Consider the following 72,089-nt stretch of genomic DNA (forward strand, 5'->3'; position numbering starts at 1 on the left):
CTATTTACAATAGCCAAGACATGAAAGCAACCTAATTGTCCATCAATAGATGAATGGATAAAGAAGATATGGTGTGTATATATATATATATACACACACACACACACACACACACACACACACACACACACACACACACATACACACAATGGAATATTACTCAGCCATAAAAAAGAATGAAATAATGCCATTTGAAGCAACATGAAAGGACCTAGAGATTATCATACTAAGTGAAGTAACTCAGAGAAAGACAAATATCATATCACTTATTTGTGAAATCTAAAAATATGATACAAATGAACTTATTTACAAAGCAGAAACAGACTTCAGACATAGAAAACAATTTTATGGTTACCAAAAGGGAAGGCGGGGAGAGGGGTTGATAAATTAGGAGTTTGGGATTAGCATATGCACACTACTGGGAATTCCCTGGCAGTCCAGTGGTTAGGGCTCCACGCTTCCACTGCAGGGGGTATGGGTTCAGTCCCTGATTGGGGGACTAAGCTCCCACAAGCTGTGCAGCACAGCAAAAACAAAGAAGAAAAATACCATATGCACACTACTATATATAAAATAGGTAAACAACAAGGACCTACTGTATAGCACAAGGAACTATATTCAATATCTTGTAATAACCTATTGCGGAAAAGAATCTGAAGAATATATATGTGTATAACTGAATCACTTTGCTGTACACTTGAAACTAACACAACATTGTAAATCAACTATATTTCAAAAAAAATTTTTTAATATTATAAAGCATTGAATTTCCTGAAAGAGGAAGAGATTCATAGGCAATGGAGTTGAGCACCTTAGTTAACAAGTGGAAGCCATCTTGGTTGAAGGAACAAGTCTGATGTGATAGGAAGATTGCCCAAGATATTTATTTTTGTTATACCATTTGAAATAAAATTTTTCAGTGAACAATTACAATGTATCCATGCTATGAATTGCATTGTGGAGGCAATAAGAATATTTTGGAATAGGCAGAGACATGAAATAATGCCCAAGAAACATTAAGGGAGAACAAGCAAGTTGTAGGGTAATGTGTATAATAGAATCCCATTTGCCTAAAAAGAAAATAGATTAAATATGTATATTGTGGTCCATGTATATATGGACAGATATTTCTATATATGCGTGAGCAAGTCAAGAAGGATACACCCGAATTTAACTATTGCATAGGAAAAAAGGAGAGAGAACTTTTACTTTTTACTTTATATATGGACTCCAATATCATTTTAATTTTAAAGAACGATTCATCCCCTTTGTAATTAAACCAAACACCCATCTAATGTTGAAAAGGAAGTGGAAGACTTCCCTGGTGGTCCAGTGGCTAAGACTCCCAATGCAGGGGGCCCGGGTTGGATCCCTGGTCAGGGAGCAACTAGATCCCACGTGCCGCAACTAAGAGTTCGCATGCTGCAAATAAAAATCCCGCGTGCTGCAGCTAAGACCTGGCGTAGCCAAATAAATAAATAAATAAATAAATACTTTTTAAAATAAATAAAGGCAGTGGAGGTATCACTTACATGTGGAATCTAATTTAAAAATGACACAAATGAACTTATTTACAAAAGAGAAACAGACTCAGAGATCTCAAAATCAAACTTCTGGTTACCAAAGGGGAAACATGGGGGGAAGGGATAAATTAGGAGATTGGGATTAACATATACACACTACTATATATAAAATAGATAACTAATAAGGATCTACTGTATAGCACAGGGAACACTACTCAGTATTCTCTAATAACCTATATGGGAAAAGAGTCTGAAAAACAATGGAGATATATATATATATATAACTGATATATAACATTCACTTTGCTATACACCTGAAAATAACACAACATTGTAAATCAATTACACTCCAATAAAAAATTTAATAAAAAAATAAAAATAAAATAAAAGGCAGTGGAAATAGTGGACTCAGTATTCATGTTCTCAGGGTTTGGAAAAGTTGACAGTGGGGTGGGTTATGGGTGTGCAGAGAGGTGCATGTGCTGGAGACTTGCACTGTCCCTTAATAGAAGCTGAGCTCTGGATCGACACACTATCAACTACCACAGGAATTTGCTCTGCTTTCAGTAAACTAGAGGCGTCTGAGGCTTCCCTGGAAACTGGGCGAAGAAACATGCTGGATATATAAAGGCTGATGACAGAGAGAGGGTTTCCCTTCCCCCAGTCTCCCCTCCCCTGTTGTCAAAGGGGGCTGTATTTGCATCTGGGCCCTGGGGTTTCACCCCAACACATTTGGTTCCTCTTGGTTCCATCTCCTAACATTCTATTCTGCCACGTCTTCTCTGCCCTCATTACAGTTATCTAGCCTTTCCAAACCCTATCCTCTCTCAGGGCTTGTCTCTACATCCCTGCACTGAGCCAGATATCCTGGTAACCTTCTTATCTCTCACTGCCTTAGCTCCTCAGCTTTGTGAGGTACCATTTCAAATCAGAGCAAGCGTGAAGTCTTGTGGAGTATTTAGCATCTCATGCGGGCTCCAGAGGACAGGGGTGCTCTGTTTCAGCAATCCTTGCATACCCGGAACACCATGAAATGAGAAAGAACTGTGTGTCCCTTTTGGGTTTCTTAGATCACAATCTCTGAAAGGACATTCTGTCGACAAAGCACGAGAAAGTTCTGGCATCCGTTGAATGAGGTGATAACAACTGCCGCATCCTCGTTTCAGCCCCTTCTAGAAGCAGGAAGGACTCTATTAAATCACAAGTCACATTCCGGAAGGACAAACTTCAAATTAGTCTTCTGGTTACAATACAGGGGAGAATAATGGCGCTAATGAAGTGTGGCTTTTCTGAATTGCTGAAGAATGTTTATGGTTAGAATCAATGTGATTAACTCCATTGTCATGAAAAAAACCTGTCAGGTCCCTGGCTGTGGCTGAGGGTTTTGCTTCTGTCTACAGCTGATGGAAACCTCTCCCAGGGCCTCTGAGTTCTCCGCAGGGATGGGCTCACACACAAAGGGCCAGAGCTTTGTTTGCAGGCTTTATTTCAGTCTTTAAAACTTTTTTTTTTTCTCCTCCTCACAGCTTGAAACATAACTTATAGTTTAACATGTTCAGTGGCTAAACCTCTAGGATTTAACATTTTCTTTTTTTTTCAATAGACAAAACCCCCAGGCTCAAGAATCAAGAACTTTCCACAGGAATATTCAAGATGGGGGAGCTTAAAAGTGCAAAAAAGACACGGAAAGCTGAGCGAATAAACTTCCATGAAGATTTGGGGCGGGGTGGGGCACAGATTTAATTTACATCTGGGTTTGTGCCTCTCGCTGGGTGTTCTTTTCCATTTCTCCTTTTATTCCAAAGATTACCACCCTGACTTCTCATAAGCTGAGAGGTAGAGTTCTGGAAAGCAGGTAGTGTCAAGAGGACAGAGGCTCTAGCAGCTACCCAGATCCAGTCCGGTTTCCTGCTGATGGGTGTGCTGTGTGATAAAGGACAAAGAAATGATCAGATTATCCTTGACCCTCTCTGGCACCTATCCTGCTTCTTCCCGGCACTGGAGACCAGTATAAGAAACCCATCCTTCGTGGCATAGGTCTGGTTCCTCTGATTGCTGTCCAGGGAAAAAGGTGCAGGTGTGTGTGTTTACACATGTGTCCAGGAGGTGGCCTGAGGTGAGACCCTTCTGTGTGTCACATACTTAGGCTACAAATCGGTCGTGTAGATCAACTGCTCTCTCACCTTCTGAGTCAAGTAGTGCCTTTGGAGCTCTGCTCTAGATCACTGATAGCCCCAAAAGATCCCTTCCTGTAACCCCGGATTCAGTATTCAGGCAAAAAAGCCTCATACTAACGTCTCCAGGTAACTTCTGGAAAAGATGTGGACGTTGGGGACTTGAAGAGAGGGAGAAGAGAATGTTCTGGCTCTCCTTCATGTTTGTGTGGGTAAATTTGCAGCTGAGGCCTGGGGACAGAGCTACTAAGCTCAAATTCCACCAATAATCGGGATGGTACCTTTGATCTGTAGCTAAGAATGTTGGAGAGGGAGAAGAGAATGGAAGATAAATTCACGCCTGCTTTAGAGCTTGCGAAAGGAAGCTGGGATGGAGAAACTCAGGCAAACGCGGTGGCCAACAACTTCAGAGAATAACGACCAAGGCCGGCTGTGATCCAGTCCCCACTTTCCCCTGGAGCCCCAGTACCCCAGGGTATCTTACATTTTCCAGGACTCAACATAGTGCTTATTGCTTTCTAGGCTCTGGAAGAGTCCTCATGCTTTCCTTCCGTTGCTCGGAGTGCTCTGTGCTACTGTGGGCCTCACTTGATATGCTGAGGGTGAGGTAGGTGAGGGTCAAGTGTTCCTCAGCCCGGTTGGCAGCAAGCAAGGCTCTGACTTGACAGGAAGTGTGAGTGACTGAGGGGGACAGATTCGAAGCCCGCGCTGACTTTCCAGTTGTCCCTCCCACCGTGCAGGCCCAGCCTTCACACAGGTAGTGTCACCCAGCTTGTCAGGAGGCCATTTGGAAGCCAGACTCTGCCCATGGTGGAGATGAACTGTTCCTCACACTGGCCTACGCTGGGGCCGTAGAAGGGGAAAATCTAATGAACATTGGAGTAAGAGAGAACGAGAAAGATAATTTTCTCCCTATTCCTTGTTCCCAATGCTGGTCCCCGTGGAACAAATTAAACTCTTTTCCCTAAAGCTCCAGGCCACGGAGTGGGGGACGGGGGGTCCTTCCCCTGCTCTGAGCAGGTGCTCTAATGCCTCAGCTCTCACAGCAGCTCCCACAGCAACGGGCTGGAGGAGGCCACAGGCAGAGAAGACCGAAGCACAGAGAGCTTGTTGTGGTGCTGGCTGCACACGTGATCCGGAAATACTCTGGCCTCTGGTACGGGGACCCCTCCAATGGCCATCACCCCGCCAGAGCAGAGCGTAGTGAGGAAGCAGCCAGGGCCTGCACGGGGTCACCGCTGATGCGTCCGCATGGCCCGGGAGCCGCGGCCAAGCACAGCTCTGGCTCAGAGCCTCCACCCCTCTCTTCTTTGAACTCCATGCCACTGGAACTGCCTTCGTCCAATCCAGAGTCCAGCTCAGGCGGTCAACCTTGCCAACATCCAGCTGTCCCATCAGGAAGCAGTGTGTGGCACAAGAGGCTCGGGGTGGACTGGCCGTGTTTGCTCCTTTCGTTGGGAGATAACGTTTTCCTCTTGAGGTAGGAATGTAACTGGGCCCAGCCTTGGCTAACACTCCACATCTTGCAGCTCGATCTCCTCCGTTGTGCTTTCTGCAAAGCAAAAGACACATCCATGAGTTGCCAATCGGCCGGGGGTGGTTTCTTGGTGAGAACAAGATGACAAGGGCCACCTTTGGCCATCCAAGCCATGAATCGATTATCACAAGGCCCAGAGAATTACCTTTGAGCTTGTGTCTTCTCTTCCTCTGGAATTTATACGCACACTTATTACAAACCCACATGAGGCTGATTAACACTGCAGCCACGGCAGCGAGAAGAACAAGGAAGACAGCGACAAAGTGGAGGTCTTCATAGAGGATCTCTACGGGGCGGGGGGAGGGGAGGGGGAGATAACGTCTCTTTTAATATCGTGAAGTCGGCCTCCGCACACTCACAGTTCTGAGAGGCGCCGGGGCCCCTGGGGGTGTCTTACCCGACACGTGCAGCACGATGGTGCCAAACTGACTGCTCCCCAGGTGCTCGGTCACCGTGATGACGTAGTAGCCGGAATCCCTCACACCCACACTGAAGAGCTGGATGGAGCCGTTGTCGAAGGTGCAGACCCTGTCCTTGTGGCTTTGGGAGATGTTGGCCTGAGTCCCTGGCTTCCACTCCACGATCTTCTGCACTCCCCAGTTGGACGTATACTTCCATTCGATAGTGGGGATGCCGTGGCAGGAGTATGCAACCGACAGCAGGATGTCCTCTTCCACCGTGGCATTGATGGCTGCCTGGGGAATGTACAGGGACACGCCCTGACCTGCGGGATGGAGTGCTAGACTTGGCACCACTCACATGGACTCACAGTGGAGTGAACTTCTGTAACACATTCATTTATTTAGCATGCATTTACTGAGTGCCTATCACATGCCAGGCTCTCTTCTAGGTTCCAATGCTGATGCTACAATGGTGAATGTCATGGACTGAATGTTTGTATCCGTCCCCCCCACCATTTTCTATGTTGAAGCCCTAACCCCCCAGTGTGGCTGTATTTGGAGATGGGTCTCTAAGGAAGTAATTAGGGTTAAATGACGTCATAAGGGTGGGGCCCTGCTCCAGTTGGATGTCTTTTTTTTTTTCCTGCCGTGCCGAATGGCATGTGGGATCTTAGTTCCTCAACCAGGGATCAAACCTGAGTCCCCTTCATTGGAAGCGCGGAGTCTTAACCACTGGACAGCCAGGGAAGTCCCCTGGATTGGTGTCTTCATAAGAAAAGTCTCTCTCTCTCTCATTCTCTCTCCATGGGCTCATATGGAGAAAGGACCATTTGAGGTCACAGTGAGAAAGCAGCTGTCTACAAGCCAGGAAGAGAGTTCTCCTCGGAAACCAAACCCTGCCAGAACCTTGATCTTGGACTTTCCAGCCCCCAAACTGTGCGAAAATAAATTTCTGTTGCTTAAGGCCCCCAGTCTATAGTATTTTGTTATGGCAGCCCAAGCTAGGACAGTGAACAAAACACATGGTTACTATTCACTATTCCCTAGAGCTTCCATTGTATAAGGGAGACACACAAGGGTTAAATAAACACATGAGATCATTTTAGATAACAAGTGCTTTAAAGATAATAAAATAGGGTACTAGTGGTGGGTGGGGATGGAGGTGGTACACAGCATGAGACAGGATGGTCAGAGAGGACCTCGCTGAGGAAATGAACCGGGACCCAAACGACAGGGAGGTCGAGCAGGTCGCCACGCGAAGACACACGTTTCAGGCAGAGGGAACAACTACAGAGAGTGAGGTGAGAGTGAACTGGTATGTCTGAGGGACAGAAAGAAGGCCAAAACGCAGGATGCAGGGAGCCATGGGGCGAGTTCAGGAGACAAGGCTGGAGAGCTAGGCAGGACTTGGGTCAAGACGTGAGAGTCAGGGGTGGGTTTTACTCAAGGGCGATGGGAAGCCATAGGAAGGCTTAGGTGGGAAGGTGACATTCTCCATTAAGCTTGAGAAAGTCCGCTGTGGAGAGCATCTGGGGGTGAGGGGGCCACAGTGGAGGCAGGAAGAACAGTCAGGTGGCTGCCGCAGAGACTAGATAGGAGATGGAGACATAGCCTTGGAGACAGTGAAAGGTGGTCTGATTTAGGATGCATTTGGAAGTAAAGATGACAGAACGTGCTGATAACTAGCTGTGGCAGTGGGCGAGGCAAAGAGGCATGAAGCCGAGATTTCTGCACGAGTGTGTAGATGAACAGTAGAGCCACTGGCTAAGATAATATATGTCATGAAATATTTTATTAAGTAGGTACCATGCACAGGCCCTGCGCCAACTGCTTTACACACGCCACGTCATTAAAGTGTCACACAACCCACTACAATTCCATCAAGGATATAAGAAACTTCAGTGTCAACAGGGTTAAGTAGCTTGTCCAGGTTGACTCTGCAAGGCTGAGATCCACACAAGGGCTGCTGACTCCAAGGGTCAGATATTTAACCTCTATGCTCAAGTCAAAGGTCAGTGGTTGGCAGTTAAGGGTACAGAAGGTGACAAATTCCCTCCACCTCCACCCTCCCCACACAGAGAACCGTCAGGGCTGGCTGGAGACTGGATAGTGAATAGGGCAGGATTCAAGCTGGAGCCCATGCCTCTGTTTCCACTTCTACTTCCTGTTTAGCCCCTCACCCTTTGGGTGCCCAGTTGCCCCTGGGCCCCTGCTGTGTGGCTCCAGGTAACCATGCCTGTTACTTTTCCAGACTTTTCTCATTGTCCTCTCCCATCTCCAGGATATCCCATTACCATCCCTCTCCTAAGGCTCGGCTAAGTGGCTGGAGATAATCCGATAAGTTCCATGCTGAAAAACTGGGAGGTAATAATGGCTTTCAAGAGTTATAGCTGCCGGAACTTCCCTGGTGGTCCAATGGTTAAGACTCTGCCTTGCAATGCAGGGGACACAGGTTCAATCCCTGGTCGGGGAACTAAGGTCCATATGCCATGGGGCAACTAAGCCTGTGCGCCACAACTACCGAGCCCACTCACTCTGGAGCCCACACGTCACAACTAGACAGCCCGTGTGCCGCAACTGCTGAGCCTGCACAGCACAACTAGAGAGAAGCCTGTGCGCCTCAACGAAAGATCCTGAATGCCGCAATGAAGATCCCGCATGCTGCAGCTAAGAACCGTCACAGCCAAAAAAAAAAAAAAAAAAAAATTACAGCTGCCACGTAACAGAAAAATATTTTGTCCCCAACCCTATTTTAAAAAATGTTAAACTCACAGAAAGATTGAAAGCCAAGTACAATTAACATCTATATACCCTCTCCTAAACTCACCAATTATTAACATTTTGTCACATTTGCTTTCTCTCTCTCTCTCTCTCAGGTAAAAAACAGAGGTCAAGTTCCAGGTCAGCTCTTGGAGGGCAGGAATTAGGTACTTTCTTCATCTCAGTGTTCCCTGTACCCAGCACAATGCCTGGCCAATAAACGTTTGTTGAATGAATAAGTGAATGACTAATTATAGCAGCAAGAAGGCGAGCCGATCTGATAGAAATGTTGCTGCTTGGGTGGTTTGAAAAATTAGGCACATCTAAAAGCTTATACACACGTAGCAAAGAGAACTGTAATTTACTTAAGGCTTTATGTGTCCATTGCTTTATTATCTATTTATTATGTATTTTAAAATCCTTCTCTTTTATTTTTTACAGGAGTCAGCAACATGCCCATGTAGCTAGGAAATGGCAAAGGTGGGATTTGCATGCAGTTCTGTCTGTTTCAAAACCCACAGTTTTTCCACTCTACTTGGTGACTACTGATCTATCATCTATTTATCTATATTTTCTGATTTCCCTGACCTCACATATGAGCAGCTGGGATTATGATTACCGTCAGATTTGGAAAACCATACTTAGAACTAATGACAAATCTCGATCATCAACTATTTGTATTACATGTACATCCTGTGTTAACCATGTTAGTCAAGGTTACTGACAGACCAGTCTCCTGGGAGAGTAGCAGCCCTTTTAATAGCCTTAGGGACCTCCATTTTGAGCCTTTCAGTTATCTTGTCCCAAGAAATGGAAAAACTGAAAAAAAAAATAACATGCCCAAGTTTCTCAGATGCTGACACAGCTGGAAGCTGGCCAACTGGTCCTTGTTAGCTTCTATATTTTCTTTTGACTAGAAAACCCTCTTCCTAATCTGACAAATTAATCAGGCATTTAACTAGGTTTTAGGAACAAAGAGTTCCTCTTCTTCCTGACACATAGAAGTTGGAATAAATGGTCTATGGCAAAGATGGAACATGAACAGTTCCAAGAGTTTAAAGGCAAACTGCTTGTCAACTGTTTAAAAAGTTGAATTAATGAGTAACCACTCCTGCACCTCATGCTAAAATCATTCCCGAACAAGTCCAGAGAAACTTAGTGGCTAGGCCAATAGTCAGACCTGGCTCAAGTGTTCTACTCAAGGAGGTTGGTGCAATAAATTAGATTTTACGTGTACAATGGATGCCAGGCAGCCATGAACAAGAATGAACTTTGTGCAGACAAGGGAAGATGTCTGTGACATGTTACTCAGTTAAAACATAAATTTATAGAGCTTCCCTGGTAGCGCAGTGGTTGAGAGTCCGCCTGCCAATGCAGGGGACACGGGTTCGTGCCCCGGTCCGGGAAGATCCCACATGCCGCAGAGCGGCTGGGCCCGTGAGCCATGGCCGCTGAGCCTGCGCGTCCGGAGCCTGTGCTCCGCAACGGGAGAGGCCACAACAGTGAGAGGCCCGCGTACCGCAAAAAAAAATAAAAATAAAAAAAAAAAACAATATGCTATGATCTTACTTACATTTGTGTAACTATGTGCTAATATGTATATATTTAGTATGGAAAAGTGTTGGAGTAATATATGCTATATTAACAGGGATTATCCGTTAGAGATTGGACGGCACCAGAAATTTTCCAAGTTATACATTTATATCATTTTGCATTTTCACATTGATTACATTGATAATAAAACAATGTTTTAAAAATCATTTAAAGTTCTCCTGATTAGACCAAGATATCTGGTGAGCAAAGTTTAAAGTTTAAAAGTTTACCTTGCTTTTCATTTTTACTTGAATTCTATGTGGAGAGAAGAGAAAAACTAAATTCTACCAATTTCCCAGAAAGATGAAAATGCTTCCTTTAAGGAAGAGGTCACGTAACTGAAGACATTAGTAGGGCAGAAGTCACTGGAACCTGAACCAAAGGGCTTCTGGAAAGCCTGATTTCCTAGAGCTGGTGACACCCCTTGGGAACCAATCAAAGACAAAGTACCAGGCAGGTGAAGCCAGCTACTGAGCAACAGGCTGGAATCTAATACTCTAATCTAATCTAAAAGGAGTAATCCTTACTCCTTTTCTTACAAGTAAATTACAGAGGTAGCATTTTGCTGCTTTTAAAAATGTATTATTTAAGAAGGATATATCTCCTGAAATCACAATAAAGGTTAATACTGTTCATACCACAATTTGGGGGGACAACAGCATCAATTAAAGGGGAGACAGATATTGCCTGCCATGGAGGATACACCTTAATCAAGACAACTCATTTTTAAAAATTAATTAATTTATTATTATTATTTTTTTTTGGTTGCGTTGGGTCTTCGTTGCTGCGCGGGCTTTCTCTAGTTGCGGCGAGCAGGGGCTACTCTTTGTTGCGGTGCACGGGCTTCTCATTGCGGTGGCTTCTCTTGTTGCGGAGCACGGGCTCTAGGTGCGCAGGCTTCAGTAGTAGTGGCGCACGGGCTTAGTTGCTCCGCGGCATGTGGGATCTTCCCCGACCAGGGCTCGAACCCGTGTCCCCTGCATTGGCAGGCAGATTCTTCACCACTGCGTCACCTGGGAAGTCCCAGGACAACTCATTTTCATCTCACTTATCTGGAAAGCCACTTATCCAGCCAGTGTGATCATCAGATGAGAACCAGGAAACAAGCACCATCGTCAGTCATCAGCATCCTTATCGAGACCGTAGGCAACTAAACTAGAAGTCAGAAAGCCTAGTTTAGGGGTCCTAATTCAGAAGTACTGGAGCAGGTTGGTGAAGTGATGAGTCACATCACAAAAGGGTTATTCCAGGTGCGGTGAGGTGCGGTGGAGATACCTGATGTGGGAAGATCCACACAGGTTCACCCTGGGGACCTCTTAGCTGTCGAGACCTAGAGACGGCGCCTTCACTGCTGAGAGCCCCGGCTTCCTCCGCGGTGGAATGAGGACTGGGAAACCTCAGGAGGAGGGCTGTGAGGATGAGGGGACACAACACATGTAAGGCCCAGCGGGGCTGAGCACAAGGTACCCGTCCAGGAGCTGCAGTCCCCACTGCTCACCCCTCTCTGTCAGTGTGTCACCAGCCTCAGGTGACCAACCCTCAGGGTTTGCCCAGGGCTGAGAGTCTTCCCAGGATTCAAGAGTTTCAGTGCTAAAATCAGGACAGTCATGGGCAAAACAGGACAGCTGGTCACCCCATCTGAGACTCAAAGAAACGTTGAAGAGCAAAGAGAAAACGCTAAGGTAGACAACAGCTGATTTCTGAGGCACCCAAGGGGGCTCCACAGTGGGGGTGTAGAGACAGCCAGCTCTGGGTAGACAGAGAGGACAAAAGCCCTTCTTCCCTTAACCCTTTGGCTTCCGAACACATCTCGCATGAGTCAGCAATCTCACCGCATCCCCTTTTTAGTGCGGACCACCCACCAGTGATTGAGCCCAGCCCCACACTCGCCACGCTTCCTCCATGGCAGGGCACTGGCTTGTGGGCGCTGGCCTGGTGAAGAGTATATCATCACCCCCGTTTTAGAGAGGAGCAAGGTCAAGCCACTGAGGTTAGGTAGTTCGTGCAATGTCACAGTAAGTGGCTGAGTAGAGATGGAAATCGGGGTATTCTTCAACTGTCCCGATAATAAGCCAGGATGTTTGCAGGAGCTGGGGAATGGGGAAGACATCATTACAGTTAAGGCTTGAAGAATAAGATTTTTTTTTTTTTTTTTTGCGGTACGCGGGCCTCTCACTCTTGTGGCCTCTCCCGTTGCGGAGCACAGGCTCCGGATGCGCAGGCTCAGCGGCCATGGCTCACGGGCCCAGCCGCTCCGCGGCACGTGGGATCTTCCCGGACCGGGGCACGAACCCGTGTCCCCTGCATCAGCAGGCGGACTCTCAACCACTGTGCCACCAGAGAAGCCCGAAGAATAAGATTTTGAAAGGGAGGAAGGGCAATCCCAGCTAAGAAAGAAATGAGCCCACCTAGAGGAGCATGATGGATCCTCATGTTTGGGACCTGGTGAGTAAGAAACAAAGATGGGCTATACCACGAGGAATCTGTCACAGGCTGGGGATCAACCGAAGGAATTATCCGCGGGCAGTGAGGCCCTAGGATGGCATTCAAGTAGAAGCATGGCATGCTCTAAACTGGGCTTCAGGAAGGGCAATCTGGCAGCAGAATTCACGATTTTATCATCTACACACCTCACCTGCACGGCCCTGGGCTCACCGCATGTGCTTGTCCTATGCACCTTCAGGAGAGCTCATGGCTGGAGCCCAAACAGGTGGGAACAGCCTAAGGTGCTGAGTGTGGCCAGACCTGGGGCAGTCTCTGGCCTGGACTGGGGAGACGGGGTGGTGGGAGCAGCAGGAAGCACACAGGTGCGTGGCAGATCTGCCCTAGACTGTGAGATCTTTGCTGGGAGAACTCGTTTCCGATTCGTCTCAGAAACACCAGTGTCCAGCACAGGTCTGGCGCTTCATAGGTGCTCACGACATGCCTGTATGAAAGAATGAATAAAGAACAAACAGGGCTTCCCTGGTGGCGCAGTGGTTCAGAACCTGCCTGCCGATGCAGGGGACGTGGGTTCGAGCCCTGGTCTGGGAGGATCCCACATGCCGCGGAGCAACTAGCCCCGTGAGCCACAATTACTGAGCCTGCGCGTCTGGAGCCTGTGCTCCGCAACAAGAGGGGCCGCGATAGTGAGAGGCCCGTGTACCGCGATGAGGAGTGGCCCCCGCTTGCCGCAACTAGAGAAAGCCCTCGCACAGAAACGAAGACCCAACACGGCCATAAATAAATAAATAAATTTTAAAAAAGGCAAAATTCCTTTAATAAATAAAATAAACAAATATGCATGTCCTGCCTGTTGAACTGCTGCCCATTTGGAGAGATCAGGAAAGTAAGGGGTTGGATCTGTATTGAGTTGAGGGGGCAACAGGTCTGGCTGAGGGAGAGCTGGCAAGACCCCTTTCCCAGCCCCAAGTTTGCTGAGAGTCAAATAGCTAGGAGGAGAAATGGGATGGTTTTAAGCTGCAACTAATATATTCATGTCCCTGCCTAACTTCTGCCATTCCTGAAACAAGCGAGCCTGGAATTTCAGACACACAGCTTCATGAGGGGCCAACACAGAAACCCCAAATAATGGCTTTCAGGTTTAGATGCCATGACTAGTGTTGATGATCGACACTTGCATACAATTTACAGGGTACCTATCTCTCCTGTTAGCTCAGGTAGTAATTCCCCCTCGTGGTGCCTGGTTACTCAGAGACCAAAGAGCTCAGCTCCTCCCTGAGGGAGCTCCTCCCCCTCCCCCATATTGCCATATAATGGCCTTGGGAAGTCACCCAGATATCAGTCAAACCCAAACAAAATGGACAGATGCAGGTTTAGATCGAGGCTGGCAGGCTGCTTTCCTTCATCGGGTTCCTGTACTTGTACGCCAACCAGAAAAATCACTCCAAAATAGCAAGAGACACCGTTTCTACTGGTAACACTTGTTAAGTACTAGCTGTCATACACATTCATCACAGCTCAGTGAAACCCGGGCTGGGAAAGCTGAATGACTTGGCTGCTATCAGACAGGGAACAATGAGAAAGTTTGATAACATTATGTTGCCACGAGTGTGCAGAAGTTATACCCAATCATTACCGTGGGGATTATAAATGGGTATATTCTGCTTGAAGGGCAACATGTCGAAACCTATAGAAATATTAAATAGCACATACCTCTTGACCCAGAAATGCTACTTTAGGAACTTATCCTACAAGTAATAAGGGCACATAGATGCAAAGTTATAAGTGTACATATTGTCACTGAAGCACAGCATAGTCAATTGCAGTAGCAAAAGACTGGTGACAACCTATGTGTTCATAGGTAAAGGAAAGCTGTTTCTTACTCCACAAGGAACACTTCTGACACTTACTACCTGAAGCTAGTGCAGACTCCACAGGTTAAGGGCTCAGTCTCACAAGACTGCTCCCCATTTCAGACACCAATCACAAGTCCAGGCTTCCTATACTTCTGACCAACTGGGTATAAATTGGAGGTTCCCATGACACCCTCTTCAGGTTTGATAATTTGCTAGAACAGCTCACAGAACTCAGGAAAGCACTTACTTACTATGAGCACTTTATTATAAGGGATACAACTCAGGAATAGCCACATGGAAGAGATGCCACAGGGCAAGGTATGTTGGAAGGAGCGTGGAGCCCCCATGTCCTCTTGGGCCACACTGCCCTCCCCATACCTCCATGTGTTCAGCAGCCCAGAAGCTCTCCCAACTCCCTTCAGTTAGGGTTTTTTGGGGAGATCCCATGACATAGGCATGATTAAATCATTGGCAATTGGTGATTAACTCAATCCCCAGCCCTTCTCCCTTCCTGGGATGGGGCTAAAATTCCAACTTTCTAATCACATGGTTGGCTTCTCTGCAAACGAGCCCTCATCTTCCAAGAGTCACATCATTAACAATCGAAAAAACACTCATTGGGCTTCCCTGGTGGCGCAGTGGTTGAGCGTCCGCCTGCCAATGCATGGGACACGGGTTCGTGACCCGGTCTGGGAAGATCCCACATGCCGCGGAGTGGCTGGGCCCGTGAGCCATGGTCGCTGAGCCTGTGTGTCCAGAGCCTGTGCTCCTCAACGGGAGAGGCCACGACAGTGAGAGGCCAGTGTACTGCAAAAAAAAAAAACAAAAAAAAACCCACAAAAAAACCCACTCATCACTCTGGAGAATCCAAGGGTCTTAGAAGCTTATGTGTCTGGAACCAGGGACTAAGACCAAATATTATAACAAAAGATGGTCCTATCACTGCTATCATCCAGGAAATTACTAGGTTTTTTAGGAGCTCTGTGTCAGGAATCAGGAGCAGAGACCAAATATATATTTCTTATTAAGTCAGAACTGGTTAAATAAATTATCAATATTCACACTTGGGAATACTACAGCGGCACTTTTAAAATGAGGTAGATCTATATGCATTGATATTAGATGATCTCAAAAATAATGAAAAAGCACAGAGCGGAACAGTGTGCAGAGACTGTTTCCATTTGAATAAACTAATGATATGTATATATGCGTGTGCGCACACACACAGAGATCTGCACGTTTATCCATAAAATGCACAGAACATCTCCCAAAGTGTATTCTAAAAATCAGGTGCCATGGTTGTCTTTGGGGAGGGGACTGTGTGTCTGGGGTGGAAGAAAGCTTTACATTTCATTTTATATCCTTTTGATCAGTTAGAATATTTTAGTGAGTTTGTGAATTACTTAAAGAAAAACAACAAATAAAATGAATGCCAAGACTGGGTCAGAGTCCCAGATTTTTCACATTTGATAATGTCAGTAATTCACATATACACAATTGACAAAGTACTTCACAGGCACTATCTCAACCTGTGAGACAGGCAGGGGACTGGGGTTAAGGACCCATGCTTTTTGCTTCACAGGTACTTACTTATTTGATCACTAAATATATGCACCCAACATAGGAGCACCTAAATACATAAAACAAATATTAACAGACATAAAGGGATACATTGACAGTACCACAATAACAGTAGGGGACTTTAACACCCCACTACGTCAATGGACAGATCATCCAGACAGAAAATCAATAAGGAAATACTGGCCTTAAATGACACATTAGACCAGAGGCACTTAATAGATATATAAAGAATATTCCACCCCAAAGTAGCAGAATACACATTCTTTTTAAGTGCACACGGAACATTCTCCAGGATAGATCACATGCTAGGCCACAAAACAAGTCTCAGTAAATTTAAGAAAAGTGAAATCCTATCAACCATCTTTTCTGGCTACAATGCTATGAGACTAGAAATCAACTATAAGGGAAAAACACTGCAAAAACCACGAAAACATGGAGGCTAAGCAATGTGCTATGAAACAACCAATGGGTCACTAAAGAAATCAAAGAAGAAATAAAAAAAATACTTGGAGATAAAGAAAACACAGTGATCCAAAATCTATGGGTTGCAGCAAAGGCAGTTCTAAGAGGGAAGTTTATAGCAATACAAACTTACCTCAGGAAACAAAAAAAAAAAAACTCAAATAACAACCTAACCTTATACCTAAAGGAACTAGAAAAAGAAGAACAACAAAAAAACCAAAATTAGAAGGAAAGAAATCATAAAGATCAGAGCAGAAATAAATAGAGATTTAAAAAAATAGAAAAAAATCAATGAAACTAAGAGCTGGTTCTTTGAAAAGATAAACAAAATTGATAAACCATTAGATAGACTCATCAAGAAAAAAAGAGAAAGGGCCCAAATCAATAAGGTCAGAAATGAAAAAGAAGTTACAATTGACACTACAGAAATACAAAGGCTCATATGAGATTACTACTAATAACTTTATACCAATAAAATGGACACCCTAGAAGAAATGGACAAATTCTTAGAAACATACAATCTCCCAAGACTGAAGCAAGAAGAAATATATCCACAGAGTAATTAACAGTAATGAAGTTGAATCAGTAATTTTAAAAACTCCCAACAAACAAAATTCCAGGATCAGATGGCTTCACAGGTGAGTTCTACCACACATTTAGAGACGAATTAACACCTATCCTTCTGAAACTATTCCAAAAAATTGCAGATGAAGGAACTCTTCCAAACTCATCTACTAGGCTAGCATCACCCTGATACCAAAACCAGGCAAAGATATCACAAAAAAAGAAAACACAGGCCAATATCACCGATGAACATAGAGGTAAAATTCTCAACAAAATACTAGCAAACAGGGGCTTCCCTGGTGGCACAGTGGTGAAGAATCCACCTGCCAATGCAGGGGACATGGGTTTGAGCCCTGGCCCAGGAAGATCCCACATGCCACGGAGCAACTAAGCCCATGTGTCACAACTACTGAGCCTGCACTCTACAGCCCATGAGCCACAGCTACTGAAGACTGCACACCTACAGCCCTGGCTCCTCAACAAGAGAAGCCACCACAATGAGAAGCCTGCACACCACAACAAAGAGTAGCCCCTGTTTGCCGCAACTGGAGAAGGCCCGCATGCAGCAATGAAGACCCAACGCAGTCAAAAAAATAAAAATAAATAAATTTTAAAAAATACTAGCAAACCGAATCCAACAATAGATTAAAACAATCATACACCGTGATCAAGTGTGATTTATACCAGGGATGCAAGAACAGTTCAACATTAGAAAATCAATATGATATGTCACATTAATAAACTGAAGAATAAAAACCATATGCTCATCTCAACAGATGCAGAAAAAGCTTTTGACAAAATTCAACATCCATTTATTATAAAACTCTCCAGAAAGTGGGCATAGAGGGAACATACCTCAACAAAATAAAGGTCATATATAATGAACCTACAGCTAACATCATACTCAATGGTGAAAAGCTAAAAGCATTTCCTCTAAGATCAGGAACAAGACAAGGATTCCCACTCTTGCCACGTTTATTCAACATAGTATTGTAAGTCCTAGCAACAGCAATCAGAGAAGAAAAAGAAATAAAAGGCATCCAAATTGGAAAGGAAGAAATAAAATTGTCACTGTTTGCATGATACTATGTATGATAATATACAAAGAAAATCCTAAAGATACCGGCAAAAACCTATAAAGCTCATTAATTAATTTGGTAAAGTTGCAGGATACAAAATTAATATACAGAAATCTATTGCATTTCTATACACTAAAACAAACTATCTGGTAGAAAAATTAAGGAAACAATCCCATTTACCATCACATCAAAAAGAATAAAATACCTAGGAATAAACCTACCTAAGGAGGTAAAACACCTGTACTCTGAAAACTATAAGACACTGTTGTCTTCAATGAAACTGAAGACAACCCAAACAGATGGGAAGATATACCATGGTAAGATGGATTGAAAGAATTAATACTGTTAAAATGTCCAAAGTATCCAAGGTTATCTACAGATTCAATGTATCCCTATCAAAACAATGGCAATTTTCTCAGAACTATAACAAATAATTTTAAAATTTGTATGGAAACACAAAAGACCCCAAATAGCCAAAACAATCTTGAGAAAGAAGAAGAAAACTGGAGGTATCATGCTCCCTGACTTCAGACTATACTACAAAGCTACAGTAATCAAAACAGCGTTGTACTGGCACAAAAACAGACGCAAAGATGAATGGAACTGAATAGAGAGCTCAGAAATAAACCCATGCACCTATGGTCAATTAATCTATGATAAAGGAGGCAAGTATACACAGTGGAGGAAAGACAGTCTCTTCAATAAACAGTGCTGGGAAAACTGAACAGTTACATGTAAAAGAATGAAATCAGAACATTTTCTTACACCATACACAAAAATAAACTCAAAATGGATTAAAGACCTAAATGTAAGACCTGAAACTGTAAAATTCCTGGAAGAAAACATAGGCAGAACACTATTTGACATAAAACATAGCAACATTTCTTTGATCTGTCTTCTAAGGTAAAGGAAACAAAAGCAAAAATAAACAAACAGGATCTAAGTAAACTTAATAGCTTTTGCACAGCAAAGGAAACCATTGACAAAAAAAACCCCACAAAAACACACAAACACCTGAATGGGAGAAAATATTTGCAAATGATATAACCAATAAGGGGTTAATATTCAAAATATATAAACAGCTCATACAACTCACTATAAAAAAAACCCAAACAGCCAAATTAAGAAATGGGCAGAAGAGTTAAATAGACATTTTTCCAAAGAAGACACACAGAAGGCCAATAGGCCCATGAAAATATGCTCAACATGGCTAATCAGGGAAATGTAAATCAAAACCACAATGAGGACTTCCCTGGTGGCACAGTGGTTAAGAATCCGCCTGCCAATGCAGGGGACACGGGTTTGAGCCCTGGTCTGGGAAGATCCCACATGCTGCGGAGCAACTAAGCCCATGCGCCACAACTACTGAGCCTGTGCTCTAGAGCCCGTGAGCCACAACTACTGAGCCCACGTGCCATAACTACTGAAGCCCAGGTTCCTAGAGCCCATGCTCTGCAACAAGAGAAGTCTCTGCAATGAGAAGCCCACGCACTGCAACGAAGAGAAGACCCCGCTCGCCGCAACTAGAGAAAGCCTGCGTGCAGCAACGAAGACCCAACGCAGACAAAAATAAATAAATTATTTAAAAGAAACAATAATACATAAATACATATATATTAAAAAAAACCCACAATGAGCTATCACCTCACACCTGTCAAATGGCCATCATCAAAAACTACAAATAACAAATGTTGGTGAGGATGTGGAGAAAAGGGAACTGTTGGACACTGTTGGCAGGAACGTCAAGTGGTGCAGCCACTGTGGAAAACACTATGGAGGTTCCTCAAAAAACTAAAAATAGAACTACCATATGATCCAGAAATTTCACTCCTGGGTATATATCCAAAGAAAACAATAACAATAACTTGAAAAGGTATATGCACCCAATGTTCATAGCAGCATTATTTATAATAGCCAAGATATGGAAGCAACCTAAGTGTCCATCAACAGATGAATGGATAAAGAAAATGTGGTATAAATACATAGTTTATATTGAACATTAGCCATAAAAAAGAATGAAATTTTGCCACTTGCAACAACATGGATGGACTTAGAGGGTATTATGCTCAGTGAAATAAGTCAGATAGAGAAAGACAAATACTGTATGGTATCACTTATAAGTGGAATCTAAAAAATAAAACTAGTGAATATAACAACACAGAAACACTCACAGATACAGAGAACAAACTAGTGGTTACCAGTGGGAAGAGGGAAGGGGGAGGGGCAAAATAGGGGTAGGGGATTAAGAGGTACAAAGTACTGTATACAAAATAAATAAGCTACAAGGATATATTGTACAGCACAGGGAACATAGCCAATATTTTAAACTATAACTGGATTATAATCAATAAAATTTTTGAATGTTATATACCTGAAACTAATACTGTACATCAACTATACTTCAGTTTAAAAAAAAGATAGCTGGTGATCAGAATGTTTTATAATCAAAATCTTATTAAGCCAGCAGTATATTTATTCATTTAAAAAAAATGAGGAAACTGGGGCTGAGTCACACTCTAAGTGTCCAAATCCCTGACAAGTAGAAAATCAGAGCTGAGACTGGAACCCAACTCTCCTTTCACTGCTCCACAGCTGCCTCTAATAAGATAAGGCAATTTGAGTATAGAGGTGGAGTTTTTCACTTCTTTTATGTTTCCCAAAATAGCACATCACTCAGTGCTGGTAAGGACTTGGGAGACAGATGTGACAAGAAGCAAGAGTCTAGACCTGGGCTTTCCCATATGGTAGCTGCAAGCTGCAGTAGCTACCGAGCACTTGAAATTAGCTAGTCCGAATTGAGATGTGCTCTACATGTAAAATACACACCAGATTTTGAAGACTTGGTACTTAGCATGTTAAACAGAATGTAAAATATCTCATTAATAATTTTTTATATTGAATATATGTGTAGAAATAATATTTTAGACATATTGGGTAAAACAAAATATATTAAAATTAACTGTGCCTGTTTCTTTTTTAATGTGACCACTAGAAAATTTAGAATTCTATACATGTCTTGCATGTGTGGCTCACATTATATTTCTATTGGATACCATTGGTTTAGACCATCACTCCTCCACCTGTTTCAGGAAAATCCTCTTCCCTTGAGTTTGTTTCACCCTCTCGCCTCCTCGTCATTGTGAGTGCTCTGTTCCCCCAGTCTCCTCTTCACTCTTCAAAGACGTTAGCAACTCTACTGCAAAGTATGGCATCATCCTACATACCTCTGGCATTAGGAGATTCTCCTAATTCTATTCTCCTAACATCTACAAGAAGATTCTCCCTCTACCTCAGTCTCCAGTAGAGCAGGCTGCACTGACCACAACCTTCTCTCCTTCCTGTTTACTGTTCAACATCTCCCACTGGCCTCCTCAGTCCTTCCACTCCAACTCTCTCTACCTTTCCCAACCCATCATTCTCACATCCCTCCCTCTCCAGCCTGGGTTCCATAGCCCATCATATCCCAAACACTCTTGCCAAGATTCTTCAAACTCCAGTGGCCTCTGTCTTTTAATCACATCTACTAGCAAAACCCTCACCCTGGATCAACAGCTCTTCACTTCCTCTCTGCCCAGACCTGAGACCTGAGCAGTCAGCAGGGCAGGAGAACATCCCACCGCCAACACTCTCCGGAACAACAGCGCACACGGTTTCCGGTGCACATTCGAGAGGGCCCTCCGGACTGCCCATCTTAATGTATTGTTCACATAAATTCGCTCTTCCTTTCTCCATGGTTATTATGTCCCTCCAATCTCTTTGACCTCCAAATTCCTCCTCATTCCCAGCAGATGACCTCGTCCTCCTGGGACACCACTGAGCACCGTCTCCTGCTTGCAACGCCCTGTGGCTCCTGGGCCACCACACTCACCCGATGTTCTCCTCAGCTCCTTTTCTGCCGGCAGAGAGGAAACGCCGCCCTTCTCCCCAGATGCCGGGAAGGCACACCTGCCTGTGGGGACAGAGGGTGGCAGAGGAGGGGAAGATGCCGGCTGCGGAAGCCCTGGAATCCGAAGACCCAGGTACTGTTTCAGCTGCGCCAGGCCCTAGCTGAACAACTGCGCAAATCCCCTCCCCTCTCTGAGCCACTATTTCCTCATTTGTAATTAAGGATTATCATGGCTTGGCTGTTAAAGATTCAATTAAAAAAAAAAAAAATGTAGGGCTTCCCTGGTGGCGCAGTGGTTGAGAGTCCACCTGCCGATGCAGGGGACACGGGTCCGTGCCCCGGTCCGGGAAGATCCCACATGCCGTGGAGCGTCTGGGTCCGTGAGCCGTGGCCACTGGGCCTGCGCGTCCGGAGCCTGTGCTCCGCAATGGGAGAGGCCGCAACAGTGAGAGACCCGCGTACCAAAAAAAAAAAAAAAAAAAAAAAAAAATGTAGGTGAGAGAGCTTGACGGCCAGGAACAATTCCAGGGGGCACAGGAGCTCCCTTCTCTGATTTTTCACCCAGACTCAATCCAGTCTCTCCCCATTCAACAAGCATTCGGGAAAGTAAGTCAAGGGGACTGACACTGATGGAGCACCAGCCCGGAGTCACACACGCTACATGCAAATCCGTAATTAGCTCCTTTGGCATCTGACCAGCTCCACCCAATCTCTTCTCAGAGCCCCGCAGAGAAGTCCTGGCAAACCCACCTCCCCAGCCAGCAGACTGGACCAAGGGGAGCCACCTGATCTAATCTAGTTATTGTCAATCTTTGAATATTAGACCATTTGGGGAAGCTTTTAAAACTCCTACCTTGGACTGTGAGTTTAGAATCTTCGGGGGTGAGACCAAAGCCTCTGTGATTTTTAAAATTCCCCACATGATTCTAGCGTACAGCCAAGACTGAAAACCACTGAACGAACCCGCACTAAGGGGTTAGCAGCTGAAGCCCAGACCCACTTCCTAGGGGCATTTAACAACACCTAAACCAAAGGAATGAAGGGCCATTGTGTGAAAAAGGAATGTTTGAGGCCCTGTGACAGCCTTTCAGCAAGATATTTGGGGGAAATGGGCTCTTTCTGGCATCCCTCAAATTTTATTACATCTGGTCCTATTTCTAGAGATGCTTTTGGGTTAGAGAGGAAGAACGAGCGACCTAAGTATTTCCCTTTGCCTCCTCTACTCTCTGCAATGTTATTAAGGCAATGGTTCTCAACATTTAGTTGCATCAGAATCACCTGGAGGGCTTACTGAAACAATTGCTGGGCCCCATCCCTAGTCTCTCATTCAGCAGCTCTGGGGTGAGGCCCCAGAGTTTGCATCGCTAACAAGTTCCTAGGTAATGCTGCTGCTGGTCCCAGGACAACGCCCTTAGAACTTTGGGCAAAGGGGGCACTGAGGATGCTGCTAGGATCCCTGAAAGCTGGCCCCTCCTCTCCTTCCCGAGTACAGTTCATACCACTTCTGTCAGCCAGGGAAAGAGCCTCTGCTGCAGAACTTCTCATCTTGGAGAAGGGAAGACTTGAGACACCCAATCATTGCCAGAACGAGGACCAGTGTGTAAAGATCGAAAGAAGATGGGTTCCGGTGAAGAGAACTGAGAGCGTGTGTGTATAACGCGTGCATTCATAGACCTGGAGTCAGGCAGACTTATCCTCAACGTTTAAGTCTGCCAATACCAGCTGTGTGATGTGGGGTAAATTTGTTTCTTTCACTCTCTGTTACCGTACCAATGAAATAAGTATACTATAATAGGGTCGTGCCCACCTCCGGCAGCAGAATGTAGTTTAAGGGAGGCAAGACATATAAGGAGCTTATCACAGTTCCTAACACTTGGTGCCCATTCAATCATTATTGAACGATTATTCTTCAAAGAACGAGAATTCTTTGAAGATGCACTGAGCTGCTTATTGAGGTAGTGAGCTCCCCATCCTCATGGATGTGTAAGCAGAAGCTGGAGTTGTACCAGGGACTGAAGCAGTAGATCTGAGACCGGGAGCTGGAGTGTTGAGTGAAGGACGCTCGTTCTTCCAACCCAAATTATGTAACACGTATAGAACTTGAATCAGCGTTTGTAAATCTGTGATCCACTTGTGGAGGTGTGGCAAGAGATTGGGTAACCCGAAACTCCTCCCTGTGGAATTCCTTCCGGAATCTTTCTGACTTAAGCAAGAGCCACCCTTGCTAGAAAGCCAAACACTTTTCTGAATGGTCACAGGCCATGGTCAAGTCACTGCTGTGTTTCTACTCGGATGTCAAGGAAGCCAGATATGGCAAAGGTGGCTGCCTGGCCCTGCCCAAGCTTGGGGGATGGGGTGCTGCTGGGTTTTCCCTCTGCAGATCTGGGCTGCAGGACTTATGGTGGGCCTGAGTCAGTGGCCAGCCTGGGGAACCAGGAGGTGGGGTGCTCCTCAGACACTTCTGTGGAAATGTTCCACTTCTGTGTGGAACAGGAGATCACCCTGGATCAACAGCTGTTCCACTGTGTGGAACAGGAGGGTGAAGGAGGAAATGAGGTGGCTGACCTCCCAACAATTCTTTTTACAGGATGCCTGAAGGCTCTTGGAAGAGGGGTGTCGAGTGATCAAAAGATAATTCGGGCACACATGTGACTGGGTACCACAGTTAGAGTACAAAGCTCCTCCTTCAACGAGACTAAAGGGCCAATCCCTCTTCATCCTACAGGTCTTAGTTTAAACATCACTTCTTCCAGGAAGCCTTCCATAGTCCCTCAACACCAGGTTAGGGGTCCCAGCTCTGGGTTCCCATGGCTCTCTGTCCCTCTCTATCAACTTATCCCTGTCCATTGTAATTTCTCTTAATTAATGCCCCATCGTCCCAGATCAACTTTCAGCTATAAACACAGGGGCTGGTCTATCTTGTTCTTCATTGACTCCCCCAGGCCTGGCACAGTGCCTGGCACTTTGGGCTTCCCATAAACACCTGATGAAAGAATGAATGTCTTTAGGCAAGTCTCTCAACCTCTCTGAGCCTCAGTTTCCCCATCTATAAAATGGGGCCTAATAATACCTATTTGCAGGATTACTGTGAAGTTGCATGGAAAAGCAGCTGTTACAGTGCTTGGCACAAAGTATGTGGTGTTCAGTAAACAGTCACAGATATTATTGCCTTGTCATTGTTATTAACAATTATAAAAGGAGGTACTGGCTTTTCTTCTCTTCAGTTGGCTAGAGGCTATTATTAGTGATCTTTCTAAACTACACATCTTGCTGGGTCTCTCCTGGTTCTGAAAGACCTAAAAAGTCTCGCCTCAACCTTCTTTTCCTTCCCCATCTCCCAAGACTCCTTGCCATCCCCCAATTCCAGTTGCACCAAACTGTGGGCCACTCCCCACTGTGGCTTACTCCCTCTAGCTCAGCTCAGATCACCCATCCCCATTCTCAGCCTTCTGCTCACTCCTAAAGGCCCATCTTAAATGTCACTCCTCTGCCAGGCCCCACTCGGCTCCCACAGCTGGCTTTGCGTTCGTGTTGGATGAGTGACTGCCCATCTCCCCCGCTAGAAGGAGCAGGCGAGCACACACTTAGGTGCGAACCGCCAGCACCCCAGCCGTGTGTGACATGACGGATGGCTCATTCAAACTGGGGCTGTCAAACTGAATCGACAGTCTACCTGACGTAACAAGCTCTGGTTCAAGGACTCCTGAACTCCCATCCCAGAGTATGCAGAAGCCCTGCTTGATGGCAAGAGGGAAGAGCGGGTCTGGTGTTCTGCTTTGGGGCATTGGCCTCCAAAAGGAATGTGCTCCAGTCCCACAGTGAGCCTGGGGTGGGGATACTGCAATCGGACAGAAGGGCAAACAGCCAGAGAAGGCTCACGTTAGGTCCCCTGGCCAGCGTCTGGTGCCGAGGGACCCACATCTCCCTCCTGATCCCCTGGCACTAGTGTAAGAGTCTATCAGAGGAAATATTCCAGCACTTAAGATCCAAGACCTTCCCAAGCCCCAGTCCTTTAACTGTTAAGACAACTTATCAGATTGAATATGAAGAAATTGACCAGAGCTGAAAAACCTGACTTGACTAAAGAATTGTCACCCACTACTGGCCCCAAGAGCGAGAAGGTGGCAGTGCGGTGTCTGTGCTCATTATTTCCTGTCGCTCAGAACCTTCCTCCTCCTCCCGGCTCACCTGGCTTCCTCCTACTTTGCCTTCGAGGCTTCTTCTTTGAGAAGACTCCTTCTAACTCTCAGCTGAGCTAAATGCTTTTCTCAGTACTCCCTGGGCATCTGACCTCAAATCATCTGGGTAGGATCTGACCTCCCCTCTGGGTCATGTGATTCCCCCCACTGCAGGGACCGTGCTGAGTACCCCTGGCTCCTGGCATGGTGCTCCCAACACAGTAGGTGCTCAGGAACCATTTACTGAACCAAACCAAACTTCAGAGCAAAGCAGCCTTCTCTCTTGACCTAAGCCCGGTGGCAGAGTATCATGGGTTTGTCAGGATTAAACTACTAATAAGGCATAAGCGAGACTCCTCTGCATTCAATGCTGGGTGTTCTGAGAACAGAAGATGGGAGAAAGGTGCACTGTTCATGCCCAGCTCTTTCCTCAAGATAAGATGAATGGAGGGGACATGGAAATGGTCTAGTCCAGGAACTCTCTGCCTGGCCACACATTAGAGTCACCCCAGGAGCCTAACTTGAAACAGTGTTAGGTCCTGCCCTCAAAGAGACGGATGTAACCATCTGGGGTAGGGTGTGGGCATCTGTAGGTCTTACAAGCCCTCCAGGAGGTTCTCATGTGCAGCCTTGGCTGAGACCCACTAAACAGCCTACCCTCCTGGCCCTGTGCTCTGAGAGAATGAAGGTGACCCCATATACAGGGCTTACTGCCAGCACGGGACTGGAACCAGCCCCTCAGGCCCTGCCCCTTCCCAGCTGGGGACTCCCCAGGAAGCCCCAGAGCAGCGGGGCTCCTCTGGGATTAGCATGTCACTGGCCTGAGCTGCCCCTAGGGATGTGCCTCAGCAGGGGAAAGGCCACTGTGCTCCCTGGACCACAGTAAACAGCAGGAATGTTCTGTGCTCGTTTTACGGTCCAGTGTGTCCTTTCCCCTTTGCCCACAGGGCTGACCGGTGCCTTCCCAGCCCAGCAAACCAGTTACGGGAGAAAATCATTGCCCAAATTCATACTTGCCAATGATGCCTCTCTCCCACTCCAATTTCTGCTAGGTAAGTAAATACTTTCTGACCCTGAGACTGTGTTCCAGGGAAAACCCAGGTGCAGGCAGCCCAGTGTTTGAGAGCACAGACTACGGGGGTGCAGTGTCAGTGGGGTCTCTGAGTGGGGGACCAGTTAAGTTTCCAGTAGGTGCCTACCAAGGCAACTCTCCCACTTCCCCACTTCCTCTTCCTTCGCTTAGCACACCCAGACCCTGCCAGGCCCCAAGAGGATGCATGAACCTAGGGGTTTTTTTTTACTTTTTTTTTTTTTGGATGGGGTTTTGCTGCTGCGCGGGCTTTCTCTAGTTGCGGTACGGGGGCTTCTCACTGCGGTGGCCTCTCTTGCTGCAGAGCACAGCCTCTAGGCGCACGGGCTTCAGTGGTTGTGGCACACGGGCTCAGTAGCTGTGGCGCACGGGCCTAGCTGCTCCGCGGCATGTGGGATCCTCCCAGACCAGGGCTCGAACCTGTGTCCCCTGCATTGGCAGGCGGATTCTTAACCACTGCACCACCAGGGAAGTCCTGAACCTAGTTTTTGAGCACTTGCTGTATGCCTAAAACTCTCTTCTCCACCATGTCCTGCTGTATACCCTTACTCATCTTTCAAGACTCAACCTCACCTTCTTCATTCCCGTTCCCCAGGTAGGAGGATGCTTCCCGGTGACGGTGACTGACAGAAGCAACACACATTCGGGAAGGACTCAATTTCAGTCCAGGCTGACAGAGATTACAGCAAAGTTATTTATTTATAACATGCATCTTGACTTTAGATATATCGGAATATTAAAAGTAAAAAAAAAAAGTCTTAGAGCAGATGAAATAAATAGGTGTCCTTAAGTCCTGGGGACAATGGAGAAAGGAGAATCTCCTGACTGCAGCCCCTTCCCAGACCAGCAGAGAATATACTCAGGACTCCCTTGGAGACCAGAAATGAAGAAATTTGGGTGACTTTCTGGTTGATTCCGCCCCTCCCTCAATAGCTTCAGTGTAATCCCCCAGGCATTTTTTGAGCACTACCCCCAAGGGGAGGAGGTGTGTGTGCAGGGGGTACCTGTCAGCCTGGAGGTGGCCCCTGGCCTTCCTCATCCTCCACACGATGTGCATATCAATAGCACTGCACTCAGCAGCCTGTATTAGGGCTCTGTTCTCCCCGCAGGGAGGGCTAAAATCTGAAAGCTGACATGTCCATCAGAAGGGGGCTAGCTAAGGAAGAAGCAGCATGTGGATACAATGACATACGGATAGCAGTTGAGAGGAAGGAGCAAGATCTAGGCTATCAACATGGACAGAGCTCAAAAACTGCTGTAAGAAGGGAATTCCCTGGCGGTCCAGCGGTTAGGACTCGGCGCTCTCGCTGCCAAAGGCCCGGGTTCAATCCCTGGTCAGGGACCTAAGATCCCACAAACGGTGTGGCATGGCCAAAAATAAATAAATAAATAAATTGCTGTAAAAAGTAAGTTGCTGAGTAACAAGCACAGCATGACTGCATTTTTTTTTTATTGCATTTTTAAAAGCACACCCAAGCACCACTCTTTTGGGTGGGTACCTTTATAGGTATGCAAGACCATTGTCTATAAATCAGAGAGGACAGTGCAGAGGGAGACCACGCCTCATTTGTTTCACCTGGGCCAGTGCAGAGCCCGACACATCATAACTGCTTAGTAACTGTGGACGGCCGCATAGGTGACCAGTGGGGCCTTGTCCTGGCATGATGGATCCCGGTGTCTCCCCGGGGTCTCCAGGGGATACCTCCAACACCTGCTCTCCCTCCCCTCCCATGGCAGCTCCAGCTAACCCAGAACCCATAGCTCCATCTGGCTGTGGCCGCTTTGGCCTATCAACTCCCTCCCCAGACCGAGGCTCAGCCCCCATGCTGCTCCTCTGTGCTACTGGGCACTGGGCCATGAGTGACTCAGTGGGGCTAGCTCCTCCATCCCTGGCTCCACCCTGGTAAGGTGGGGATGTTAAAGGGCACTCGTGTGTGTGCACATGTGTGGCTGTGTGCGCATGCTGGGGGAGTGGGCTGCTTTTTAGAAGCTGGGGTTGGAGCACAGGAAGCAAGCTGACTTGGCCCGGGCCATTAGCTAAACTTTCCTACTTAACAATAGGTCCTACTGTATAGCACAGGGAAATATACTCAATATCCTATGATAAACCCGAATGGAAAAGAATACTTAAAAAAGAATATATATATATATGAATCACTTAGCTGTATGGCAGAAATGAACACAACATTGTAAATCAACTATACTTCAATTAAAAACAAACAAACAAAAAAACCAACAACAAAAAAACCCAAAACTTTCCTGCTTGAGTCTTGGATCATCTGCTTCCAAATGAGCGGGCGCACTGATGAGGAGGAGGCCTGATGGATAACTTCCCATGTTGAGAGCTGAGAAAAGAAATGAACAAGGGTCCTAGAAAAGCGTCCACCTTGGCCAGGTGCGGGAGGCCTGCCAGCTTTCAGAGGGGATATGCCTTTAAGCCCCTGTCTTATTCAGCTTGAGCTGTTATAACAAAATACCAAAAACTGGGGGGCCTAAACAACAGACATTTACTTCTCACAGCTGTGGAGGCTGTGAAGTCCAAGGTCAAGGTGCCAACAGACTCAGTTCTCGGTGAGGACCCTCTTCCCGTCTTGCAGATGGCCACCTTCCTGCTGTATCCTCACATGTAGAGAGAGGGAGTGCTGGTCTCTTCCTCTTATTATAAAGACACTAATCCCCTCATGGAAGACCCACCCTCATGACCTCATCTCAACTTAATTGCCTCGCAAAGGTCCCACCCACCTCCAAGTACCATTATATTGGGAGTTAGGGCTTCAATATATGAATTTCTGGGGGACACAAACATTCAGTCCATAACACCCTGCCCCTGGCCCCCAAAAATTCATGCAATGAATTCTTGCATGCAAAATACATTCATTCCATCCCAACAGCTCCAAAAGTCTTAACTCCTTTCAGAGACTTGGAGTATGATTCATCTTAAAAGAAAATTACTCTCCAGCTGTGAACCTGTGAAACCAGGTAAGTTATGTACTTCCAAAATACAGTGGTGGGACAAGCATGGGATAGAAGGAGTGACAGGTCCCAAGTGAGCCCAAAACCTAGCAAGGTAAATGCCGTTAGCTCTTTGGTTCGATGCTCTGCCTTTAGGACCCACTGAGACAGGGGTGCACCCTCACCCCTGCAGCTCTGCTGGGCATTTCCATGTCCCCGGGAGACTCTGCAAGGCCTCCATCTTGCCTGTTGAAACCAAGGCAATGCCCGTCTTTTGAAACCGGGGAGACAGCTCTGATGCTGGCTGAATTGTCCTCAGAGTCATTCTTTTCTTAGCCTGAAAAATAGTGTACACAGCTAAACAGCGATAATACAGCCAGCCCTGTAGGGTCTATCAAATCTGACAGCCTTCCCTCATTCCATTCTGTCTTCACCCTCTTCAGTTTCACTGGAGTTGTTTCTGCTGGAGTGGCTGATTAGGCCCGTGGTTCACACCCAGGCTAATCTTATCAGTGTTTGGCCGCAATCTACGTCTTCTCTTCTGAACATGCTCTCTTTTTTTGTAACACAGATAGGTTGAGAATTTTCCACATCTTTAAGTTCTAGTTCCTTTTTGCTTAAGAATTCCTCCTTCAAGTCATTTCTCCCTTCTTGCATGTTACTATAAGCAGACAGGAGGGACCAAGTTGCTCCTTCGACACTGCTTAATATCTCCTCAGCTAAATATCTAATTTCTCATCACTCCCAAGCTCTACCTTCCACAGAACACTAGAACATGAACACAGCTCAGCCAAGTTCTTTGCCACTTTCTAACAAGGATCACCTTTTCTCTATTGTCCAGTAACATGTTCCTCATTTCCATCTGAAACCTGACCAGAATGGCCCTTAGAGTCCATATTTCTAGCATGTACTTCAAAACTCTTCCGCTTCTACCCATTACTCAGTCCCAAAGCTGCTTCCACATTTCTGGGTGTTACAGCAGCACTTTACTTCTCGGTACCAATTTCTGTCTTAGCTTGGGCTGCTATCACAGAATACCATAGACTGGGTGCCTTAAACAGCATAGTTCTGGAAGCTGGGACATCAAGATCAAGGTGACGGCAGATTTGGAAGACTCTCTTCCTGGCTTGCAGAGAGCTGCCATCTTGCTTCGTCCTCACGTGGCAGAAAGAGATAGAGAGAGGGATCTCTGGTGTCTCTTCCTCTTCTTATAAGGACACTACCCCCATCGTGGAGGCCCCACCATCATGACCTCCTCTAAACCTAACTGCCTTCCAAAGGCTCCACCTCCAAACAGCATCACATCGGGGGCTGAGGTTTCAACGTGTGAATTTCAGGGGGACACAAACATTCAGTCCATAACAGTCCCGTTTATAGAGAAAAGGCCTCAAATGCAGGGTGTTGGCGTGTTTGTGTTTGTGGAGCATGCTTTCACACAGACTTCAGTGTAAATGATGAATATCTGACTTTCTGGGTGGAAGCTTTGGGCAGAGGCTGAAGAGGCAGAGAATGGAGGGAGCTGGTGAGGGGGAGGAGGCCCCCTCTACATCATCAGTGCTGGAGCGGAAGCACAGGCCCCCATCAGGCAGGTGCACACCCACTCACTATCCTTAAGGGGTGGACTCTGGCTGGCACTGGACAAGCGCTGGGAATCTGTCTTCCTGGAGTTTACAGCTTTGCAGGAGTCACTATTCAATGGAGAACTGCAAAACTTTGACCCTTCCTCCTGGTTTTGCATGTGCTCCCTCTTTACCTAGGACGCGCTGTGTTCCCTCTGCCCCTTCCCCTGGCTGCTCCTGTCCATCTGTCAGTGGGTAGGTGCAGCTCCCTTTGGGAGGCTTGGCCTCATTCCCCTGAGCCTCTAGGGCTTCCAGAACTTTGGCACTTCCTGCCTCTCAGGACTCGCCGCTCCAAGCCGGCACTCTTGCCTGCTCGTCTGAGGACAGGACTGTGAACCATGGTAGCCCCAGTACGACTGTGGCCTGCTTCCTGGAAGCAGAGGGTGCCACGAATGAGTGAGTGAATAGATGAATTATACACTATGGTGAATCGTTGGTCCTTGAATACCTGGGACAGCTGTACAGATGTTGCATAAGAATGCCTGATTGGAAACACATGTTGAAGGGTTGAAAAATGATAGAAAAGGTCACTGCAAGGCCAAACACACCCACCCACCTGATGGACAAGCTGGCTATTCCTTGCTCCACAGACAGCCAGAGGCACATGCCCCCCTCCCAGTCCTTTTGGGTTTCTGAGATCTGCAGCTGGGCTCTAGCTAGAGAGGCGTAAACGTCAAACGTGCTAGATTGCCCAGGGTTAAATCCTAACTCCACCACGGCCTAGCTGGTGACGGCTGTGCATCAGTTTCCTCACTTGTGAAACAGGGATGAGAGTGGCACTTTTTTCATAGGGTTGCTCCGAGGATTCAATGAAAGAAGTGTTGTCAAGCCCCGGGGGCAGTGAGCGCAAACGTGCTTAGTAAGCACCGCCCCTTACTATAGACCCTCCCACCGCCAGTGGCCCTGCACTGGTCAGTGTCCACACTTCAGATGACTAATCTGTAAAATGAGAATGGTCATAAGGATCACGATTAAATGAGAAAGCAGAACTGCATTCAAATCTGTGGTTTGGGTCCATGGTAGTCTGTGGGGCTGTGCGTTACATGCAGACTCACCAAGCCGGGGGATTCCGGGGACAGCCCATCCAAACCCTCAGCTCCGGGCAGAGCGGTGAGGACCACCGCCGGCCTGAGGGATTCTGGCCCCAACACCCAACCCAAACCTCTACAACCCCTCCTCTTCGAGACAGTCTGCTGGGGGTTCCTCTGAGAGGTGGGGAGGCCTACAGCACCAGGGACCAGCGCCGGGGACCGGGGAAGGCGCGGGAAGGAGAGGGGGAGGGTCCCCGCAGTAGGGGGCGGGGCCCGTGTGCCCTGCGGGTCGCGGATGCCTGGGCTGCAGTCTGGTTATTCCAGGAAAAAGAAATAAAAAATGCTGCAGAGGAGGCGGCCACCGGGCCGCGCCGGTTATCTTCCGGGCGCCTTCCGGCTCTGATAACGCCCGGGGCGGGGCGCGTACCCAGAGTGACCCGGGAGCCGGTCTGGGGGATCCTCGCCGGGCCGGGTCCCCGCTCCAGGCCGCGCCCAGCCCCGCGGAAAGCTGTGGCTCGCCCCGCGCCCCGCGCCCCCCGCCCCCCGCCCGGTCCGGCCCTTGCTTACTCTGCAGACAGCGGGCAGCGGCCAAGCAGAGGGCGAAGACTCCCAGCGACAGGCCGTGGCTCTTCCTCCTCCGGCTCGGCAGAGGCCTCATGAGCAAGCCCCGCGCGCCGCCGGCCCGGCATTGGCGTCCCGGGCGGCGCGGCGCGGCGCGGCCCCGGCTGTGCGCTCACGTGGCAGCCGCTGCAGCTCCTGGCCGCCCGCCCGCCCGCTCCTCCTCCGCCGCTGCCTCCTGCCTGTCCTGTGAGGCCAGATGCAGATGAGCTGGTGTACTCTGGTTGAACCAGTTCCCAAGAAGTGGAGAAGGAAGAGGAGACGGGCGGGAGGGAGGGAGAGAGAGAGAGAGAGAGAGGAAGCAGTTGGAATGCACACACTCAGAGGTAAATAATAGCAAAAAATGAGTAGTCTCCTTCCGTTCACACCCACTTGACTGGTGTTGATTCAAGATTCAGCTGGATGCTGGGTGGCAGAAGGAAGGGAAGGTATTAGCTGTTGCCTGAGGACCAAGAGGGACCATCCAATGGTTCCATGTGAAATGAGAAGGCTTTCAGGTAGGTGAAATGACAGCCTAGGGTGAGAGGGGTGAGAAGAGGACAAGGGAGCCTCAGGCTGCTCGGGGTGGAGCCACTGGACAGTGATGATAGCTACCCACCATATACCCTCCAGCCATCTAAACACCATCCACCCACCCATCCATGCATCCACCCACCCATCCATCCATCCATCTATACATCCATCCACCATCCATCCACCTTTCTTCCATCCACTATCTACCCACCCCCCATCCACACCTCCATTCATCCATGCATACAAGATGTGTTCACTGAGAGCCTACTTATCTGCACAGGGCCTGACACGTGGTAGACAGTCATAAAATATTGGTGGATTGAAGCTGGGCACTGTGCTAAAGGTTGGGGATACAACTATGAATAAGATAGAAGTCTTTAGAAATCCTAGCGAGGGGTAGGGCTGGAAAAACAAGCAATTGCTGTACCGTGCATATGTCTCTTTGATAAGGGCGGCCCGGTATGCTATGGGGACTCAGGGCAAGAGTAATTAACCCTGGGGAGGGAGAGTACAGGGTGGAGGAGAAATTAGTATTGATCCCAGCTAGTCATGAAATTCAACTCCAGTTTGTTAAAACTAGATTTTCTAGCCTTCTTTGCAGCTGGGGGTAGCAGAGTTGTCCAGTGCTGGCCAGTGATGTTAAGGGAAGTCTTCTTGGGGTGTTTCTGGGAAAGTTTTTGCTTTCTTTTATTTTAATTAATTAATTAATTAAATTATTTTTATTTTTGGCTGCGTTGGGTCTTCGTTGTTGCACGCGGGCTTTCTCTAGTTGTGGCGAGCAGAGGCTACTCATTGCGGTGCACGGGCTTCTCACTGTGGTGGCATCTCTTGTTGAGGAGCACGGGCTCTGGGCACGTGGGCTTCAGTAGTTGTGGCACGTGGGCTCAGTAGTTGTGTCTCGCAGGCTCTAGAGCACAGGCTCAGTAGTTGTGGTGCACGGGCTTCGTTGCTCCGTGGCATGTGGGATCTTCCCAGACCAGGGCTCGAACCCATGTCCCCTGCATTGGTAGGTGGATTCTTAACCATTGTGCCACCAGGAAAGTCCCTGCTTTCTTGATAAAAGTGACAGATAAGGCTAGGGCTGCCCCTCTCCCTTTCTTCCTGCCTTGAAGACATCATAACGTTTAGGTCTGTGGCACCTATCTTGTATCCATGAAGTTACATGGATGAGGACGAAAGCCATCATGCCAAGTAGGATGATGGAGCAGAAAGATGGAAAGATAGAAGACCATGGCAGTCCGGCACATTTTCCTGTCTCCTTCTTCTGGTTCCTAAGGGGGACTCCTTGCCAATTTCATGTGTTCTTGGTGAGGTTGACAGTAGTGGTACCCTGCCGACCGCCCCTGGGTGAGCTTGTGAGCCAGGCTGACCAATCAGAGAACACTTTTCACCAGCCAAAGTGTTTGGTTCAGGGATGGTTGGACAGGGCCCTCAGAGTCTTCCCTGGGAATGATATGTGGTCATTGTTGGGATTGCTAAAATGAGAGGATATGAACCTGGGAATACTGGGAATATTGGAAAGGCCCTGAATTAAGCATGAAGCCAAGATGGTACAAACTAAGCTGGGAGCTGAGAAGAGAGATAGAGCCCTCAGGACACGGATTGAGCTCTGGGATTCTGCACACTAGCCTTTGCCAGTTATGAGCAAATAAATACCCTCTTTTGCCTCAAAAAATTAAAACGTTGGATTTCTCTGACATAAAATTGAGAAAGTCCTGACGCATACAGGGGGTCTCCTTGACAGTTTTCTGTTTTTTTTTTTTTTTATTCCACGTAAGGGGATTCAGGAATCACTTGCATTCATTTATTTATTCATCAAACTGTCATAACATCTGACCCCGTACCAGGCTACATGCTAGGCCCTGCAGCTCCAAAGATGAATAACTAACTCATGGCTCCTGGTACCAAGAAACTCACAAAGTAGACAGCATGATCCAGATTGAGAAAGGCCTCCAGGTATATGGGCTCTTCCTGCTGAGGCCGAGATGAGAGCAAACTGGCTGTTTTCCTCACTGCCATGTACCTGGCACCTGGCACATGAATTAGAAAAACTGTAGTCTGAGAGATGTAAGAGAGCAGGAAGAATTTCATGAGATCAAGAGCTGATAAAGGCTAAAGTGACTCAGTGATGCTCTGAGTTCCTGTCCTGCCTCTGTCACCCACCAGCTCTCTGGCCTTGGAGAAGTAACATCAACTCTCTGGACCTCTGAGGGGGTTGGGCTGTATCAGAAATGCTCAACCCTGTCTGCACATTAGGAAAAAAGCACCGCAGCCTGGGCCTCACTCCAGTTCAACTAAATCATATTTTCTGGGGTGGGGCCCTAGCATTAGTGTTTTTTGAAAGCTCACTGGATAATTCTAATGTGCTGCCAGAATGGACAAACACTGCTCTGGGCTAATTAGAAGCGTCTTGTGTCATATTCAAATGATACTTTGATCTGAGTTTATGGAAGCCTTTATATAGAGTAGGATTTCATAGAGGGGAGGAGGGAGATAGCATGAGTTCATTTAAGCCCTGATTATATTTACTATTTCATTTGTTCATTCTCTCCTACCTTCCTCCCTCCTTCCCTTCCCTTCCTTTCCTTCCTTCTTTTCTTCCTACAACTTTTAGTTAAGTGCCTACAAGATCCCAGGCATGGCAGTAGTCTGGTTGAGGCAGAGAGGGAGGAGTAGGGAGAAAAACTAGAAAAGCATGTTGGGACTAAGATTTGAGGGGTCTGTATACTGATACTGAGGATGCTTGTTTTTGCTATAAGGGTATAATTCAAGATTCATACTGAGTATGAAATGTAGGCTTCTCCTTTGAAATCTTTGACATAAACTATCGCCCTCAGGTATTTGGTACCTATTCTCACCAATCAACCACTTGGTTAAAAAAAAACATCCACCAGTGTTTATTTTCTCAAAACCTTAGGAGCCATTCTTCACTTCCAGAGAAGAAAATGATGTGTGTTTATAGCGATCTAGCTTTATGACAGCCATATATATCCCCATATAATTCTCATGTTCAAGGACAGCCCTGATTTTAAATATGCTCTTCCAGTGAGACCATAGATCTTGGTGTTCAGTTTGGCAAAATTGATGACCACATTTAGATAACCTGTAAGTTCTTGGGCTTTTTTTTTGTCTCTCTTGAAAATATGCTTGTAGTTTATTATGTGTGTGTGTATGGTATTAGGGTGCCAGACAGGTGGTTGAAGTGGGAGGGGATTGTGTTGAATGTTACAGTATGAAAGACCTATACAAATCTTTGTTAAAATTGGTTCCTTTGAGCCAGGCTTTTATGATGCCATACAGTGCCCTAAGTCTCTTAAGCTGAGCTGGTGTGTGTTCCCCATGTCACTCTGGGACCATATGGAGGCCAAGCCTGCTAAGGGGGAGATCCAAAATGGCAATTCTCTTTCTACCTTGGACTTGGCTGGTCCAAACTGCCTGTACCGCGCAGCCTGGGTGTAGCCTCTGTGAGCAGGAGTTGTGGTGATGAAGCAGGCAAGCCTTATCCCCTACTAGCCTACGGTTACCTTAAGGGTAAGTGCAGGTGCTATTCTCTTAATATCCCTTCCGCATGATGATAGTGATTCTGGGCAGAACATTGGATAAGAGCTCTGGCTCTGGAGTCTGACAGACCCAGGAAAAGCCCAGCGCTTCCACTCCTAGCTGTGTGACCTTAGGCAAGCTACTTAACATTCCTTTACAGCAGTTTTTTCTCTGAAAAGTGGGATTCTGATATTACTACTTAGTAATGCTGCTGGGAGGGTCAAATAAGACACAGGTGTGAAGTGGGTTGGTTGCACGGGAACCCCTGATCCACGTCAGTTATTATCACAGCGTCCAGCTCAGCGTCTTGTATGATAGGTGCGCAGCAATTGAATACATTTCCCTGGTGGATTCATGCCTTTTTAGTCTTGGACGCTAAGACTACACTTCTAAAGGGCAGAGACCATTTCTTTCAGATCTTCTATGGGCTGTCTCTTCCTGCACAGCGCCCGGCATGTAGAAGGTGTTCAGTAAATATGCAGTGGGGGCAGTGTGGTGGATGGCAAAAGTCTAACCTGAATCCTGGTCTTAGCTGTTCCATTATGGAAATGATTTAATATCTCTGGGTCTCCGTTTCTTCATTGGTAAAAATGAGGAGTTAGGCACTGAATGCATGGTTTGGAGCAGATGCCAGGTGCTTGATCCCAGAATATGGTCTGCAGGAGATTTTCAGTCAAACGCAACAAAACTAAAATAAAAATTAGAAAAACAAATAACAGTTTTCCTGAATTCGCTGGCATTTGTGAGCAGGTTGGCCAGCAGGATCTGACATGACCATTAGGGACCCAGATGGGCTGGGTATCCCATGTACAAGATGGGAATTGAGCTATTCAAGTCTAATTTCAATAAAAGTCAATGAAAAAGTCGCAAAGGCAGGGCACTGTGAAGGAAATTGTAATAGGTACGATAAAAGCTTATGAGACATATTTTAAAAAATTAATTAATTAATTTTATTTATTTATTTTTGGCTGCTTTGGGTCTTCGTTGCTGCGCGCGGGCTTTCTCTAGCGCGGGCTTTCTCTAGTTGCGGTGAGCGGGGGCTACTCTTTGTTGCGGTGCGCGGGCTTCTCATTGCGGTGGCTTCGCTTGTTGCGGAGCACGGGCTCTAGGCGCGCGGCCTTCAGTAGTTGTGGCACGTGGGCTCCGTAGTTGTGGCTCACGGGCTCTAGCACGCAGGCTCAGTAGTTGTGGCGCACGACCTTAGTTGCTCGGCGGCATGTGGGATCTTTTCAGATCAGGGCCCGAACCCGTGTCCCTTGCATTGGCAGGCGGATTCTTAACCACTGCGCCACCAGGAAAGCCTTATGAGACATATTTTAAAATCATGGTTTACCACTGTACTCAAAAAAAATTAAGGTTAACTATATACCACACAGAATTTTCTGATTCCATGGACCATTACCGAAAACACTGGTTGTAGGAGTGGTCTGCTTGAGCAGGGAAGAGTATTCTGTCACTGACATTGTTTAGAATTGTCGGTGCATGGTGGTCATGAAATTTCTTAAGTGGGTCTTACTCTTATTAAGTTCTTTTTAGACACTGCACCTCCTCATTGCATCAGGGACCAGATGCCCCCTGCCCTGGGTTTGCCGTGGATTGAGAATATTTGGGTGCCCTTGGACTAGATCTCTTACCGCTTGAACATCATTACATTCTCAGCACAAATTTCATTCTGTTCGAGAGATCTAAAGTAGCCCTGCCCTACCAACCTGCACAGTCACTATTCCATGTTTTAAAATCAACTTGACTGGGGCTTAATTAATGTGCAGGAAACTGTATCCATTTAAAATGTGCAGTTTGATGGCTTTCGTTATATGTATACACCCATGAAACAGCCACCACAATCAGGAAACAGAGTATTTCCTTCACTCCAGAAGTTTCCTCTGGGCAGTCAGCCCATCCTTGTCTCTGCCCTCAGCCCTAGGCAACCACTGGATCGTTTTTTGTCAATATAGATTCATTTGCATTCTCTAGAATGATATAAATAGAATCATACAGCATGTAGTATTTTGCATGTGCTTTTTTTTCGCCCAGCATAATGATTTTGAGATTCATCCACGTTGTTACGTGTATCAGAATTTCATTCCCTGCTATTCCATTGTATGGATATATTACTGCCATTTGTGTATTCATTCTCCTGTTGATGAACATTTGGGTCATTTTCCGTTTTTGCCTATTGACGTCAGTCTGTTTCATTGTCTTCATTGCATTGTCACTGTCTGAAATTTTCTTCATCTGTTTGGTTGTTTTGGGCTCCCCTCTTTTCCCTAAAACAAACAGGACCTCATCTTCTAGTTCTTCATTTTCTCTGCAGTGCCTGACACATGATGGGAGCTCAGGATTGAATAATGCCAGGAATTTAATGTTGGGCTGTACTTGGAGCATTCCTGAGTTCAAATACCTCCTGCACTATTAACTTTGTGACCTTGAGCAAATTGCCTCACATCTCTGAATTTCAGTTACTTCATCTGTAAATTGAGCATTGTCATACTATCTCACAAGTAGACTGTGAACATAAAAGTAGATTTATTATTATTTTTTCAAATAAATTTATTTATTTAATTTATTTATTTTTGGCTGCGTTGGGTCTTCCTTGCTGAGCGCGGGCTTTCTCTAGTTGTGGCGAGCGGGGGCTACTCTTTGTTGCAGTGCACGAACTTCTTATTGCGGTGGCTTCTCTTGTTGCAAAGCACGGGCTCTAGGTGGGCAGGCTTCAGTAGTGGTGGCTCGCGGGCTCTAGAGCGCAGGCTCAGTAGTTGTGACACATGGGCTTAGTTGCTCTGCGGCCTGTGGGATCTTCCCGGACCAGGGCTCGAACCCGTGTCCCCTGCATTGGCAGGCGGATTCTTAACCCTTGCACCATCAGGGAAGCCCTAAAGGTAGATTATTAAACATGGAAAGTCAGTGCTGTCCTAAGTGTCTTATGAGTAATAATTCATGTAATTCGTTAATCAGTTCATCTGCCCCATGAGGAAAGTACTATTATTATCATTCTGACCATTTCACAGATAAGAAAATGGAGGCAGGAGTTAGTAAGAGCAGAGCTTCACTTGTACCCAGCTGTTTAGCTTATGAGACTGTTCTCCCCATCGCTGTTATTCTGCTTCTCTAGGCTAGTAAACCAGATAACATGTGAATTGCCCAGCACAGTACCTGACACATAATACCTTCACAGTAAATATTCGTTTCCTTCTTCCTTAGGTATAAAGTCACAGAGCAAGATGCCAAACATCCCACTATTTACCTATCATTTCAGGACCATATGTGCAAAATTGCAGCAGGTAAAATTCAATAGAATTTTGTAGACTGTGATACACTGCATTATTTTCATCCTCTTGACATTTTAGTTTCTTGTGTTGAGACATGATTTAAGTACTGGGAAGGATAATAAGTTTGTTAAGTAGATCAGTTTGATTACATAGTTTTCCAGTACATTGATTGTGAAGTTTTGTTCATAATTTGGCCCAGAAGGAGACTCTCTAGGCCCTTTTAAGGCATTCTGGGAGCTGGCCTGAGAGTGGGGTCTGATCCTGAGGGTATCCAGGTTAGCATCGTAAGCAATTCACAAAGAACCACAGGAAACCAATCAATGTTAAATGATCAGCCAGGAGCCAGTGCCAGGCCTCAGGGAGGGAACAGCTATTTTCTTTTTTTTTCTTTCTTCCAGTTTTATTGAGATATAATTGACATACAGCACAGTATAAGTTTAAGGTGTACAGCATAATGCTTTGACTTATATACATCCTTGAAATGAGTACCATAATAAGTTTAGTGAACATCCATCATTTCATATAGATATAAAATTAAAGAAAAAGAAAAAAAAACTTTTTCCTTGTGATGAGAACTCTTAGGATTTCCTCTCTTAACAACTTTCATACATAACATAAAGCAGTTAATTATATTAATGATGTTGTACGTTTCATCTCTAGCACTTACTTGTCTTATAATGAGAAATTTGTACTTTTTTTTTGTTTTTTTTGCGGTACGCGGGCCTCTCACTGTTGTGGCCTCTCCCGTTGCGGAGCATAGGCTCCGGACGCGCAGGCTTAGCGGCCATGGCTCACGGGCCCAGCCGCTCCGCGGCATGTGGGATCTTCCCGGATCGGGGCACGAACCCGTGTACCCTGCACCGGCAGGCGGACTCTCAACCACTGCGCCACCAGGGAAGCCCTGCCCTATTCTTTTCTTATTGAAATATAGTTGATTTACAATGTTGTGTTAATTTCTGCTGTATAGCAAAGTGATTCAGTTATACATATATACAAATTCTTTTTTTTAATATCCTTTTCCATTATGGTTTATCATAGGATATTGATTATAGTTTCCTGTGCTATACAGTAGGACCTTGTTGTTTATCCACTCTATATATAATAGCTTACATCTTACTTTTGCCATGTTCTATTCATTAGAAACAAGCCACTGGGTCCAGCCCGCACTCAAAAAGGGGAGAAGTACACAGGGACGTGCCTGCCTAGCAGGAGGTGGGGATCATTGGGGGCTATTTTGGAAGGCTGCCCACCCCACCACCCAGGTGATTCCAATATGTACCAGGGTTGAGAACCATTGCTCTAGAACAAGAATGTAAAGAAGCCCACCCCTTATCTCAGCTTGATTAAAGAGTAGTGAATCTAGAGTGATGAAAGTGATTACGAGGCTATATCTGGGCTCCATGGGAGTGGTGTGGTAGTTGAATAGTAACATCTGCCAAGGTCAAGGGATGTGGCAAATGTGGGCTATGCCATCCCTAGTCTACACTCTGCCAACCCAAATATAGACTTTGGGGGTAATCTAAAAACTCTCTCCAGTCTCCCCCAGTCCTCCAACAACAATAATTTTTTTTTAACTTGTTTGCAACATCAATCGTTCTAAGCCCAGTTGTATTTCTTTCCTCCTAATACTGTATACGATAGTTAATACCTCTTGAGGACTTACTAAATGCAAGGCACGTGTCTAAGTGTTTTATATTTATTACCCCATTAAACCTCACCACAACCCTAGAGGCAAATTACTATTAACATCTCCATCATTTCCAGTGAGGAAATTGAAGCAGAGAAAGGTTAAGTAACCTGCCTGGGTCCCACAACTAGTAAATGGTGGAACTGAGAGTCAAACTTAACTGGTCTGCTCTTAAACCACTAATTTAATGTAAAAAAATCTTCAGTACCTACACATTTCCGTTTATGTTTGTCATGACATTGCCATTAATAGTAGTGAAAAAATGGAAACAACATACCTGTCCAATAATAGGGAAATGGTGGCACAAATTATGGTACATCTCTAGGATGATCTATTATATTCATTAAAAGGGATGCTTTTCAACAAATTTTAAAGATGTGGGAAAATGCACAAAATGATGTTAAAAGAAAAGGAATTGTATATATCATTTAACCTCAGTTACGAAAATATATTTGTATACGAATAGAAAAAAAGAAAATATAGCAGTATTTTTTGTGGATTATGTAATTATGGGTGATTTTAAAAACGAACATAGTTTACGTACAATAGAATATTAAGTGTCCAGTTCAATAAATTTTGATAACTGTATACACTTGTATAAATGTCATCCAAAATGAGAGAACATTTCCATTATCTGAGAAGGTTCCTTCTCCAGTTAATCTCCCTTCTGCCCTTGCCCTCTTGTCAGTACTACACCACCACCCTCCTCATTTTTATCACAGTAGGTTAGTTTTAATGACATGAAAAAAACCTCTGCCCTCTCCTTCAGAGTCTCACAAAGTTGCAATCGAAATCAACTGGAGCAATTTGTCTGTTTTTTAATTTCATATAAATGGAATCATATTCTTTTGTGTTTGGTTTCTTTCACTCAACATAACGTTTTAGAGATTTGTCATTATGTTACGTGTTTGTTCCTTTTCATTGCTGAGCAGTATTCCATTGTATGAATATACCATGATTATTTATCCACTTTCTTATTGATGGACATTTGGGTATTTTCCAGATTTTGGCTATTATGAATCAGTTTGCTATGATTATGTTTTGTCTTTATGTGATCATAGTTTTTCACTTCTCTTGGGTTTATACCAAAGAGTGCAATTGCTGGGTCATAGAGCAGATGTACATTGCACTTTATGAGAAAAGAAAAAGATAGTTTTCCAAGGTGGTTGCACCATTTTACATTTTACTTCCACCAGCAGCGTATGAAAGTTCCATTGTTTGTACATCCTTGCCAACAACTGGTCAAGTCAAATTTTTATCCAGTCTTGTGCGTGCGAAATGATATTGTGTTTTATTTTGGAAGGAGAAAACCTCTTTAACCTGGTTTCAAGGTTGTCTCATAGATAATTTCAAATACCATCCCAGGCTCTTCTGCTTACCCCCTCTATGTGTTCTGTGTCCTATTAGAATTGGACTTTTCTTGTGCCCTAAACCATGCTTTCCTGCCTCTGTAGTGGTTGCAAGATTGAGGGCCAGAGGGTTAGAAATGTAGAGGGAGGGGAGAAAGAGGAAAACAGGGAAAGAGAGACAGAGGCAGACGTATACAAAAGACAGAAAGAGGCAAGGTGGCAGAGAGATGGGATTAGACAAAGGTGAGAAAAATAAAGAGCAAAGGAAAGGAGGTAGGCATCAGATAAAGGAGGAGGGGGACAATGGGACAGCAGGAAAAGTGATAAGGAAAGAGAGTAAGAAGAAGTGTGCATGAGGGGAGGGGACAAAAAAAGAAAGTGAAGCGAGACAAGGAAGGGAAGGGAGGATGGAGATGGGAGACGGAGGAAGGGAGGAGACAAAGGGAAAAAGAGAAGCAAAATCTTTCCCACACCACCCATCCAGTGGGCTGCCTTGGATTGTCCCAGCCTTGGAGGGAAGCTCATTTGCCAGCGAGATCTGTCTCTGCTCCTGGTGGGCTGATGCCCAGGAAGCAGTGCTGAGTTGTGCTGAGAGCATCCCTCATTAATATCAGAGGCCCCAGCCAGCTCTAATGGCCCCTGAGCCTCGTGAGGCGCAGAGGGACCAGAGAGCTTACATGTTGGTTGGGCAGATGCCAGGCTGTGCTCACAGAGAGGATACTACCCTGGGCTAACCTGGGGTCTGATGCCAGGCCAGGGCCTTGAGACTTCTGAGTCATCTGGAAGGCAAACAGTAGTTCCTTTGGAGTGATGGAAACGTGGTGAGTCCAGTTCCCTCTCCTGGGTCTGACTTGGGTGACAAGCAGCCCCCATGAGTATAGTTAACGGTCAGAGAGAAGCAGCTCATGGCAACCGGGTCATTTGAGTCAGTCCTGTGGGTACATTTGGTCAGTTAACAGAAACTGAATCTTGCCCAAATCTCACCTGTCCTCAAATAGCTCACAGTCTAGTCAGAAAGAGGTGACAGTCAACGAAATTATTAAGACTTAAATATGTCCTATAAGAGATAAATATGGTAGTAACTCCTTTCAAGTCTCAAGAGCTCAGTAAAGATTTATTTATTTAATGAATAAATGAATGTTCAACCCATGTATCCAGTAGCACCGAGGAAGAAGGGTTATTTTTTTATTTTTTGTGGTATGTGGGCCTCTCACTGTTGTGACCTCTCCTGTTGCGGAGCACAGGCTCCGGATGCGTAGGCTGAGCGGCCGTGGCTCACGGGCCCAGCCGCTCCGCGGCATGTGGGATCCTCCCGGACCGGGGCACGAACCCGTGTCCCCTGCATCGGCAGACGGATTCCCAACCACTGCGCCACCAGGGAAGCCCGGAAGAAGGGTTATTGATGAGCTAATCCTTTGCACAGGATTGGACGCATGATGGATGCCCCAATTCAGCTTTATTAAATGAATGGCTGGTTCCATTTTACTGCAGGGGAAAATGCGATACTTCTCAGGAAAGCAGCACTCTAAACTGCTGTCACTCACTAGTACTTTAATATGTCCATTTTTGCTGATATTTACAAATCACATTAGCTCCCTTAAAACTCGTATCCATTCTGTGAGTTGAGCACGGCTGGAATCACCACCTGCATTTACAGATGAAGAAATCGAGGACCAGACAGGCTGGGTGTTGCCCGTTGAAGTCCTAAAGCCACATCTGGAGTGCAGGGCTCCTAATACCTCAGCCAGTTCTCTTTCTCCACTCCGTGTGGCCATCCTCATGTTCAGTTACAGCTAATGGAAGGGGAGGTCTGATGCCACTGGGGCTTTGGGGGGAAGGATTACAGTGGTAGAAGTGGGAACTCTGTGCTGGCACTAAGGGAGTGGCTCTATAGAAATGATTTCATGTAACTATCACAACAGCCTCATGAGATGGGAATTGTTATTTAATTAATTTATTTATGGCTGAGCACAGCACGTGGCTTGCAGGATCCTAGTTTCCCTACCAGGGATTGAACCTGGGCCACCACAGTGAATGCGCTGAGTCCTAACCACTGGACCAGGGAATTCCGCAGTGCCCCACTCCCCCTTTTTTTAGACTTAAGGAAATATAGGTTCAGAAATATCAAGTAACTTGTCCAAGGTCAGAACTGGAATTCAAACTAGATCTGTTGTACTTTGAAGTTCACATTTTTTCCACTGCATCATGGTTACTCGAGGTGATTTTGGAAAGAGATGAGCAAAGTGATAACATCGAAGTTTCTGAGACTCTTCAGCAAATTACAGTTCCTCTGGCATGGGGTGGGAATCGAAGGGTGCAAATTGTGCGTCTCCAGGCCTCAGGGGCACTTTGGGATTTCCTCCCTGTGGGATGAACACACTGGATTTTATTTGGCTCCCCCGTTCCCCACTCCAGCGATAGAAAGAGTAAACAGTCCTCATTAGCTGGGGTAGCTGGGCTTCCTTGCAAATTTAGGCACAAACCAACCAATCAAGTTTAAGTGGGACAGAGGAGGGGAAGGGTTTGAGGGGAAAGGAAATTACCCATAATTCTCTGAGGTAGATTACGTCCTGCCTGCAACCAGCCTGGGGAATTTCAGTGCCTGTGAGGGTGGCCCAGCCTCTCCGCTCAACTTTCTCCCCTTCCCTCCATCTGCTTCAGTCCCCACCCCCAGGGCCCATCTCCAACTCTGCTGTTACCGAGAGCAACTCTACCTCAGACATCTTAAACGGCTTTCTTATCGTCTCCTTCCCACTGCCATTTTAATACTTACAGAAACCTCCAGAGCCTGGGGTCTGGGCCCTGACCTGTCTGTTACACTTCATTCTGTTTGTCAGTGTGTATTAATAGTCAGGGCTTTTCCAGTGGCAAATGGTAGGTACCCATTTTACACTTGCTCAGAGAGAAAGAGTTTTGCTGGCTTTTCAACTGGGAAGGACAGGGGTACGATATCTAGGGTCAGAGGAGCTTGTCAGACTCAGGGTCCCTGTACAACTGTTCAGCTTGTATACTGCACAAGGGCACCACATCTAACGGGGGGCCATTCCCATGGCATTGTATGTGAAATACATGCCATTCACATACAATGTGAATGAGGTCACAGCTCACCTACCACATGAGGTAGGTGGGACAGTTTCAGCTGAGTCCTGGAGCAGTGAGGGAGAATCGCCTCTTTAATAAAGCCACGTTGGCATACGAAGCCCTAAACAGGCTCAGGAGATATGTTCACACAGGTGCAACCGTGCATATCCCAACCACTTCCTGCCTCCCCTAAGACTGCTTCTCTCACCTGCGGCTCTCAGAGACACGTTCCTGTCCCCCTGCCCTCCAACTCCAGCCTTCCTCAGAGGGCAGGATGGCCACTGGGGCTAGAATGTTCCTTCATGGTTACTGAACATGGCAGAAGGCATAGCCGCCTCTGTTTCTATTTCCAGGGCCCATGACTTATGGTTGTTCAGGTTATACTCTGATATATATGTATATATGGGATATATATGGAATATATAATATATATGTGTATATATATGGATGTGTGTGTGTGTATATATACACACACACACACATACAAACACACACACACACACACATTTTTTTTTTTCTTTTTTTTTTTGCCGAGTGCTGTGCAGCATGCAGGATCTTAGTTCCCTGACCAGGGATTGAACCTGGGCTCACAGCAGTGAAAGCGCTGAGTCCTAACCACTGGACTGCCAGGGAATTCCCTGTACCCTGATATATTAACATAGAGCTTTTTTAACTTGAGGCAAAGGTGCTTTTCCGTAATTCACACAAAGGTGTTATATAGGCTGGGATGACCCTGGCCAGTGTTTCCATTTCTATAAGGAGGCCCAACAGGCTTTAAGTAGGGGTAGGACCCATTTATAGAGTTCCAAATTGCAGTAGGTGTCACTGATTTCTGTATGCCCACCTTCAGACTATCAGGTTCCAGAGTGATCTTTCTAATGCACAAATCCAATGATATTGCATGAGTGAATCTAAAGAGTTACTCAGGAACAAAGAGAAAGGTTGTCAAGCTGCACTGAGGATCCAGCTGAGATGAGAAATCATGAATTTGCAGAGCCGCCAGATTGCACTGCTGTGTCATGTTCTCCAGCAACAGACCAGCAGAAAAGACAGATGTGTAAGATGGAGACAGAGTCAGAATTTTGCCATGTCAGACTCGAGGGTGAAGGGTGCTGGTGAGAGAGTAATTCTGATGACTCACCACAGCGGTGAAGGTTGCGTAAGAAGGAGCATAGCACGGTGCTTTCATCTCTCAGCTCTGCTCTGTCATTCCCTGCTGTTGTAGAGAGGGCTCCTCTGTGTGGTGAAGATGGTTGTGGTGAGCCCTAGACTTTAATCCTTCCAGTATAATTCTACAGGCAAAAGGCTGGCTTCCAGCTAGTCCCAGTTGCAGTGCTGGGAAGAGCACTAATTGGCCTGCTGTGGGTCACATGACCATATTGGGGCCTATGGTGGTCATGGGAGAGGAGTGGAGTACTCTGATTGGCCAGCCCTGGATCACATGTCAGGAAAGTGGGTGTGTCTTACTAGAAGACTGGGGGTGGGGGGTGGGGGGGGGGGGGGGGGGGGGGGATGGGACGACACACACTCACCAGTGAGTAAAATTGGTAACTGTCATTCCCATCTTCTCATCATTCAACAAAAATGTACTGAGCACCCACCATGTACCAGGCACTGTGCTATGCTCCTTTTTTTTTTTTTTTTACAGTGACGTCTCAACTTTTTTTGGCCTCCTGCTCCCCAGGGCACCCTGCTTCTGCTAACTCAATGCCTCAGAACTTTGGTGTCTGAGGTCTCAGATACCACTTTGCCGTCCACAAGCCTGAGGGTGGTGGTCTTCTAGGTGGTTTGCATGGAGTTGCTGCTGTCTACGGTGTCACCAAGACTGAAGTCCTCCCCATCTTCCAGCAGGCGGTGGTAGGTGTTGATCTCAGCCTCCAGGTTGACCTTGATGTTCAGCAGGGCCTTGTACTCCTAGGTCTGGCGTTGCCCCTCTGCTCAGGTCTGGGCCAGCTCTGACTCCAGGTGCAGGAGGACCCCATTGAGCTGTTTCATCTGCATGGCATAGCGGGCCTCCACTTCCCTCAGGCTGTTCTCCAAGCTGGCCTTCAGATTTCTCATGGAGTCCAGGTAGATCTCCAGGGACTGGACGGTGCATCTCAGCTCCGTGAGTGTCATCTCAGCAGCTCCTATCTCAGCGGTCTGAGAGGTGACCACTGTGGTGCTCTCCTCAGTCTGCTGGGACCAGTACTTGCCCAGCTCCTCTCGGTTCTTCTGAGCCAGCTTGTCATACTGGGCCCGGATGTCCACCATGATCTTGCTGAGGTCCTGAGGTTTGGGGGCATCCAACTCCACGGTCAACCCGGAGTTGGCAGTCTGGTTTTGCAGACCCTTTACTTCCTCCTCGTGGTTCTTCTTCATGAAGAGCAGCTCCTCCTTGAGAGCCTCCATCTCAGTCTCTAGCTGCAGCCAGGTGACACTGGTGTCATCAATGACCTTGTGGAGCCTGTGGATGTCACTCTCCACAGACTGGCACATGGCCAGCTCCGTCTCATACTTGACTCTGAAGTCATCAGCAGTAAGACAGGCATTGTCCACAGAACTTGCAAAAATCTGAGCCCTGAGGTCCTCGATGGTCTTCAAGTAATGCCCCCAGTCTCTGACCTGGGGTCTCTTCTTCTCCAGGTGTTCTCGGATTTTGCACTCCAGTCTCCTATTATCGGCCTCCAGGCTCTTCACCCTCTCCAGGTAAGAGGCCAGGCGGTCATTCAGGTCTTGCATGGTCTCCTTTTTGCCCTGGATGCCCCCTATACCCACCAGACCCCTGGCCATCCCGGTGCCCATGTTCCTGGATCCCCAGCCGCCCTGGACGCTGGTGGAGTGGGACACAAAGATCCGGGAGCCTGAGCCCCCGGCGCCTGCATAGACGCTGGCAGCGCTGGTGACCAGTCGGACCCGGTGGCCCGGTGATGCGCGGAGCCCAGGGACCGGTAGTTGGAGAAGGTGGACTGGGCACTGAAGCTCATGTTGTTTGTCCTGTGAGGAAAGAGCGAGGCCAGGACTCAGGTGCTGGGCCGTCGCTATGCTCCTTCTTACCCAACCTTCACCACTGTGGTGAGTTATCAAAATTGCTCTCTCACCAGCACTCTTCACTCTCGAGTCTGACATGGCAAAATTCTGACTGTCTCCATCATGGAGAACATGACACAGCAGTGCAAGTTGGCGGCTCTGCAAATTCATGATTTCTCATCTCCGCGGGATCCTCAGTGCAGCTTGACAACCTTTCTCTTTGTTCCTGAATAACTCTTTTGATTCACTCATGCAATATCATTGGATTTGTGCATTAGAAAGACCACTCTGGAACCTGATAGTCTGAAGGTGGGCATACAGAAATCAGTGACACCTACTGCAATTTGGAACTCTATAAATGGGTCCTACCCCTATTTAAAGCCTGTTGGGCCTCCTTATAGCCTATAGAATAAAGTCTAACCTGTTTATTAGTTTGGCATACAGAGCCTGGCCCCTCCCTCACTAACGGCCTTAGCTCCCTGCCCTCCTACCTTCCTACTTTCTGACCTAGGAACTCTCAGCTCGTTTCCTTAACTCGCCCATGCTGGTCATGCTTCTGGGCCTTTGCTTACACTGTTGTTCCTGCCCGAGCGCTCTTCTCACTTTCTTCCATGAGTAAGTTCTTGTTCATACTTAAAGACTCAGCCCAAGTGTCGTTTCTTTCACGTAGCCCAACCCCTTTTCGTGATGAGGTGTCCCTCCACCAGGCTCCCATGGCACCCTGGGTATGTCTCTCTGATACTATATCTTATTGATATTATCTGTCTATTTCCCCCACCGGTTGGTCTGTTCTGGGAAGACAAGGGCTGTGTCTTGTTCATCTGTTCATCTCTGGCGCTGGCACATAGAGGGGAATTGATCTGATCTGAACTGACCTATGATCCACTAAGCTTTTCTAGCCATCTCTCTCTGGAAGAGACAATCCCCCACCATTTCTCTTTCATGCCCCTAAGAGCTGCAGCCCTCACTCCAAGAGGGGAAAGTACATACATTTCACTCCCACTGGTGTTGCACAGTGTTTCCTGCACAAGCCACAGAGCACACGTCCTGCAGAGGCAGCAGGCAAACCATTCCTTCGCTTCTTGGTTCCACTCTCCTCATTATAGCTCCTAATGTACAATCTGAGAGGTAGACATCACCCAGCGTTGAGATTCACGCCTCTCCTCCAATGTCGCTGACCCCTTCAAATATGAGGGACTCTTCTATTAGGATAAATGATTTGCCAAGATGCTACTTGTTCCTGATGTAAAACTGGCTCCTGGCCAACAGTTGCCCAAACATGCTCGCTAGGTCCGAACCCGCAAGCGGGTGTGGCTTTGCCTTGCTAAGCAAGGGTCACTCTTTCACGGGAAGTTGGTTGATTTTTGAAATTCAGGAGGGGTCTGCTTCCTTTGGGGACCCTTGGTTGATGAGTACTGTGCCCACCAAGTGGTCCAGAGAGAGTCTCTGACCTGATGGAATTGTTCTTGAACCTGGGCCACCAGGTCCTGTGAGAAGAGAGGGAGAGAGAAGGCCTGCACCTCTGTGGACCCTTGAGCCACAGGATGGCTAGTGATTGTTTTGTGCCCAGAGAGAAGGGAGGCCATTCCTGACACAGGAGTTTGCATGATTTAGCATTAAGCATCCCTCATATAGTTCTGCTGAATAGTCTAGAAAAAAAGAAATGAATTTCCAAGAGCAGTTCAATGTTCTCATTAGGAGGGTGAAACAGGACAGCACTGCAAGGCCCAAGCCTGGCAGGCTTGGGCTTAGCACCTGAGCTGCTCCAGAGCAGAGGGAAAGTGAGGAGCAGCCACGGACAGTGGCATGGCTAGGAGGAGCGAGCAGGGCGTTTGGAGGCTGGAGACTGGGAGCCAGACCCAGCCTTGACGCTAATTACTTGGGAGGCCCAGGCAGGTCAGTTAATATGGCCTTGCCTCACTTTCCTCACTGTATGGTGGGAACACATATGTGGCCGTGCTCCCTACCTGAGATACCTGCTTAAGTTTACTCGATCACCGTGTGTTAGGCCGGAGTCCGTCGATACTGGGTGCTTATATCCAGCTATGATGGTTAATTTTATGTGTCAACTTGACTAGGCTATGATGCTGACTTGTTTGGTCAAACCCTAATCTAGATGTTGCTGTGAAGGTTTCTATGATTTATTCCGTTGACTTTAAGTCAAGGTGATTACGCTCCACAATGTGGGTGGGCCTCATCCACTCAGTTAAATGTGTTAAGAGCAAAAGACTGAGATTTTCTGAAAGAAGCAGTTCTGCTTCAAGATTGAAACATAGAAATCCTGCTTGAGTTTCCAGCCCACTGGCCTGCTCTACTGAGTTCAGACTTGCCAATGGTGTGAGCCAGTCCCTTAAAATCAATCTCTCTTTCTCTCTGGGTCTCTCTGTCTTTGTCTCTTTCTCTCTCTCCTTCCCCTATCTATTCTGTTTTTCTTGGGAACCCTGACTACTACATCTACCAGTTGGGGTCCCAGGCATCATTTACTAATCTGTGACCCTGGACACATCCTTTAACCTCCCTGATCCTCAATTTCTTGATCTGTAAAATAGAGATTAAGAAATATGTATTTAAAATATCTCCATCTTGGGGCTTCCCTGGTGGCACAGTGGTTGAGAGTCCGCCTGCCGATGCAGGGGACACGGGTTCGTGCCCCGGTCCGGGAAGATCCCACATGCCGTGGAGCGGCTGGACCTGTGAGCCATGGCCTCTGAGCCTGCGCGTCCGGAGCCTGTGCTTCGCAACGGGAGAGGCCACAACAGTGAGAGGCCCGTGTACTGCAAAAAAAAAAAATCTCTATCTCTCCCCTTTGCACACAGCTCTTCTGCCTGCTTCCCTGTGCCCATGAAGGAGTGTTTGGGGGCTGAGGCATCAGAGAGGGCACAAACTGCTTATCATCTTACACTGTTCAGGCCTGCCCCAAACTGCCCTGCCACGCCCTGTCAGCCCTGTTCTTTTCTCCTGATGGTCCTTCCAGCCCATCCAGTGTCTATGCTCTGGTGAAATGTGTAGAATGACTTTCCAGTACCAGCCCCCAACTGGGACCAGAAAAATCAGGCAGCCCTCTCCCCACTGCCCAAAGCTGCTTCTAACCAGGGCTTCTCCTTCTGGTTCAATAGCGTCTCCGCCTTTGAAGTCCATATATTTGGACATTACCAGCCTCCTCTATTCTTAGGGACATCATCCTCTTCCCTTCAGACGCCCTCCCATGTTACTTGAGTGGTATGCCATCTGCCCAGACGTTTGTCTTCAACTCTCTCCTGTACTGTTGTCTTTGTCGACCTTAGGTGATGATCCATCCAAACACAATACCCATAGGAAGATGCATAAAACATAAACACACAACTTGACAAATAACAAACACAAACACAAATTAACAAATAGTGATAAAGCCAACACCTCTGTTACCATCATCCAGGTCGAGAAATTAAATACTGCCAGACGCCCAGAGGTCCCTTTCAGGTCACAACCCCCTCCCTCACATATAAGTATCCTTGATCCTGATTTGTATGGTAACTATTTTCTTGCTTTTCTTTGTGGTTTTAAGGCCTATCTGTACATTTCTAAATCCTATAGTGTCATTGTGCCTGTTTTATATAAATGGAATTATATTCCTATGGCTTTTATTTATGATTTTTCTATATGTGATTTGTATATATGCATGTGTATTTGTGTCACTTCTTTAGCTCAATGTCATGTTTGTAATAATCATTCACAGGGCTGCAGGTAGCTGTAGTTCATTCATTTTCAATGCTGTGTAGTTTTCTTCTACACCAGGGGTTGGCAAACCATGGCCCATGGGCCATGTTTTTGTTTGGCCCATGAGCTAAGAATGCTTTTTATATTTATAAAGTTTGGGAAGAAAAAACAACTAAGATTTTGAGACAGAGACCCGCAACGCCTAAAGTATTTATTCCCTGGCCCTTCACAGGAAACGTTTCCTGACCCCAGCTGTATATGAATATACCATCATTTACTTTTCTGTTACATTCTTGATGGGTATTTGAGTGGTCTACAGTGTTTTGGCTCCTGAGAAATGCTGCTATGAATATTCTTGTACATGTTTTCTGGTACAGATGTACATATGTTTCTCTAAGGAAGGTATCTAAGAGTGAAAATATACACACATTCAAATTTAGTAGATAACCCCAGTGTTCCAAAGTGGTTGTACCAATTATATTCCCAACAGCAGTGTCTGAGAATTCCAGTAGCTCTACATCCCCAACACTTAATAATACCAACTTAAAAATTTTTTACCTATTTGGTGGGTCTGTAGTGTTGTATCATTATCATTGTAATCTAGTATTTCTCTGTAAATGAAGTTTATTGGACATATATATATTTTTTCCTTTTTTTGGCGAAATACTGATTCCATTCCAATATATTTCCTATTTTTCTATGGGATTGTCTGTTTTTTCTCACTGATTTGAAGGAGTACTTTATATATATATATATATTTTTTTATAAATTTACTTATTTTTGGCTGCATTGGGTCTTCGTTGCTGCTCAACGGGCTTTCTCTAGTTGCGGCGAGTGGGGGCTACTCTTTGTTGCAGTGCATGGGCTTCTCATTGCGGTGGCCTCTCCTGTTGAGGAGCACAGGCTCTAGGTGCACAGGCTCAGTAGTTGCGGCGCACGGGCTTAGTTGCTCTGTGGCATGTGGGATCTTCCAGGACCAGGGCTCCAACCCATGTTCCCTGCATTGGCAGGTGGATTCTTAACCACTGCACCACCAGGGAAGTCCCTACTTTATATATTTTGGATACAAATCATTTCATCAGTTATGTATGTCGTGATTATGTGGCTTGCCTTTTCACTCTCTTAATGGTATCTTTTGATGAACAGAACTTCTTAACTTTAATGTAGTCAAGCTTTATCAGTGTTTTCTTTAACAATTAGTACATCTTATAATTGTTTAAGAAAGCTTTCTTCTCTAAAGTCATGGAGATATTCTCCCATTTTATCTTCTGAAAGCTTTATAATTTTGCCTTTTACCTTAAGGACTTGGATACATCTGGAGTTGATTTCTGTTTAACTTATACGGGTAGCTAATTGTCCCAGTAGCACTCACTAAAAAACTGTCCTTTGCCTGCCTCTATCAGGTATCAAGTGCTTACATAATACAAAGTTCTTCTGGACTTTATTGTATGGGTCTGTTTGTTGACCCATGTACCAATCCATACTGTTTTAAATATTATAGCTTCATGACAAATCTTGATATTTGGTAGTACGAGTCCTCCATTTTTCTCCTTCTGGTTCTTCTCCTCCTCCTCCCACCCCCCCCATCCTCCTTCCTCTTCTTCTTGTAGCACAGCTTGGCTGTTCCTTTCCCTTTGCATCTTCGCGTAAGATGGGAATTAACTTGTCAAATGTTACTAAAAAAACCTGTTGGAATTTTAACTGGAATTGCATTGACTCTAGAATTGATTTGAAAGAATTGACATCTTGTAATATAGAGTCTTCCAGTCCGTGAACATGGTCTATCTCTTAATTTAATTCAGTTATCTTTAACGTCTCTCAATAAGTTTGGTAATTTTCTTTGTTAAAATCTTGCACAACTTTTGGTTTATTTATTCCTATGTACTTCATATTTTTTGATGTGCTTATAAAAGGTAGAATCTGTCTGCCATAGATACAGATAATTTTTCTATGTAGTTTCGATTTTTTGTGAAATGAAAAATGAATGAATGAAAAGATGTTCATGGCATTCACCTCACCTTTTCCTCATTTACCGGGGTCAGTGATGGCTTATCAGTGAGAAAGGGATGTGTTTTTCCTTTATGGAAGGTACCCTTCTATGGACTTACAACAGTAATAACCAAAATTTGATCAGCACTTTGAAATGTGTTTCCTACCTTATTATCTTTTAATATTTATTTATTTATTATTTATTTTATTTTTGACTGCACTGGGTCTTAGTTGTGGCATGCGGGATTTTCGTTGCGGCACAAAGGATCTTAGTTGTGGCATGTGGGCTTTTAAGTGTGGCATGCGGACTCTTAGTTGCAGCATGCATGTGGGATCTAGTTCCCTGACCAGGGATCGAACCCGGGCCCCCTGCATTGGGAGCGCAGTCTTACCCACTGGACCACCAGGGAAGTCCCCCTACCTTATTATCTTATTTAATGCTTGTAACCATCCTGAAAGGTAAATATTTTAATTTTCATTTCTCTAGTGAGGATACAAGCTCAGAAACATAAAAAGACTTGCTCAAGTTCATCTGGCTTTATTTAGCTCAACTTCAGGACTGTTTACTTCAGTCTGGTTCTCTTTCCCCTACCCCCCTGTTGACACCTTTGAAGATATGGTGTTTTGTAGTATCTGGTCAGAGTAAAATTTGGGAAGCTAGAGATGAGAGTAGGCTCAGAAAAACAAACAAACAAACAGCTTACATAGATGGACTAGACTTTCTATTTTCTATTTAACAGTGGATACTATGTTCTCTTCTATGAGGAACCATAATTCAGTCAACAGATCTTAATTCTTACATTTGAATTCATATATACTTTCAATTACTAAATTAGTATAAGTCCTAATAAACAATTAAATTTTTTCTTATTAATTTGGAAGAAACTTGAGGGTATCTCTGTATTTCTGGACTGTTACAGAGTTTTAGGGAATAAATATTGCTGAATGAATGCATTTTTCTCCTGTTCTTATAATCTAGAACCCTTTCGCCTGGAAGCTAAATATGTAATATCTTGAAGACCCACCAGGTGGCGTTCCAAGACTGCCTAGTGTCAGTCGTACTTGCTGAGAAAGAATTCTGGACACGGAGACAAGGATGTGATTTTTGGTTTGAAAGGAGAATGGAGAGAAAGAAGAGAAAACACCTTTGGTCTTGGCATCCTTTGCATTCACAGTTGAGCCATAGTCTGACACCTCCTGTGGTTTTATTTAGGCTTCTTTTTTTTTTTTTTTAATATTTAGGCATTTTTGACTCCCTCATACTTGATGCATTTTCTAGCTCCTCCAAGTCAGGGCTCTCCGATTTTTCTTTGTACTCAGTGAGCAGGTCCAGCACACAGTAGGAACCTGACAAATTTTTTTTTAACATCTTTATTGGAGTGTAATTGCTTTACAATGGTGTGTTAGTTTCTGCTTTATAACAAAGTGAATCAGTTATATATATACATATGTCCCCATACCTCTTCCCTCTTGCGTCTCCCTCCCTCCCACCCTCCCTATCCCACCCTTCTAGGTGGTCACAAATCACCGAGCTGATCTCCCTGGGCTATGCGGCTGCTTCCCACTAGGTATCCATTTTACATTTGGTAGTGTATATATATGTCCATGCCACTCTCTCACTTTGTCACAGCTTACCCTTCCCCCTCCCCATATCCTCAAGTCCATTCTCTAGTAGGTCTGTGTCTTTATTCCCGGAGCCTGACAAATTCTTGATCTGAGATGACTAGCTCTGTCTGCAAGTCTGAACCCCTATAACTCTTCCCTGAATTAGGCTTCATCCCCCTCTGTTCCCTCTCTGGGCTGCTGGCATCTGCTGCCCTGGTATCACGGTTGGATCCTCTGGGCCACCCTTCTGTTCAGCAATCCCTTCATGAGTCTCTGGTGGACAGTTAGTCCTATTCCCCACAGTAACTGTTTCAGATCTTCGGTTTTGTCCTCAATCCTTCCTCCTGTTCCTTACCACCCCTCCTTTCAGGAGATAACCCCTCGCCCCTCGCCCCCTCCAATTCACAGATAAAGAAAAAGACATCTTGTGGAGATTCACTCAGCTTCCTAACTCTGCACCTTTGAATCTGCTCATCACTCATATTCCCATCTATCCTCCCTCTGCTCTCCTCCCGTGATGCTAGAAGAGTTATCTTTTCTTTCGGCCAAGGTGATTCTGTCCACCCACACTTTCATTCTTTCCTTTGTTCATTTATTTACTCATTCTTCAAAAAAATTTTAATTATTACTACATGCTGGGCTCTGGGAATGCAATAGTGAGTAAAACCAGCAAGGTCCGGTAGGAGAGACAGCTGTTAAATGAATAACCCACCCTCTCTTTGAGGTAGGGTCAACATTTTCATGCTACACTGAGATGTGCTAAGAAAACATGGCTTTTTAGTTCCTATAACTGATATCTCCTCCTCACCAGCTAGTTGTGGTAACTCAAGTTTAGACTAAGGAATCAGACCAAACATACCTGGGCAGGCAATGCCCTCTGATATAGCCACCTGTACCTGCTAGGGATGGGCCCTGCTTGACCCTAAAAGAAGGGCTTTGCTGGGCACAGTGGCAGGAAGGCCCACCAAAAGCCTGGTGATTCTGGTTTCTCATGTTACACTGTCATTCTTTTTGTGGTTTGACTTCCCCCATCGGCTGTGTGAGGGGAGCAGAGGGGAGGTCTGGGTGAGGGCAGAGTAGATGTGTGATACCCATGAATTTTGGGAAGAACAGAAATGGAGCCCAGTAGGTTTTCAAGCCAGGTTCTTGCCCCAGTTATTAAATCCCAGGTGTTACAACATGAGGATTAGAGTTAAGAGGGAAGCCAAGCGAGTCAGTGACTGAGGGGACTCAAGTGTGAGGAGGTTGTGAGCAGACAGTGGGAAGACAAGGACTGGCTGAAGGGCTTGAGCTGAGGAGTCAGGATCTGCTTCACAGCTCCCTCGTAACCTGTCATCCACATTTGCAACTCCACCATTAGCTACTTCTGTTTCAGCATTTCATCCTGTGTGAAAAGGGAAATGGAGTATGGGGGAAGAACTGCTCTCAGCTCTTATATTCTTTTTTTTTTGGCCATGCCTTGCAACATGTGGGATCTTAGTTCCCCAACCAGGGATTAAACCCGTGCCCCTTGAAGTGGAAGCATGGAGTCTTAACCACTGGATAGCCAGGGAAGTCCCAGCTCTTGTATTCTTACCATCAGATTCAAATAATGTTTGCTGAGCACTTTTGAGATGCCAGAGACCATGCCTGCTTTCACATCCTGCTGTAGACTGAGTGCATGTGTCCCCTCCAAATTCCTATGTTAAATCCTGACCCCCAATGGGATGGTATTAGGAGGTGGGTGATGAGGTCATGAGAGTGGGCCCTCACAAATGGGATTAGTGCCCTTACAAAAGAGACCCCAGAGAGTCCCCTTGCCCCCTTCCGCCATGTGAGGACATAGAGAGAAGGTAGCTGTCTATGAACCAGGAAGGGGGCTCTCACCAGACACAGAATATGCGATGCCTTGATCTTGGACTTAACCAGCCTCCAGAACTGTGAGAAATAAATGTTTGTTGTTTAAGCCAGCCTATGGTACTTCTTTTATAGCAGCCCAAACGGACTAAAACATACATTTAAAAAAATTTTAATTCCTACAACAACACCATGAAGGTGGCATCATTATTTTGGGGATGAGGAGATTGTGGTTCAGAGAGGTTACCCCAATCACACAGCTGGAAAATGGTGTCCAGGCTCTGGCTCTGAGTCCAGTGTTCTTTCTTTTGCATCACATTGTTTTCACAGCAAGAATGTGTCAAGTTGTATATATAGAAAGGAAGTCCCAGAATATGGGGCCAAGATGAGGTAGAAATACCCCAGTGAGAGACAAGGTAATAAAACCTGACACACAGTGATGAGTGAGGCTCCTCCAGCCTCTTTCCCTGAACACCTCTCAACATGCAACAGCAGTCACAGGAGACAGGCAGTTCTCAAGTCTGGACAGTGCGGCCATTAAGGGAGGCATTCAGAGCTGGGTGTGACCCCAGAAAGGCTTCATGGGAGGGAGGAGGAAGAGTGAAATGGGCGGCTGTGGGAAGGCATGAAAACCACAGCAGGCTGACGCCACTGTTTTATCCGCTGCCGGCCCCATTCATGCCCCCTCCATGACTCAGAAAGTCCTCTCCACTGAGAACTCTTATTACACCCACAGCTCCCAGGCTTATGAATTTCATGGAACTGCAAAATTTTTAAAAATTAGCTAAAATAAGGCCGACAACATTTTATTTTGCTGAGAAAGAACAAAAATCAGCAAAGCAATAAACCCTAACCCAAATCCACTCTTTCTAGCATGGCATTAAAAAATTTAACACCAAGGTGGGAAGGATTAATCACAAAATAGCCTTATACATTGAATGCATTTGGCTGAATGAACATTAATACAACGTCCTATTTTTCTCATTTTATTGTGGATTGGTGGAGACGCCTGTGGACAGATGTTTGGGAGTCTCTGCATTAGACATCTCCCCATAGAAGAATCACTGAGTCCCACTCTTAACTGCTCATCCAATCCATTCATCTGATTGGTAAATGATGTGATTAAACATGGATATGAGAGATACTTAGGCTAAAAAGGATCTTTCCAAAGTGTGTGCCATTAAAGGCAAGTCCTTTTGGGGGTAACACCTGAAATCCTCATGGAAAGTAGTGGAGACAAGTGTCACATTTCTCAGATGATGAACACCATCCATTCTGCTCCCAGACCCAGGTCTAGAATATGAAAGATTCCAGGACAGGTTTAAGGAAAAGAATGCTCAACCCAAAGTGATAATGTAATTGAAGCTAACTTAATGGGGACCAAAACCCAGGGTCTGGACTTCTGACTGAAGGAGGCAGTTTGAACACACCCATTCATATCTGCTCCCTCTTGAAATCTCTCTAAATTAAGAATGGGAAGAGGACTTTAAAAAAAAAAGACACACACTCTTAAGGATTAATAGAAGAGAAAAGAGATGATAGAAACAAAGCTTTGGAAGATGGAAAGGAATGGAGCTAATTCTGGGTCAGCAGAAGAGAAATTCTGGGGAAAAGCCAAGGACCCATTTAATGCCACAAGACCCTCCACAGACTCAGACATTCGTGGCACCAGTCCTTCTGGAAGGAGGGGTAAAGGTGAGGCTAAACATTGGAGATTGGCTACAAGTCTGTTTAAGTAGGTGTTAGACTCCGGATGCCCTCCTCCACCCACAAAGTGAGGCAGAAGATAGGAGATTTATTCTCTGAAGAGGCCAAAGGAGAGAGTCCTCCAAAGACATGGTAGTGGCAGGGCTACCATATGGAAATTGGGGGGCATAAACATAGCATTAAAACAACTACAACCCAATGTCTGTCAAAAGTATGTGTACATACGTTGACTATGAGAGAGATTATTTGAAATTGGGAAGGATTGAGAACATTCTAGTTTTACTGTTTTTTCTATAAATGGGCCATCCTAAGACTGTATAAAGAGTTTTTAGTTCTTTTTCTGTTTTAAAGTGTTGCATTCTTCCAGTTTCCCAATGTTTTCTATCACCTTCTATTGTTTCATTCCAGGGTCTCTTTACCTTATGGCCCTAAGGTGTTCTATCTGGAATATTACAAGGCCTCAGATACCCGTAGTCTTTGGGGAATGAGCCTTTTGAAGTCTCTCGTCATCTTATACCTCTTCAGACACAGGTTCTCAGTGTAGCAGGAACGATACTGCTAATAATACTTTCCAGACTTCTCCACAGTTTGGGTTCTGCATGTGACCGAGATGTGCTTTCTGAGACTTGGATGACAGAAGTGAGGAATGTAGGTGGTGGCCGTGTGGAGAGACTGGATCTTCCTGCATGCTGTGGTGGAGCATCTGTTCTCTGGTCCCTGCTCCACAGACGGGAAGTGCGGACAGCAGCAGCGGTGGGGTTTCTACTAGAATAGTCTCACGGTGTGGTTGTGTGTATCTCTTGGATGACTTGTCCTGAATTTGTAGCAGTCAAGCTTAGTTCTGTGTCTCCCAGAAATAACTCTAAGTCATTCCGTAACAAATCCCTTTCCACTTAAACTAGCTGGAGGGGAGGAACTCTGAGGGCCATCTCTCTCTCTCTCTCTCTCTCTCTCTCTCATGTTCTTGAATCTCTCACTCTGGGCAAAGCCAGCTGCCATGCTGAGAGCTACTCTGTGGAGCAACCCACATGGCAAGGAACTCAAGTCTCCAGCCAATAGCCAGTGAGGAACTGAGGTTTGCCAACAGCCATGAGAATGAGCTTGGAAGCAGAATCTTTGGTTCCAGCCAGTCCTAGGGGTGACAGTAGCCCTGGCTTTCACTTTAACTAGCTTCTTGTGAGAGACCCTAAGCTGCTTCCAGATTCCTGACAATCAGAAACTGTGTGAGATAATAAATTTTTATTGTTTAATGTGCTAAGTTTTAGAGTAATTTGTTCTAAAGCAGTAGAAAACAAATGCAGATTACAGTTCCTGGAGGTGGTGTGCTGCCATAACAAAACGCTAAAATGTGGGTGTGCCTTTGGAAGCAGGCTGTGGGTTTTTTTGTTTTAAAGCTGTGGTTTTCTTTTTTTTTGAAGATGTTGGGGGTAGGAATTTATTAATTTATTTATTTTTGCTGTGTTGGGTCTTCGTTTCTGTGCGAGGGCTTTCTCTAGTTGTGGCAAGCGGGGGCCACTCTTCATCGCGGTGCGCGGGCCTCTCACTATCGCGGCCTCTCTTGTTGTGGAGCACAGGCTCCAGACGCGCAGGCTCAGTAGTTGTGGCCTAGTTGCCCCGCGGCATGTGGGATCCTCCCAGACCAGGGCTCGAACCCGTGTCCCCTGCATTAGCAGGCAGATTCTCAACCACTGCGCCACCAGGGAAGCCCAGGCTGTGGGTTTTGAAGAGAATGTTAGTGAAAGCATTAGGTACACGTGGCTTATAGAATTTTGGACTTTGAAGAAGCTGCTGCTGAGGGCTTAAAGTAAGGAAAGTCTTATTGGAAATTCAAAGAAGAAAGGAGATCTTCATTACGTAGCAGCAGAAATCATTAGGAACACTGTTGCCTGCAGCAAGGTTGAAAGTAGAAAATATACTTAATGAAGTGATCTATTTAATGAGATTTCCAGGTAAAGAGTGGAAGGTGCCTCCCGATTTCTCCTGGCTGCTTATTGTAAAATGTGAGGGGAGAGGGAAAAATCAAGGGAAGGACTGTTAAGCAAAACGAAGCTGGGACTTGATGGTTTGGAGGATTCTCAGCCTCTCCAGATGGCAAATGATGCTAAAACTAAGAAATGGCTTCTAAGCAGAGATCAAATCCAGGACACTGCCAGGAAAACCTGAAGATGAAGCCAAGGGCGTGACTGTAAACCTTTTGTTAAGGTCTTAGAAATATCAAAGATATTTCGCCTCACAGTACCATTTCATCAAGCAAAAGACCCTCTAGAAAGACTAAGAGTGTGCCTTACAGATCCTCTCAACCAAATAATAGGGCTTCCGGGAAGCTTAAGAATGTTGTTCCTTAGGGATCTCAGCAGAAGGCCAAGGTAGAGGAGGGCTCATCTCAAAGAGATTTGTGAGTAAACCCCATTCCTGATACCAAATTCTGGATCTGTGTGTGTGTAAGGGGATCTGTTAGAAGAACATGATCTTATGCAATTGTGGGAGCTAGTTAAGCAGTCTCTGCGAGGATGATTATCATCCTTTTCCTTTTCATTTGATGCTGATGCTTGGGAGGCAGTTGGGACAGGCAGATGGATTTAAAGGGGAGGAAGACAAGAACAAGCTGGCACCCACAGAGCGAGCTGGAGCCCATAAGGATGGACTGAAGCCCAGGAGTACCTGTTGCCTTTGATCTTGATGGAATGGGTATCCTGCAGCAGCTGGGGCTCTTCTTTCTTCATGGAGCTAAAACACACACACACCTGGCCTGGGAGTCAGAGACTCTTAAAGGAGTCCCAGGCTTGGTAGCAGTTGAAACGGCTTCCTCATGCCAATGAGGTGACCTAGCAAATGAGTGAGAAGGCTTGTGAGCTGCATAATGGCTGCTGCTCCACTTCCGCCCTCCACATCTTGCACCAGAGTCTCCCTTGTGGCCCATCTGTACTGGAATCATACAGGAAAAGGAATTCTGGGAAATGTAGTTCAGCCGAGCCAAGCTGACACATTACAAAACAACCGCATCGACTTCTTATTTTGAAGAATTTCAAACTGAAGATGATTTTTAAAATGCAGTACGATGAACACCAGTATGCCTTTCATCTAGACTCATTAATTGTTTTCCTCTGTTCACCTCTCAATATTTATGTATGTTGCTGAAACATTGGAAGGTAAGTTGTAGGTTTGATGACATTTTTCCTCTAAATACTTCAGTCTGTATCTCTTTAGAACAAGGACATTCTCTTACATAACTTACATAATTACATTCAAGAAATTTAATATTGGTACAGTAATATTATACAACATATAATCCATATTCAAAATTTCCTACTCGTTCCAATAATGACCTTTATACCTTTTTCGTGGGTCAATTTTAATTAGCTAAAGCTGAATATGTTCCATGCACAAGGCACTGTTTAGTGATTTATTCAATAAATATTCATTGATCACCTAGTATGTACTAGGATCTGTTCCACTATAGAGAACACAACTGGTAAAAAATCCCTGCTTTCATTTAGCTTATATTTTAGAGCTATCCAGGGAGTTTCAAATGATTTGTGAGACTAAAGCCATCGAGAGCTATGAGGATGGGGCTGGTTGGAGGGGGTAGATGAAGCTGGCTAAGGTGGGTTGGCATTTGGGCAGGAGAGGAAGCTGCAGTTTTCAACAGGTGATTGAGAACGTCTGATGCGAAGGTGACTTTAAGCAAAGGCTTTGAAGAGGTGAGAGAGCAGGCCATGTGGCCAGCTGCGGCAAGAGCTTACCAGTGGAGAAAACAGAAGGGCAGATGTCCTGAGGTGGGAACAGGGCTTGCTTGAGAGATGAGTAGCCAGAAGGCTGAATGAGGGGAAGAAGGGTGGGAGGTGAGGGCAGAGAGGAGGTGGGCCAGATCAGGTAGAGCCTCATAGCCCAGCCGAGGGCTCCAGCTTGCACTGCTAGTGAGATGGGGGCTGCTGGGAGGTTTCCAGCAGAGGAGCAAAGTGGTCTGACTTCTGTTTTAGCAGGAGCCCTCTGGCTGTCCACTGAGAACAGATCGTAAAGGGGCAAGGACAAAAGGTGGGAGACCAGTTAGGAGGCTGTGACCAAAATCCAGGAAAGAGATAGTGACTTGGCCCAGGGTGGTAACAGCAGAGGTAGTGAGAAGTGGTCAGATTCTAGAGATGATTTGCAGATAGTGTCAGCGTGAATGGTTGATCCCTTGGATGTAGGGTGTGAGGGAAATCAATGTGAAGTCCAGGGTGGTTTTAAGGCTTTTGGGCTGAGAAACTGGAAAGACGGAATTGTCATTTCATGAGATGGGGAAAACTGTGAGAAAAACAGGTTTGTCTTAGATCATTGACTTCCCACAACAACTTCCGAGGTAGGAATTACTGTTACTCATGGATGAGGAAAATGAAAGAGAGAGAGATTAAGTAACTGGCTGAAGGGCACAGAGCTAGTCAGTGACAGAGTTGGGATTAAATCTAGGTCCTCTGATTCTCTTAACCACTGTGCAATGCTGCCTCTTGGATTATAGTTTCTGATAAGGAGCTCCGTAGAAATTATTCCTTCCTCCCGCTCTCCCTCCCTCCCTCCCTCCCTCCCTTCATTCCTTCCCACCTTTGTCCCTGCTTCCTTCCGCAAACATTTACATGCCAGGCACCGTGCTTGCTGGTCCTTTTGCAAGAACATAGTTTATATGGTTCTCTCTCTAAGGAAGCCTGCTTTTGAATAGATTTCTTTTATGTTTGTTGACCTCAGGGTTGCATCCTCAGGCCTCTCATTTCTCACTGTACCATCCTCTTTTGGTGATCCCATCTTCACCTGAGGATCAGTGATAGCTAATGACCCCAAGTCTCCGTCCCTAGTTCAACTCTGACCTCTGGACCTGAAGCCCACCAGCTGTCTGCACTTGGGTGCTCTGAGAGTTAACATGAGCCAATGAGCTCAGCTCTCCACCCACACCTGGGCCTCCTCCTGAGCTTCCAATATACAAACTATTCCAAACATACAGACTTGGTTGTGTTTTTACACAGCTCACCACTCTCTAAGGACACCCTTCTGTAAAATTCCTTATTTTGGATCCTACCACTCACTCTTCCTTCACGCACATTGGGTATCTTCTCTGAAGAACTCCTTGCATCCCTTGTACTAGTGCTCTCTCATCTCTAGACCCCATCCCTCTGCCAGCTTACTCGTGCTCTTCTTTTTTTTTTTTTTTTTCCTTTTCTTTTTTTTTTTTTTTTTTGCGGTACCCCGGCCTCTCACTGTTGTGGCCTCTCCCGTTGCGGAGCACAGGCTCCGGACACGCAGGCTCAGCGGCCATGGCTCACAGGCCCAGCCGCTCTGCGGCGTGGGGGATCTTCCCGGACCGGGACACGAACCCGTGTCCCCTGCATTGGCAGGCGGACTCTCAACCACTGCGCCACCAGGGAAGGCCAAAAGTGGCAGTTTTATGTATCATGAATAATCTGCTTAATCCAAGGCATTTCACTAAGTGTGAAGGGAGGGGAGAAAAATGCTCATCGTTGTTAATTAATTTGCACTGATTAACTTAGCAGTGGTCCAAGATTTTCCCAGACCACAGAGAAAACCCAAACATCTGTGAGCCAGCCAAGGACCCATTTCCCAAGGTGGGTAGCAAAGTGACTTATTATGGGGCAGGGCTAAGACCCTGTTGGGTCCTGGGGTTCCTGGGAGTCGGGGTTTCTGCTCCTGAGAAGGGGCCTCCTTGGTGGTTCCCACCAGACCCCTCCAGCCCCATCGCACAGAGCACGATGTTCACTGCAGGCTGCATTGGAGAGTGGTGACCCATCTGGCCTCCCTGGAGGGCCTGTCAGAGGGACGCGTCACCCTGGGCAACTGTTCTCATCCCACGTGCTTCTAACCAGCTGCAGGGCCTTGGGCAGGTTACACACCCACTCTCTGCTCCTTGAGGACAACACACATCACTCAGAAGGCGGTGAGGGGACTAGGAGATAGAAGGCATTGAAACACCATAGTGCCTGGCACATAATCGTGCTCAACACATTTTCCTTCCCTTGCCCTCAGTGGCCTGAAGGGGCCTGAATCTGCTTTTGTAAAGCGGCTGAGCAAATGCCCAGGATGTCCGACCACAGGGCTGGCTCCCAGGAGTGGCTGAGTCCCATTGCTGCTTCATCTACGTAAGCTCATGACTATGAATCACAAAGTGAGGCAGGTTCTACCTCCCGACCCAGTAACTCAGGGGGCGGGGGAGGAACATCTCCATATGCAGGTAGGAGGACCTGGGGCAGCTCCTGTAGTGGCTCTTAGATCCTCTGAAATTCCAGAATCTTCCAACCAACTGCTGTCACGCTCATGACATTAATTGAAAGGGAAGGCACAGAGGAGCGCGGGAGGGGTGAGGATCAACCATGTGTTTTTAAATTGTTTAAAATTTTTCGAATATTTAAAAATGCTTTTTGTCATTTACCAGACTCCTAGTATTTAGAATTTTTTTCTATGCATGTAATCCGAAATGAACTCTGTATCTGTGCCTATAAAAACACATCAAGATGGCATTAGCTATATTTGTATCCCAGTCCGTCAACTGGGAGGGGATTGTTTTGTGCTTCTTTTTCTCGATCAGAACATGTCCTGGAGTATGGGGCTCGGTTCTGGATACCGCACTTGATGAGGGACAGGACAAAATCCGGGTGAGTTTGGAGATGACGCTCAGCTGGTAGAAGGAATTGCAGAGCTGAGAGCTGGAGGGAAGGAAGGCTTGGGGAAGATATGGTCACTGTTTTCAAGCATCTGAGGATGAAGTGAAGGACAGATTAAACACAGGGGTCAAACTATGAGGCTGCAGAGAGATAGCCCTTGGCCCGTTAGAATGAAGATCTTTCTAGAATCTGGCTGCCCGATGTGGCATGGATGGCCTTGGGGATAGATTCCCATCAATCAATGTCTGAGTGAATAATTGCCAAAGACTATGATCAGAGGACCCAGGCACTGGGAAGGTGTGTTGACTTAAATCAGAAGGTCTTTTTCAAATTTCCAAAATATATGCTTTATGATTCTAGAATTTGTCTAATTTAACAATCCTTGGATAGAACATATGGCAACTTTCCATTAACCAGAATGTTTGCTTAGTGGGAACAGTTCTTGGCGATCGCTTCTGCTTAATACTACTAAATATTAGCTTAATACTTAATATTGATATTTTGTATTAAGCTACTGTACTGTGCCCTGCAAAGTTGGGAAGTCGGGCCAATGCAAACTCTTTCTAACAATCTACAATTCCCTTGACCACTTTGGTCAGTGGAGGTGGGAGCTGCTGAAATAGTTTGACCAAATTACTTGGTTTAGTGATGCTGGTAACATACCTCTGAGGGCACACAGGCCCTTGGGGGAATGCTCTGGAAACAAGTGCACCCAGCAAGCCACAGCCAGTGGAGGCCATTGGGGTTAGATGTGGACATTGGAGGACACCTCAGTCCACTGTGGGTCCAATCAGCCTTCAGGACTGAGGTGCAAGCAGTTTGTAAGTTAAGAGAAGGGTGCCACACAGGCAGTAGGGTGGTTGGAGATGTGACCGTGGAGCCAGGTTCCCTGGAAAATGACTTCATTTCTTTGCTTCTCAGTGTCCTGATCTGTAAGATGGTGACAATAATCATAGTACTTGGTTTATGGGACTGTTGTAAGGATGAGTTGTTAGGGGATGTTCCAAATGTCTTAGTGCAATTTTAAGCCATATTGTCTTCAGAATACATGCTACAAACTTAGGGAAAAAACATCATTTTAAATGAAATCGAATGCATGTCATTAAAGCACTTTAGAAGAGTGCCTGGTATATAGCAGATGGGATTCACATTTTCAAAAACTCTGGCTTGCTGAGAAACCAACCCTGAAATATCACAAATGGAAGGCATTCACTAAACGGTTTCAAAGTGTATTGAGAAAAAGAAGAAAAACTGGGGTCCCAAGAGCTGGTTTCCTACAGCACCTGTTGGACTTGTTCTGCTCTTAAGCCAGTGGTCCCTAAACTTCAGTACCTGTCAGAATCCCCTGAAGGGCTTTTTAAAAGCAGGTTGCTGGGCACCATCCTAGAGCATCTGAAGAGCTTTTTTTCAGATGATATTAACATTTAAATCGGTAGACTTTAAGTAAAGCAGATTACCCTCCATAATGTGGGAGAGCCTCTTCTAAGCTGAAAGCCTTAATAGAAAAAGATGGATCTTTCTGAGAGAAGGGGGAATTCTGCCAGCAGATGGCCTCCAGGCTTGACCTGTAACTCTTCTTTGATCTCCAGCCTACCAGCCTACCCTGCAGATTTTGGACTTACCAAGCCTCCATAATCACGTGAGCCAATTCTCTCTCTTTATGCATCCCTGTTGGTCCCATTTCTCTGGAGTACCCTGACTTAATACAAAGCTCCTTGGAATGTGGCCACGGACATCTTAGGATGCACGTGTAATCTCTTATTATGGTCAAAAATTTGAAAGCACGTTTTGTCAAAAAATGTTTTCTGAAATGCTCATTGCCTTTCTGGGCTGGAGGTGAGTGATGGGTGGCAGTGTGACATCTACTGTCGTGTTATTTGAACTGATCTCACTTAGCATTAGTCAAAGACGGGAAGATGGTGCTGCAGGGGCCATATCCCTGGTAACAAAGGGTCAGGTACCAGTTTGATGTTTTGCCTTGGTACAATTGATATACCTTTTAATTTTCTATTTTGGGATATTTACTCAGCAATTTCAACTTCAAAGGGCCCTGCAAAAAGTAATTAATATTTCCTTACAACAGCCCTAGGAGGTAGTGAGTGTTATTCCCATTCTCTGTCTGGTAAGACTGAGGTAGTAAGATTGGGACACATCTGAAGATGCAGATGGAGACCAAACTTGGGACTCCCTGACACCTAAGTGTGTGCCTTCTGCTGGGCTTTACTTTTTTTCTAAAGAGATTCATGGTTGGGGGATCAAAATTATTCTTATTAACAATAATAGCTACCATTTATTTACAGCTATCATGTGGCAAGTGCCATATAAAATACTCTGGGGGCTTCCCTGGTGGCGCAGTGGTTGAGAGTCCGCCTGCCGATGCAGGGGACGCGGGTTCGTGACCCGGTCCGGGAAGATCCCACATGCCGCGGAGCGGCTGGGCCCGTGAGCCATGGCCGCTGAGCCTGTGCGTCCGGAGCCTGTGCTCCGCAACGGGAGAAGCCACAACAGTGAGAGGCCTGCGTACCGCAAAAAAAAAAAATACTCTGCATACATCATCTCATTTAGTTCTTCCAACAACTCCACGTAGCTGATGAGATTACCATCTATACCTTGCAGATGAGAAAGTAAGACTCAGGGGGGTTAAGACATGTGTTCAAGGTAGGAAGTGCTGGAGTTTGAACTCGGGTCTCATTTGCTCCAAGTCTCCTGCCTACACCACCAGACCTAAATGCCTTGTATGGATCCTGAGGGTCCACTGCAGAACAAGAGCTCTGAGGCCAGCGATTCCAAGCGTTAGTGTTTGAACATCACTGGATTGTAACCAACACAAGGGCAAGGACCTGGGTCAGCTTGTTCACTAGTGCAGTCCAGCGCTTAGCATAGACCCTGCCTAGCTCTAGGAATACTCACCTAGCCTGTTTCAATTCTCCTCTGGCCCATTTGCAAGTTTAACCTAAATAATCTTTTCCTAAACTCAACACCAGCTTAAAAAGGACAGGAAGGGCATTTACTGGGGGCATGGACAAAGGGGAAAGTATATGGATGTTGTCAATTGGCCAGCTTCTGTTTGCCCACCCTGGTCCTTAGATGGAAGGTTCCGATGGGCTTTCTCATGCTTCCCTTTGGACTGGATGTGGTTTATGGTATTAACGGCTTTTTCTGAACAGTGTTTTGGTTGGATGGGTTACCATACTTTATCTCCCAGGAAAACTGGAGAAATGATATTGGGATTCAGGGTGTCATGCCAACAGGACGGGGTTATGCCCACTTACAATAGTCTGTCACAAGGAGGTAACTCTTTTTTTTTTTTTTTTTTTGTGGTACGCGGGCCTCTCACTGTTGTGGCCTCTCCCGTTGCGGAGCACAGGCTCCGGACGCGCGGGCTCAGCGGCCATGGCTCACGGGCCCAGCCGCTGCGCGGCATGTGGGATCTTTCCGGACCGGGTCACGAACCCGCATCCCCTGCATCGGCAGGCGGACTCTCAACCACTGCGCCACCAGGGAAGCCCGGAGGTCACTCTTTTGATAGTGCTTCTCCCCAGTTCCTGTCCATTAGAGCAGAATGAGCTCTGCATTTGCCCCTCCGCCAGCTTGTTATCTTGGAATCCAGAGGCTTATCTCTCATTGCCTTCTTCCTTCCTAAGACCCAGGTAGTGGAGAGGAGGTTTACTTGTTATTGGTCAACCATATTATCTTACTAGGAAGGGCCTAGTTGAATAAATTATTTCAAATTAGTGATATACTTTAATTAAATGACATAGTTAAAGATTTAAAAAAATATTTAATTAAATTAATTAATTTATTTAGTTTGGCTGTGTTGGGTCTTCGTTGCTGCGCACGGGCTTTCTCTAGTTGTGGCGAGCGGGGGCTACTCTTCATATCGATGTGCGGGCTTCTCACTGTGGTGGCTTCTGTTGCTGTGGAGCATGAGCTCTAGGCGCACGGGCTTCAGTAGTTGTGACATGGGCTTAGTTGCTCCGCGGCATGTGGGATCTTCCTGGACCAGGGCTCGAACCCGCGTCCCCTGCATCGGCAGGCGGACTCTCAACCACTGCGCCACCAGGGCAGCCCTGTCCTTTTTCTGTTCCAGGACCCCACCTAGGATCTGATATTACATTTAGTTGTCATGCCTCCTTGGGCTCCTCTTGGCTGTGACAGTTTCTTAGATTTTCCTTGTTTTTGATGACCTTGACCATTTTGAGGAGTGGTGGTCAGATATTTTGTAGAATGCCCCTCATTTGTTTGTTTGTCTGATATTTTTCTCATAGTTAGAATGGGTTTATGGATTTGGGGAGGTCATACAGCTGAAGTGCCCTTATCATATAATATCAGGAGTACTTGCTATCAACATGATTTATCACTGGTGATGTTAATATCAATTAAAATGTCTCCTGGCCAACGTGGTATTTTCTAATTTTCTCCACTCTAAAATTACTTTTCCCCCACCTTCCGTACTCTATTTTTTGGAAGCACAGTCCACACTAAAAGGGGTGGGATACAGAACTCCATTTCAAAGAGACAGGAGTATCTATATAAATTATTTGAAATTTTTCTCTAAGGAAGATTTGTCTCTTTCTCCCTATTTATTTAATCAATCATTTATTTATATCGGCGTTGACTCATAGATATTTATTTTATATTGGGGCTATCACCTAATACTATGTTATTTATTTTGTTGCTCAATTTGTTTCTGCTTTGGCCCTTGGGAGCCATTTCAGGTTGGCTCCTGTGTCCCCTTGGTTTGTTCATTTTCATGTCCTGCTTTTTGTTTTTTGAGCACTTCCTTGCTTTCTGGCACAGCAGTATGCTCCAGGCTCA

General features: G+C 46.0%; 1 protein-coding gene and 1 pseudogene across 2 annotated transcripts; both read right to left on the minus strand.

Annotated features, from left to right (window-relative positions):
- Positions 1-1,865: 1,865 nt before the first annotated feature.
- VSTM5 (V-set and transmembrane domain containing 5) lies at positions 1,866-33,593 on the minus strand. The gene is made up of 4 exons (XM_027087758.1): positions 33,296-33,593; positions 5,632-5,958; positions 5,380-5,520; positions 1,866-5,249 (listed from the first exon to the last, which is right to left on the minus strand). Exons 1-4 carry the CDS (start codon positions 33,384-33,386, stop codon positions 5,206-5,208), a joined length of 603 nt encoding a protein of 200 aa, XP_026943559.1. The 5' UTR covers positions 33,387-33,593; the 3' UTR covers positions 1,866-5,205.
- Positions 33,594-48,489: 14,896 nt separating this feature from the next.
- Positions 48,490-50,753, minus strand: LOC113609983 (keratin, type I cytoskeletal 18 pseudogene; annotated as a pseudogene). Its single transcript, XR_003428898.1, has one exon. The product of XR_003428898.1 is annotated as a keratin, type I cytoskeletal 18 pseudogene (transcript).
- Between the last annotated feature and the right edge of the window lie 21,336 nt (positions 50,754-72,089).

The sequence above is a fragment of the Aethalodelphis obliquidens genome, unplaced genomic scaffold (genome assembly GCF_003676395.1).
Source record: "Aethalodelphis obliquidens isolate GAN/ISIS:26980383/991018 unplaced genomic scaffold, ASM367639v1 scaffold60, whole genome shotgun sequence".
Lineage (NCBI taxonomy): Eukaryota > Metazoa > Chordata > Mammalia > Artiodactyla > Delphinidae > Aethalodelphis > Aethalodelphis obliquidens.

Coding starts and splice junctions, on each gene's coding strand:
- VSTM5 (XM_027087758.1), bottom strand. CDS start 33,386: ATGAGGCCTCTGCCGAGCCGGAGGAGGAAGAGCCACGGCCTGTCGCTG. Junction 5,959..33,295: donor CGCTGCCCGCTGTCTGCAGA/GTAAGCAAGGGC, acceptor TCCATCCCGCAG/GTCAGGGCGTGTCCCTGTAC. Junction 5,250..5,379: donor GAGAAGACACAAGCTCAAAG/GTAATTCTCTGG, acceptor TTTGCTTTGCAG/AAAGCACAACGGAGGAGATC.